The sequence below is a fragment of the Cynocephalus volans genome, chromosome 11 (assembly GCF_027409185.1).
Source record: "Cynocephalus volans isolate mCynVol1 chromosome 11, mCynVol1.pri, whole genome shotgun sequence".
Taxonomy (NCBI): domain Eukaryota; kingdom Metazoa; phylum Chordata; class Mammalia; order Dermoptera; family Cynocephalidae; genus Cynocephalus; species Cynocephalus volans.
The window spans coordinates 118,930,800-119,001,733 of record NC_084470.1 but is presented as its reverse complement, the minus strand read 5'-3'; the positions used below and the strand labels follow the sequence as shown (position 1 = coordinate 119,001,733).

The 70,934-nt window shown below is 47.2% G+C and overlaps 1 protein-coding gene across 1 annotated transcript; it reads left to right on the top strand.

Annotated features, from left to right (window-relative positions):
• Window positions 1–14,500: 14,500 nt before the first annotated feature.
• On the top strand, window positions 14,501–58,892 carry MAPKAPK2 (MAPK activated protein kinase 2). Its single transcript, XM_063114853.1, has 10 exons — window positions 14,501–15,097; window positions 53,390–53,529; window positions 53,717–53,781; window positions 54,063–54,142; window positions 54,609–54,735; window positions 55,315–55,390; window positions 55,796–55,920; window positions 56,263–56,348; window positions 56,465–56,545; window positions 57,194–58,892. Exons 1-10 carry the CDS (start codon window positions 14,837–14,839, stop codon window positions 57,335–57,337), a joined length of 1,185 nt encoding a protein of 394 aa, XP_062970923.1. The 5' UTR covers window positions 14,501–14,836; the 3' UTR covers window positions 57,338–58,892.
• The last annotated feature ends 12,042 nt before the right edge of the window (window positions 58,893–70,934 follow it).

The following is a 70,934-nucleotide window of genomic DNA, read 5'->3' as shown; positions in this document are numbered from 1 at the left end:
AAGTCAATCATTAAAACCTGAGCTGCACAAAAAGTCTTCCCTAGGGAATCAGCAGCAAAGCAGCAATTTAGCTCAACCACAGAGCTCAAGTACTGGTCCCCACAGGAAGTTCCTCCATGTTAGAAGTAAGCAAAGGGGCCGAGCCTGTGGCGCACTTGGTAGAGTGCTGCGCTGGGAGCGCAGCAACGCTCCCGCCGCGGGTTCGGATCCTATATAGGAATGGCCGGTGCACTCACTGGCTGAGTGCCGGTCACGGAAAAAAAAAAAAAAAAAAAAGAAGTAAGCAAAGGACAGCAAATTAGTTCCAGCACAGAGTTTAAGTGGTGGGAACAGCAAATAATCCAACACAGAACTGAAAGAAAAAACAAAGTACCCACAACCAGAGACAAAGTTTGATATTAACTAGTAAAGGTCTCATTTCACCAAAGAACACTTAAAACACCTAGAAGGACCAGAAGTCCCCTGGGCTACCAAGCCAGAAAGGGAGGAGGGCTGGGGGTCTCAGCCATGCCCCCTGACACCTGTAACCAGTCCCAAGGGTGGGGTCCTCAAGCCTCAGCCACACCCCCCTAACACACACAACCAGCCCTGCTATGACTACTGAACCACCACAGGAAGTGCCCTAGGCTCTCCTGAACTGGAGCAGTAGGGGGCTGAGGGCCTCAGCCACACTGTCCCCAAATGCAACCAGCCCAGCGACTACTTACTGAACCACAGCAAGAAGGGACTCAGGTTCCCAAGCTGGCGTTGTTGGGGGCAGGGGCTTTTGCCACACTCTCCTGACATCTGCACCCAGCCCAGCAATGACCAAGCCACTGCTGGAAGCCCCCTGGTCTTCCCGGTGAGAATGAGGGGGGTGCCACAGGCCTCAATTCGGCCCCTCCTCCTTCCTCCTTCTTTCATCCCATTTCCTTCCCCTTTCCCCTCTCCCCGCCCAACTGCTCTGCAACAACATCACAGAATGTAAAAAAAATATTAATTAAAAAAAAATCATCTAGATCATGGTTCTCAAACTTTCTTTTAGCTGTGGAATACCTTCTTCAACAAAACCATACACATAAGGCCAGTGTACTTGTGGTAGGATGTGTTTTTCTCCTTCCTCTTTCTTCGTTCAGGAGTTGGGCACACACACCAAGGGTAGGATAATACCTGACAGCACAATTGTTCTGTGCAAAGATTCAGGGAGGTTCTATGCAGGGCCAGTTTTATGGGTATGTGACCCATGTTGTCACATAGGGATCTGCCCTTAGAAGGATCCTGTGTTTGGTTTAATGCTCTGCTGTTTCTCTCTTGAAATTCTTAATTATTTCAGAACAAGGTGCTCTGCATTTGCATTTTGCAATGAGTCCTACAAATTAGGTAGCTGGTCCTGAGCCTATGGTAGTTGCTGCTGGGAGGAGAGGCAGAGGTTAGGGACTGTAAAGAACCCAGTCCTTCTGCAGGCTCAGGGATGCTGAGGCAGCCAGGATGGAAATGAACATGAATGACAGGGTAGCTTACTTCACAGGGTTGCTGTGAGTACTCGAGCAAATGCATGGAAAGTGCTTAGAACAGTGGCTGGCACATAGCAAGTGCCCCGGAAATGTTTGATGTCACTGTATTCCCTCCCTGCACTGATTCAACGCCTGACAGCCTGAGGTTGATTATTCCACAGGGTCCCAGTTGACTTTTTTCATTTTCACATTTTTAACCTGTCACTCACCATCCAGCCCCAGGCTTATGATTGTCCTTTGGGAAAAAAAAAGATCCAGCAACAATAATTATCACAATAAATAAATGTGTGATAGCACATCCTCTTTAAGTGTAGTTAAATAGTGCTTTGGGGTGTGTCTGTGTGTCTTTATTTGTGTCTGAGAAGGAGGGATGTTTTTGGTTTTTGTTTTTTAGTTTTCACTGAGTTAATTAGAGACTCTCTCTGGTGGTATTTATTTATTTTTCTTTACCTGCCTTTTGTGTTGACATAGAAAGGACTCTTAAACAACCTGCTTCCTCCCTCCCTCCCCTTTTCCTTAGATCCCTAAAGGGAGGGCAGGATCTAAAGGAAGACTGTGTCACCATTGTCATCAAGATAATGGCTCCCTCCTCCGCTGCCCTCCACTTCCCATCTCATTCCCTTGAGCCTGTAAAGTGCTCAACCTTTGTCCTTAGAATCCCTTTGCTGGTGGTAAGAAATTAAAATACTGGCCCAGCACCTCTACTTCATGAACCTGTTGTCCTGACCAAAGTCTGGAAACTGCCCCTTCTACCCCCATTCTAATCTTAGATGTTCCCAGCACATTCTCAGTAAGACGGAAATCTCTTTGTCCTAGGGTTTCAAGTTTGTAGGAACTACATATTTTTTTTCCTTTGCAGAAATAGTTGCGGTTTTTTCTAACAACTTTGCAAGTTCCCCATAACATTGGAAATTCCCTTCTTGGTTACAGCTCTTGATAGATGGCAGAAGAAGCCTGGTCTGGGCCTGTCTTCCCTCCTGACCTACCTGCTGTGTGATTCTGGGAAGTTAGCTTGAATTCTCTGGGCCTCGGATCACAAAGATTACCTTGACTGGGGGCATAATGAAGAATGAAAAGGTTTGGGGAAGAAATTATTTTTGGAGGACCTTGGGAGAAGGGATTTACAAATGTCTCTAAGGTGAGAAAAGCCATTTGGGGAATTCCCAAACCATTTAGATTCCTCCTCTTGAAAAAATGAGCTTAATCATTTCCATTGCTAATTCCTGCCCCCCACCCTCACCTCCTTGCCCCCCCCCACCCTCCACTGTGGATGGATGGATAGAGTAGATATGCTCCGTTCTACCTCTCTCACTTATACATATGCTTCTGGGAGGCCCTGGATAAACAGAAGGCAGAGGCAAGGCAATGGAATTATTATCATCATGATGATGGTGATTATCTTTCAGCATGAGAAACAGGAACTGAAACCGACTAAAATGCCCAGTGATAAATGTCTGGCCTAATCTCCTCAGGAGGACCTAAAGGCAAAGGACAAACCAGCCAAAGAAAATTGCAGCCCCGCTGTGGGCTCTAACAGCTTCCGGTGGGGCGGACATGTGTGCACGTGTGTGTGTGTGTGTGTGTGTGTGTGTGTGTGTGTGTGTGTGTGTGTTACAAGGAGCGTCTTTAAGTAAGCAGTTTCCAGAACTCGTGGTGATCTTTCAACCTTCTCCTGATGCCCATGCTTCCCCTTCGTGTGGTATCCTTGGGGTTCTTCCCTACTGCTTCCTTCCCCATTTCCTAGAGAGAGCTTCCCACAGCTGTCAGAAGATGTTAAAGGAGAAGTCCAGTGATGAATTGGTTCCTGCTACACACACCTTATCTGCCCAGGCCAGGTCTGAGCTGTGTGCCTTTCCTTGTAGCCGGTTCTATCCCCCAAGCAGATACATTCCCTGGGCCAGAGGCCTTCCTTCCCTCTCCCTTCAGGGAGCCATGTTTTTCCCCTGGCCTGGCTGCCTGACACTCCATCTGCTTGGTTGGTTATTCATGTCCCTTGTCTTTTTCAGGAATTGATTATGGATAAATGGCTGTCAGAAAACAAGGCGCCAGGGCCAATGTAATTATCTGATGTTGACATTTCAATTTATAGTGCATGGCCTCTGGAAACAGTGAAAATGAGCTGATTTTCATACTGCCTTGTTAGCCCAACTTCCCAGGGAGAAAAGAGCAGACAGCTGTGTGGGAAGTAAATGAACCAAGCGGGTGTTTCAGAGATACGTCCTCATTTGGGTGATGTCCTGAAAAACTGCAGAGGCAACAGGAAAGAGAAAGGTATTGAGGAAGAGTAGCAGAGAAAGAGAGTATACTAGCTGTGCAGGATGTTGGACTCTTGTTCTGGTCCCCGAGGCCACATCTTTTCATGGGTTTCATACAAAGATTTTGAGCCAAATGAATAGATTATTGAGTTTTTGGTTTGGGAAAAACATAATTGTCTATTCTCAGTACAATTTTTCTGAGCCTTCAATAGGGGTCCAGAGAAGCCCACTCGGGTTGGGGCATGGATGAGGATCACAGCAGGTAATTGATTAAGGAAGAAAAACTCTAATATGCACTTTATACCCCAAATTGTGGCAGTTGTATGTCTTGCTCCCTATTCAGGAGAACATGGTGGCCAGGAAGACACACATTGGGTCCTAGCTTCCTGCATTCAAGTCCCCACTCCAGGCCTTCCTTACTTGAAGTCACTTGTATTCACTAAGCCCCAGTTTCCACATTTGGGCCCCTGGAAGGGTATTTGTAACATCTAGCTTGTAGTGTTGTTATGGGGCACTGATTGAGTCAACACATGGAATCACTCACAGTCATTTTAGGAACATAGTAAGTGCTCAGTAAATGGGGGCTATTATCATGATCTCTTAGTCTTTCTCTGCCTCCTGCAATTTTGCATTCTATCCATCCAGCGAAAACACAAGTGCCACATTCTGTGACAGTCACTGGGAACATCACTAGGGATAGGTACAAAGTTAGCAGAACATTAACCTTCTCAGAGGGTTCACTCCCTCCCCAGGTTTCTATTATTTCTTAACACAGAGCAGAGCACACAATAGATGGTGTCACGCTGAACCCATTTCTTCCTGGTTCCTTGGCCCTGTTCCTCGCTCGTTCTCTCCTTCATTTGTTTTTCCTGCTTCCCAGCTCTTCCCCCCACCTCCAACTCCATAGGAAGATAGGCCCCAGGTGTCTTGGCCAAGGAAGGCCCCCTGGATCCCTCCAGGCTTGTCTGTGACTTGTCTTGGTGAGGGAGCCCTGGGAGAGGCAGGGCCCCCAGGAAGCTGGTCCTCCCACTCGGTGATTCTCCCTAGGCCAGGCCCCCCTTGCCAGGCCCGGGTTCCTCCACAAGCTCTCTGGGGAAGCTGGAGGAGGGCCACTGGGCTCTGTAATAACCATGCTTCTTCATGGTAAACAAGAACCAGATTCCTGGGGAGTGACGCGGGCGGGAGCTGTGTGGCCGAGGCAGCTGTGATTACACCAAGACGTGAAGAAACACCTCTGCTGGGCCCTGACCTGCCTGGGGAAGGGCCAGGGGAGAGGCTGTCCACATGCTCTTTTCTGCTACATTTCCAGTCATTCTCGGCCTGACTTACAGGGGCCTTGGTGCCAATCGGCTCTGCAGACCCAAGTGTGTACCAGTCAGCTCCAGACTCCAGCCAGACTAGCATCCTTCCCCATCTCTTCTTTTCCAGGATCTGTCCCACCCTCTTCCCTACTCATGTGTCCAACCTGCACCCTTGGCTGCCATCCCTCAGTCCCTATCCCTCCACAAGAGAGACTTGCACACTCCTGCAGGGGTACCTTGATCCCTGGAACCCAAGAGCAAAGGCTGTACTGGAGTTATGGCACTGGCCCTCAGGCTGTCAGAGCTGACTTTGGTGGCATGGCCTGGTCCAGGGCTTTCCTCTTATCACCATGACCTCTGAGTGTAGAATCAGATCTCCTGGGATTTAGGCCAAACCCAGTCTCTGCTAGTTCCTAGGTGGAATGTCGGACTGGCTCAAATACTTCTAGAAGGACACACAAGAAACTGGAGTGGAGAACTGGGCTGAAGGGTTAGGGTGAGAGGGAGACATTTTACTATATGCCCTTTTGGGCTTTTGCATTTGTATCATGTGAAAGTATTAAAAGGTTAAATTACAAAATAATTCTATGATTTTGTAAATCTCTTATTTGTCAAATATGGAGAAGAATTCCTTGCTTCTGTCCTCATGGCAGAAGACACAGTGACACAACTGCATCAGGGAGGCCTCATTTGGGCTGGGCTTCAGGTTTAGGAGGGGATGTCAAAGGCAGGTGGCTGCTCAGGTTCGAGATTTTCCAAGCGTCTGGACCACTTAGGATCTCGCACTAGAAGGGGAAGCATTGCTGAGTGTAGTGGCCCAGGAGGGAGGAGGATGGGCCTGCGTCCTTCCAGGCTTGGAATACCACGACTCCCCCATCCAATGAACAGCAGGAGCCCCTCCTGACCCAGAGAGGTCAACAGGGGCAGGCCATTTGTGCTGCTCAGTTACCTTTGTCCTTGGGAGCCAACAGGGAGGGAATGGGCCAGTGCCAGCACGCTGAGGACCCAGTTTCCTCCCAGGTAGACTCCAGTAGTTGCCTCCGTCTTCTAGGCATTGTGTGTTAGTCTTAGTATAGTTGTTTCTTTAAACACATTTCTTTCCTTTTTGTTCTAAATTCTTACATTCATAAAATATGTTGAAGTTTGCACAGCACTTTCAGATATGTTACCCATAGCTCTCTATTGCTCAAAGTCCCAAACCTGAGTGGCATTTCTAGTCCTTAAATCTGACTCTTGCCTCACAACTTGACACTCTCCCTATGAGCCCTGTGTTCTGGCCTGCGCTGACCAACTGCTTCTTCTAAACAGGCCGTGCAATTCATCTCTCTCCTCTCCTTTCTTCATGTTAAGCTCTTCTCTTATGTCGTTTTTGCTCCTCTGCCTGGAGAATTCTTGCCCATTTTTAGAGGCCCAGGTCAAATGTCACCTCCTCCTGGATTCCATGAATCTCTCCCATCTATGAGCCCTGGAGCACCATGATTAAACTGTCTCAAGGCCACTGCCATTAGGGTAGCTATTACCAGAACAAAACCAGAAAATAAGGGTTAGCTAAAACGCAGAGAAATTGGAACCCTTGTGCACTGCTAGAGAGAATGTAAAGTGGTGTTGCCACCGTGGAAACAGTGTGGTAGTTTCTCAAAAAATTAAACATAGAATTACCATATGATCTAGCAATTCCACTTCTGGTTATATACCCAAAAGAACTGAAGGCAGGGACTCAAACAGATATGTGTACGTCCATGTTCTCAGCAGTATTCTTTGCAATAGACAAAATGTGGAAGCAACTCAAGTGTTCACTCACAGGTGAATGCATAAACAAAACATGGTATGTACGTACAATGAAATATCATTCAGCCTTAAAAAGGAGGGAAATTCTGATACATGCTACAACGTGGATGAACCTTGGAAACATTGTGCTAATGAAGTAAGCCAGACACAAAGGGACAAATATTGTATGATTCCACTTATCCGAGGTACTTAAGTAGTCAAATTCATAGAGACAGAAAAGTGAATGGGGGTCGCCAGGGGCTGGGGGCAGGGGAGAATGGAGAGCTGTTGTTTAACAGATGCAGGGTTTCAGTTTTACAAGATGAAAATAATTCTGGAGATGGATGGGCGCAATGGTAGCACAGCAAGGTGAATGTCCTTAATGCCAATGAACCGTATATTTAAATGGTTAAAATGGTAAATTTTATGTTATGTATATTTTACATATACATATATATACTTACCACCATATATATCTTCTCAAGGCACTTAGAGTTGACCGGTGTCTGGCACCCCCACTAGATGACAAAGGCATCATGGATCTCTGGACATGCCCATGCTTGGTGCAATACTTAGCGCTCACTTGTGTTTGTTGCCCTGAAAGGGGGCACAAAGTTGATGGAAGTGGGCAGGTGCAGGTCTCAGGCTGGCCCACATGCCAACTGCTCTCTTACAGCACATCCAATTTTCCCCTACACCTACCATTGCTGCAGTGCAGGAGGCTCTAGACATCTATCCAGGGCTGTAAGTAGACCCTTCTCCAGCATCAATGAATGAGCCTCCAGAAATGAGAAAGACTTGCCTGCCATGTATACTACATGAGTCATACAAAAGGAAGAACTTCCTCTGTGGTGTAATACAGCATCAGAAGTCCTGAGAGCCTAAAGGTTTTAAGGTCACACACCAACCTGTCTATATGATAGTGTAGATGTGGTCTTTGGAGAAAGGGGATAGATCTGGTGATCTCTATACATCCCCTTTCATTAGTACATTGTGTAGTTTTCACAACCTCATGAAAAATGTGGGGGAAAAGATCTCCTGCCTCTATCTGTCATGGAATGAGCAAAAACAAACAAAATATAGTATATATCATATATACCTCATATATTTAGGTCCTTCCTCAAACACTTTATGAATGCAAGGATCCCACATTCATTAATGTTTAAATGACTTTATTCATTGCCTCCACTGTGTCTTAGACGGAGAGTCTTTGGAAGTTCTGAATAAGTTGCAGGTTGCAGTCTGTGTTTTCTTCTCCTGAGCCCTGCACGCTGACTGGGATGGCTTCTCCAGGTGGCCTGGCAGGTGTCAGGTAGCTGGACCTCTTACAAGAGCATTTAGGAGCCTGGGCTTTGACACATGCAGAAACAGCATGGGTCTGAATTACGGCTATTCCCCCTCTATTTGTGTGATGACTTTGGCCAGTTATTTAATCTTTCTGAGCCACAGTGTTTTCAACGATCAAAATGGCAGAAATAATACTACTTAGAACATTATCGAGAGGACTGAATAGGACGATTCCTATGAAAGTGCCTGTCACATATAACAGCTCACATTTATAGTGGCCGATTACTATGAGTCAGTAACAGTTAAAAATGTTGTTCATGTATTTAATCTAGGAAATACTACCTCCTCCTTCATTACACAAAGAGAACACTGAAGTGCAGTTAAGTATAATAGTAAGTGGTGGGGGTGGGATTTAAACCCAGAATTTGATTCCAGCATGCTCTGCTGCCTCAAAATTATGTTCTTATGTGAAGCTATTTATCATTATACCCTTAGGAAATCTCCACCCATTCCACATACACACTCCTACACCTCTCCCCTACCTTTTCTACCTTCCCTCTTCCATTTACTTAAGTGAAGGAAAAAAAATCCAGGTGTCACCAGGACACACCAGGCAAAGACCTAAGGATCCTTTTGATTGATCCACCATGGTTGTATTCCTGAATAGCAAGTCCCCTTTTCCTTTTCCCCTTCCCCAGTTCATTAGCCAGACTGTGTACTCATTTGAGCTGTAATTGATGTGCCAGATATAGGCTAAGCTGGAGGGTAAGCTTATAATGCAGGGACAAGAGCCTTGGGCCTTCTTGAATACTGTCCGATATCCTCTTTACCTTACATTTCCCATGTTAAGCCTCAGGATTTGTAATTAGCTATCCTGTAGTCCTGATTAGTTCCATTTGTAGTCCCCTTGAATAATGTTATGTCTGTTGATGTGCAGAGGTAAAGTTTTTGTTCCCTCTTGGGTACTTCTTTCTTTCTCTTTCCATTCCTGTTTTTCACTGCTCTCCAGCTGTCCTGCTGTGGCACTAAACTGTCAAAGGATGGGGTGCAGACAAGGGCACTGTGGGTGGGGGAGCAGAGCATTTCTTCCCGTCTGGGATGTCCTCCTGCAGGACATTGCCAACAGCACCTGCTCTGGGTAGAATTTCTGTCTGTGGACCAGCCCTTAGCACCTTCAGAGAGGGGTAAGATGGAAGGAATGGTAGAGGCCATCAAGACCAATGTTTTGAAGTCACTTTCGAGGTCAGAATTTTTTGTGACTAATGATTCTTATATATGTATCATTTTTGCTTTGCAGAATTTCTCATTTTATCAGAAATACTAGCGTATAACATGAAGACTACTTATCTCTCCCTGGCCTCAAGTCATTTTCCTTTCCAAGGGTGAGTTTTCAGTGGACGGAGTTTCTCCTGTGAATCATGCTCCCTTCTGCAATATTTTGTTTGCTGTACTAGCAGTAGATACAAAGGCCACCCTACGTGTGTGCATATGCACACCCACCAGCCTGTGTGTGATCTTATCTCATCAAGAGAATGTTATTTGAAAATTTCCAAGAAATCCACCTCCATAGATTTCCACCGTCTGTCATCCATTCATAATGTCGCATCATAGTGAAGTAGGAAATTTTTATTCCTTGATGGTCTGAAGGCACAGTGGGGAAGAGAGATTCTCATTGCTTCATGATTTATCTTATAACATAACCCAGCTATATATATTAACATAGATCTGTACTCCATAGCCAATTAGGACAAGATTGAATGAAATCAGAATGTGGGAGATTTAAACTTGTTCTGAATTCAAAAGTATAATCCATACCTCTTTAGGCCATTTTTGCCCAGAAATGGCAGATACCATATTTTTGACATCAAGAGGGATATGTGGGTGTATGTCTGCCCAGGATTTATAGCACGGGCCATGAGCATGGACTTTGGGTTACAAAGGCTTGGGTTCTGTCCTTTGCTAGCTGAGTGACCCTCTAGGATTCAGTTTTCTCATTTATGCAATAGGTGAGGATAACAGTGCATACTCTACAGGATAAGGTTTGGCTGTGAGTGATGGAAAACGTAGAATGTCAGTCACTTCAGCAACAAGGATATTTATTTCTCTTTCATGTAAAAGTCTGGGAAGGTGGTTTAGGGCTGATGTGATGGATCTGTGCTCACCAGGACACGGCCTCCTTCTGTTCTTTTGCTCTGTCAGCCTCAACCTGTAGCTTCCACTTCATGTTCCAAGAGGGCTTCTCAAGCTCCAGCCATTCAATTTCCATTCCAGGGGCTGGCCAGTTAGCTCAGTTGGTTAGGGTGTGGTGTTGATAACACCAAGGTCTGGGGTTTGATCCCTGCACTGGCCAGCTTGCAAAGAAAAAAAAATAAAGTAAATTTCCATTCCACCCAGTAGGAGGGAGAAAAGAGGAGGAAAAGGAGAAGGAGCTGCTTCTTCCCTTCAGTCACTTCTATTTGCAAGTCATTGGCTAGAAGTTAATCTCATGAATGCAACTAGCCATAATGGAGGCTGGGAAATTGGGAAATGTAATTTTTATTCCAGGCAGTCATGTGATTAGCTAAATGTCAGGGGTTCTCTACTGTCAAAGAGGGGAAAACAGGTATTGGCCCAGAAAACTAGCAATCTCAGCTACTGATCCTTAGGAGATTTAAATGAGACAATGCAGGTGGAGTGCTGGGAACAGAGGAAGCACTCAATAATCACTGTCACCATCAGCATCATCACTATGAGAAGGTGGGGAATAATTTGAATCTATGACAAGGTGTTTCTTTATTTTAACCTCATCTTGCTGATAGTCACCCTGGGCTACCTCCCTTTTAAAACACTCTGAGTTTGGGCCGAGCCCGTGGCGCACTCGGGAGAGTGCAGCGCTGGGAGCGCAGCGACACTCCCGCCATGGGTTCAGATCCTATATAGGAATGGCCGGTGCACTCACCGGCTAAGTGCCGGTCACAAAAAATTAAAAAAATAAATAAATAAAACACTCTGAGTTTCTTCTTTTATTATACCTTTAAATGTGTCCTCATGAAATAAAACTGTATAAAAAGGAAAGCAAGGAAAGGTGAACATAGGATTTAGGATAATGGTTATCTTGGGCCAGGGAAACAGAGATAGGTTGAGGGGTGTGTGTGTGGAGGAATCTAGTTAGATGTATATAATTGTCAAAGTCCGAGTTCTTATTTTGGGTAGTGGGTTCACAGGTGCCTATTGCATTATTAAAAATAATTATTAATTAACTTACTAAAAGCAGAGGTGGACCAAAGATCCAATGATGAGGGTGTGTCATCAATCAAGGATTATAATTAATGCAATTGTATGTACCTGAGGTCCTTAAATTGTCTTTGTGTGTACTATATTTCATGGCATATGTGTTTGCATATCAATAGCAGATAAAAATAGTACTTTCTATTTGCATAGACTTTCAACTTTTTTTTTTTTTTTTTTTTTTTGTCATTTTTCTGTGACCGCCCTCAGCCAGTGAGCGAACTGGCCATCCCTATATAGGATCTGAACCCGCGGCGGGAGCGCAGCAGCGCTCCCAGCGCTGCACTCTCCCGAGTGAGCCACGGGGTCGGCCCTAGACTTTCAACTTTTGAAGTGCTTTTACACATCCATAAAAACTGTTTATTAAGTATTTCATTACAGATGGCTGAGAACTTCATGTTATACAAATAGGACTTTGGACTTCTGTGTCCTGTGGAAAAATATTTCATTATTCCTTTCGATAGTCCTGCAAGGGAGGCAGGGCAGATGTTATTATGACTGTTTTACAGATGAGCATGAAGGAACTAAGGGGCAGGGGACTTCCATGAGGTCATGTAGCTAGTCAGTGTGGAAATGGAAGTCCACACTCTGGTTCTTTTGCTTGGTGTTTCTTCCTTTAGCTCAACTCACTCCTCAGTTCTTTATCCATCAGGCATTTATTCTGTTACATGCCAGGCCCACCGTGCTTATGTGTTGTGTTCATATATGTGTGTGTTTTCTGGGTGCTGGGTGTACAGTTAATGTGATCTCTATGCACTGTGGATGTATCCTCAGAGTCCTTGTGTGCCCCCTAGGTCTATTCAGCCTAGAGGGGTTTCGGTTGTCCTGTTATTCTTAGGTCATCGGGCTTCAGCATCTCCCCAGAGCTCCAGCCAGGTAGGAAGCAGCTTTGATATCAGGGACAGATCCCTAGACAGTGGGCACAAAGCAGAGGGGCAAGCCAGCAATGTCTGGATAATGGTGATATTTAATATTCCAGAATAATTTATACTGTCTGCTTTCTGAAGAGTTCTAATAAATAGTATCTCATTTAATTCTCACTCAGCCCTGAAAGCAGATTTTATTATGTTTCTCATTCTTTAGATAGAGAGGTTAAATGACTTGCTCATGGTAACTCGGCTGGAGGACAGACTTGAATTCAGGTTGCCTCTGGATTCTATTGTCTTTACATGGTGCCTTGCTGCCTCTGGAAGGGCAAAAAAGAGCTTATCGTTTTTCTAGCTTCGTGGAGAGGAGTTGATAGCTCATTGCCAAGCAATAGGATGACCCCAGTGTCCCTGTGTGAAGAAAAAAGACCAACTCAGACCAGCCCCCCCAGCAGCCCCAGACCAAGGACCTCCTTCCACTTGGAGCAGTTGGACCCTTCCAGCTCCTCATTCGTACATTCTTCTCTCAGTGCTTGGGAATCTCCTGTTTGTGCTGTGAAGAGGTGATCGCAATGCTATAGAACTGGTGAGGTGAAGGTGTTTTGCGATCCCTGTGGCCTTAGGTAGTGTTTCTGAAGAGTCAGAGCAAGCTGGGGAGCTAACTGCTTCTCATCTCTGGCCTAGGAGGAAGCTCCTGGCTGCTGCAGACAGAAGCAAATCCATCTGCCTTGGGCTCCCAGGCCCGTCTGTCACTCTGGCGATGCAGTCCGCTAGCACCTGTTTGTCTTCTCCACCAGATCAGCGTTATCCACCACCGCAGGGCTGAGCATGGCACCTTGAACACAGTGAGCACTAAATAAGTGCTGTTTGAAAGGAGCGAATATTCGTGTCAGGGGAACTATTTCTCTCCTTTGTTCATAGAATGAGCCCTGCCTGATCCAGGAAGGAACCTCGGTGGGAGGGTAACTCCTGTCCTTCACCCCACCCCCCCATTCCTGCCTCCTTGTGGGACTAGTGTCTTCTGGGAAAGGTGAACAGAGGAGGAGACACTTGAACTTGTGCCTTGCCCACCTTGGCTCAGTCCCCAAGGGCGCCTTTCTTAGGATGGTCTCTTCTCTTCAGAGTTTCGAGGGACATATTGGGGGGCCAAGCCTCATTCTCTAATTTGGCTCTATCAGTTAAGCTGAAGTTTTGTCTTCACCCATCTGGTTCTTTTGCGTTATTTCTCCATTGCTCTACCAGTCAGAGGGGGAAGTCAGCAGGGATGTATTTGATGATCATCCCTAAACCCCATGAGCATGTGAGTAGAAGCCCACTGGCTGCTTATCCTTAGGGCCTCCCCAAGCCCCTCGGCTGATGTGAGCTATGCTGTGGGTCCACCTAGATCGTTGGTATCTTCCTCAGAGACATGGGGCTAACCTGGACTAGAACTAGGTTTCAGAAATACTCACTTCTCCTTATGGCTGTTCAGGGACTAACTTTTCCACCTTGGAGATCGGAACCCGTCCCCAGACCTGCCCCTCTGTTGCATTATCACATCCAATTCTCCCCACAACCCTAGGAAGAGGTGTTGCTGTTCTTCCCATGGAGGGAGAGGTGCGAAGTTTGCTGGGGATCACACAGCCAGTCGAAGCGGCGGCCCACTTAAAGGCTGGGGATCCAGGCAGTCTGAATCTCAACCCATCCTTTTCCCCTCCCCCGCCATCCTTTTTAGTTTATTTACATAAAAACACGTTCAAGGGTATAATTACTAAATCGTTCATGGTTACATAATAATAAATCTTTACTGAACGACAGTAGAAGAAATGCAAAACTCAGTGGAAAAATGTTGAAGAAAATATTTAATATATGTCTCACACCTACTGTTGCGATGAATGTCCTCTGTACCTCCAGCTCACCCCTGAGGTCTCATCTAGCTGAAGCCTTACCAGTCATTGCTCTCTTTCAAAATACACCCCCCTCTCAATTCGCTGCTGCTGTCTGAACAGTCTAGACCACCGGACAAAAGTGGACTTTTTACCTCAATTACGCAGCTGTTTTCATACACTTCCCCTTTCCCTTTGCCTGGCCCTGGTTAAGAACTAGGATTTCCTCGTCCCCTCTCCCTGTCCCCCAGGCTCCAGTCCCCAGCCCCCGCCCCGCCCCTCCACGCTTCTTCGGGAGCCTCGCGTCCTCCCCTTTAAGGCCGGCCCCTCCCCCCTCACCCACGCCTCCTCAAGCCCCGCCCTATCCGACCCTCCCCTTTAAGGACCGGCCCCGGACGCAGACGAGGCTGTGACGCGGCCGCCGGCCCCGGGGCTGGGTACATTGTCGCGCGGCCGCTTCCCCCCGGCCGGGGCCCCGCCGTCCCGCGTTCCCCGGAGCGCCAGGCCCCCGGGGGGAGGGAGGGAGGGAATAGGGCCAGTGGGCGCCAGCGGCTCGCGGCTGGACCCACGGAGCCCCGCGACCCGCCGAGCCTGGAGCCGAGCCGGGGCGGGGAAGCCGGCTCCAGCCCGGAGCAAACTTCGCAGCCGGGCGGGGGGTGGCGGGGTCCCCGTCCGGAGCCGGAGGAGGGGGCGGCCGCTGGCCCCGCTGCCTCGGCTCCCGCGTCTCCAGGCACCATGCTGTCCAACTCCCAAGGCCAGACCCCGCCGGTGCTGTTCCCCACCCCGCCGCCGCCGCCGCAGCCCCCCGCCCCGGCCCAGCCGCCGCCGCCGCCCCCGCAGCAGTTCCCGCAGTTCCACGTCAAGTCGAGCCTGCAGATCAAGAAGAACGCCATCATCGACGACTACAAGGTCACCAGCCAGGTCCTGGGACTGGGCATCAACGGGAAAGTTTTGCAGATCTTCAACAAGAGGACCCAGGAGAAATTCGCCCTCAAAGTAGGTTTGGGGCCCCGGGGAGGGGAGGACCCCCGCGCTCTGGAGCGGCCGAAGCGCACAGTGGCTTTAGCGTCATCGTGCCGACCCTTTCCTCGGACGGGGTGTCCGGGGCGGAGGAGTGGCCGCGGCGGGGCTGTCCCGCCCGTGCGCCCGAGGGTGCCAAGTGCGTGGCTGGGGGCTGGGGGCGGGGGGCAGCGGGGAAGGTCAGGTCCGAGCAGACCACACCGCCGCCGAGACCGGGTTTCCGGTCACCTCCGGGCGTGAGTGGCGGGGACTTCACAGGTCTGTTGAGGACTCTGCCATTTTGGGGTTTGAGCGGGATCCAGACGAGTTGGAACGGTGGGCGTCGGGAACACTTGTGCTCCTTTCACCCCGTCTCAAGGAAGTGATTTTCGGGGGTTGTGGTTCCCCATCCCCTCTTCCCTCCTTTCTTTCCTTCTGCGGGCACAAAAGGCCCATTACTCATTGAGCCGGTTGGTCGGTTGGTTTGGAGAAGTCGGATCTCAGAGGTTTATTTAGCCTCGCTCCTTATTTGGGAGCCGGAATGTGTGATTTCACTTCCCTGGGCCTCTCGAGGGCAGCCGTGCCGCCTTGGGGCGCGCCGGCCCCGGGAGGTGTAAGGCTGGAGATTCCGCGGGGACACCGCCCCCCGGGCGCGGGGGAGGGATTGTTGTGATCCGGGAGCAGGCCCCCTCCTCCCTCCAGTGCTTCTGAGGCTCCAGATGGGAGGCCAGCAGGCTCCGGCGCGCTGTCTGCTGTTTCCATAGCTCCACTGATCATTGTAAGCCGAGTCTGTAAACCACGGCTTGGCCCCGTGCTGCTTCCGCAAACCGGAGATGGCTGCTTGGGTCCTGGACACGCGCGACTGATGGACAGTGGGAGGAAACGTTATTCCTGGGCTGGGGAAACCCAATCTTTTTTTTTTTTGAGGGGGCGTGGTAGGAGGGAGAATGGGGATTTAAGTGAGACTGGCTGCTTCAGAAGTTAAACAGAATGGACTTGGAGGTCTGATGAGATGGGGTGGGTCCCCAGTGAAGTGTGAACCTGTCGTTTAGGGTCACCAGTGAAACCACATTTCTAAAGGTGGCTCCTCAAGTTTGTTTCCCCTGGGGTGTCTTAATGATTGGAGGAGGAGAAATATACTTCCTGTGTGATATTTTTTTCTTTCCCTTCAACTCCCACCACTAGCTGCATTTCATTTATCAAGTACAAAATTCAGATGTGAGTTGTAGGTGGAGCTATTGGAATATACGGTCAGATGTAATAGAAACCTGATACTTTTGGGGGTAGAGGGTAAGCATGTCCAATTTCTAGATTTTAAGGCCTCCCAAATTTTCTTGCTACTTTCATCCTCAACGCTATAAGATTTTTTTGGTTTCTACTAGAAGCTCATGCTGTAGAATCTCAGTTGTTGTTTAGTGTTGATGGTTGGAGAGTGAATATGTCAGTGTTGTGAACGCTTTGATCTTGGGTGCCTTAAACCTCTTTCCATATTCATAACTTGGGGGAAGAGGGAAAGGAGTTGTTTGGATTGATTGTGGCTCTGACCTTGGGGATTGGAGTTGAGCAAATACAGTTTGACCACAGTTAACCTGCACCATTGAGGAAATGACAGACGTTTTTTCCAGGAGAGTTTTCTATCCACTTTGAGATGCCATCTGCCTTCACCCATCAGCAGTTTGGGGACACTGGCTGTTCATTCTCTTGGGTAGTTGTAATATTTAAAGACCAGAACAAAAGTTCTCAACTTCTCCTTCTATTTACTAGACACACACACAAAACCATCCTCTAAAATGCTTTTGGGTGGCAATTCAGATTTGTACTGTAGTTAATATGAGAGAGGTTTTTCTCCTTTGAATAGTTTTGAACAGAAAAATCTAGCAGTATATCAGATAACACTCATAGTTTATCCTTCTGAGTGGGTGAAGATTGAAGTCAGAGTCTGTTTTGACAGACAGCTTGCTCCCAGATCTTATAAGTTGACTCAACTATTACATTGTGGATTTCCCACACAACTTTGTGTTAAAACTTAATAATAGAGGAAGAGAGGAGGGACGAAGCATTTGAAGACTGAGAGCAGTGTCAACAGCACCTGCATATCCAAATATTGGCTAAGACGTAATTACAGTTGTCGGGGAAATCTGGTTCAAAGAATCCTGTTCCAGAGACAGGCACCAAAGAGATCTTGAATTTTGATTAACTTTAGGTGCTGCATAGTGAAATGATTTTCAAAACCAGGAGTCTTTTGATTTTAAAGCAAGGGAGGAAGATGCGGTGGGGCAGGAGGGATTACCCCATTGGGAAGGGATCTGATAAAAAAGGGAGGAGACCTGTGCTCTGCACACTGTGCTGAGGCCATTCCTGGGGTTTTAGGGCAGCAGCCGGGCTTCTGATGAGGGCTATCTTATAGCCCTGAGAGAGCTTCCCGGCTACCCTGCTCCCTGTATATGGACTGGTGACCTCTTAACCTTGTTAAGTGAAATCAGTGCTTGAAAAATGGTACCAACTCTCTCTGCTGCTTTTCTACCTCCACCTCAGAGAGGTACCACTTAAATGCTCTTGGTGGGTGTTGTGACCACACCTCACCATCTCTCCTGGCTGCTTTTGCTAAGTTCTGAGTCATACTCATACTTCCAGTCAGAGCTGCAAGGAACTTGAGAGGTCATCTCATCCAACCCCCTCATTCTGCATATGAGAAAATCAAGGCCCAGAGTGAGGGAGTGACTTGCTGGAGGTAACATAGCCACTCACTTGGCAGAGGCAGGATTAGAACTCAGGATGCCTGACTCCCAGTCTCAAGCCTCTTCCCATTTCCTAATTGCAGTGATACCCACAGGCTCCAATGCTGCAGGTATGGTGCTCCAGAGGACCTCTAGCCTGAGGAGCTTCTGTCTCACCACAGGCCCTCCTTTGTCTGTGAGGGGATGTGGGAGGGGGAGGGAGGGAGGGTTGTCTGCCATCCCCCCAGCAAAAATCCCCAAAGTTGAAAGGCAGCTTCAAAACCAACTCAGCAGCTGTGTGAGTTTTGGATCTGCATTAACAAGTTTTTTTTTTTTTTTTTTTTTTAAACCATTCCTTCCCCTTTTTACAGAGTGTTTAATAGAAATCTTACTTATTATTATTTTTTGTACAAGAACATGGGAATTTTATTAATTATTTCTTTGGTAGGGACACCTAGTCTCAGCGTAATTCCGTATTAATTGGTTGTATTCCCTGGGGGGTTCCTCAGCTGCTTCCTGCTTCACTGTGTCATAGTGACTTAGGTATTAGCTGAACAAATTTAATTAAAGCTCCCAGTGTTGTCCCTCTCTGCTGTGCAACTCTGATTAGGTGAAGCATGTTATTGCTTTACAAAATATAGAATGTTGTCGTAACTTATCTCTGTTTATCTTTCCATTGCATTAGAGAAAATAAGGTCCTGTAGTTTCTTCTCCTTTCCTTTTTCAAATCCTCCCTCCCCAGGTCACTTAAGTGCCACTGCGATGTGGCTTCCTTTGGGGTCGTGAAAGGGAGACGTTTGGAACCTCTCCCGGTTGGTCTGGACACTATAAGCGGGAACTGCCGGAGCCCCCACATCCCCTCAGTACAGGCAGCAACCTGTCCAGCACACCTGCTGTGTACTTGTGGAGAACAAGATGGGTAGTGTGGCTGGCTGAGAGGCAGTGTCCCAAATTGGGGTTTCATGGATGAAGTCACAAGTTGAAGGTTTCATTGACTAAACCAGCCTCTTTTATATCGAATATGGTTATAGGTAGTGAACAGTTTTCTCAGTATCTACTATAAGCTTAGTTGTCTGGAGGATATAGATGAACAAAGTGGCTTGTAAAGTTTTGGGGTCAAGAAACCTATCCGGAGAAGGTGAAATTAACAAATGTAATCAGGACTACACTGTCCAATATGGTAGCCACTACCCACGTGTGGCTATTTAAATTAAAATTAACTAATGTCAGTGAATTAAACTAAATTAAATTAAAAATTCAGTTTCTAGAAATATTTGAATTGTTCAGTAGCCACACAGGACTAATGGCTACTGAATTGAACAGTGCAGAAGAACATTTCATCCTTGCAGGAAGTTCTCTGGGACTTTGCTGGTCAAGCGGTAAATTGTGTGCCTCGGAATAGAGCTTTGAAAGAGGGAAATCTCTGAGGATGGAAGGAGCTGAGGGAGGCTTTGGCTGGTGTAGTGGGACATCACTGGGCCTCTGGGGACTGAGCAAGTCTGCAAGAGGTGCTGGTGGAGTTGGACCTGGCTAGAGCTGAGAAGAGGAGCAGGATGTTGGGGCAAGCGGGACTGGTGGCTCAGAAATGAACCTAACTCATCTTGGTGTCAAAGCAGGCTGTCAAGTGTTTGGGGCACATGAAGAAGTTATAAGAAGGGTTAGGAATCACTGAGGTTGGGGCATGCAGATTTTCTAGGGAAGGGTCTGGTTTCTGGTTTCAGAGACCGTGTCCCTCACTTGGGAGAAGGCTCCATGTATGTCCGCCTGGGCCCAGGCCCTGTCTACTGCAGCAGGGCTCTTGGCATCCACTGAGACAGGATCAAAGCCGGGTCAGCTCATGGTCCTTTTTTGCTTGTGAATTCTGGGCTTTGACAGAGCTTGAAAATAATCTCCAGCTAAGATCTGGGATCAGTGGCTAACAAGAGGGGAGAGAAGAGTAGTCCCAGGGCCTCAGGGCCAGTTATTGGAGGGTGTCTGGGAAACAAAGGAATCCTTTTTAGGAGGATAAAGGTATTGGTATCCATGGTTGAAAAGATGTTTTGACTACTTGGGACCTGAAGGGTTGGGCCACAATCAGGTGATGATTTTACTTAAGAAGCAGGTGTAGGGGATGCAGAAGAGCCAAGCCTCAGGACTCCTGGAGGCAAACTTAATCCCTGGCCAAATCCTGCAGCCAGAGGAGAGGCTAAGGCTCCTATTATCTGCAGAGCCCAGGGGTGTGCAGGGTCTGTGCAAGGAGGAATGTCAGCCAAGGTGGGGAAAAGCAGGGCACCGGGTCATCTGCACCGGAGTCGTTTCACAATTCCCACGCACTCTACGTGCTCTGAGCCAGGATTCTCCCTGGTGACTTGATGTCTGTGGCAAAGGATTCACACTTTCCTGCCTCCCTCTCTTCCGCTTCAGGCCCTTCCAAGGGTCACGTGAGGTCTCTTTTTTCCCCCTTCTTCCCTGTACTATGCCTTTCCAGGTGGGAGGGAAGTGGGTAGGCAGGGCACAGTTGTTCTTTGAAGGAGCTGTAGCTGCTCTTGGCAATGGTTTAAGGCCCAGTGGTAAAGGCACCTCATACCAACTTAGAGTTAACACTCTCTGGTTTTCTTTTCTGACTCCTTCTTTCTCACTGAGGAAGAGGCTGGGCAAGTGCAGAAATGGGCAAAGAAGAGGCTGGGCAAGTGCAGAAAGTGGCATGTCCAAGGTCTTATGTGGTGTTGGCATGTCTAGGTACCTGGTTTTCTGGGTCTTGCTCTTGGTCTGGGTTCCATGGTTTTTTTACTAGGGGTTAGTTGTACCAGGATTATAGATCTGTCAGTCCAGAACTGAGCTCCACTAACCTGTCACCTAGGATCTTTCCACATAGGTCACCTTGTAAATGGGGACATTAGTAAGGAGAAGCAGTCACACCACTGGACAGCTTAATGTACTCCAGGTGTATAACCCAAATCAGATCACTGTGCCTCTTCTAGTCTGTAGGAAGGAAATACTATAGGAAAATACTGATATTTTGTATTTTAAGATATATATGTGGATATAAATATGTAGAGATGAGCCTTTTACCATGGGTTATGTGCTAGATAAGAATGCAGGAAAAAAAAGGTTCTAGTCTTTGTGCTCTGCTAACTAGTCACGTGACCTAGAGTAGGTCAGTTAAACTTTCCGGGCTTCAGTGTACACATCACAGGGTCAGGCTCCAGCGCTCCTTGAGCAGAACAGCCTGGGGCAGTGCTGTGGAGGCAAGGGGCCGAGGGCAGGAAGGATCCTTGCTGATGTGCTCCGTGTCTGACCATCTGCAGTATCTGGGCCAGTGTGGATGTTCTTTTGACAGGCTTAATGCTGAGTTCCAGGGTAGCTTGTATCCAGTTGATAAATAATCATCACTGCTCAGCTGCTCCTTCTTTTGTATGAAGACTTGGAAAGTGTTCCAGCTAGTGAGTCAGCAGAGAGGATGGACTGTGTAATTCAGTGGGGTATGCACATTCTCTCTTGAAATCAGGAGAATCTCATTGTAGTGGTGGTGCAAGGCAGAGATGAAGAATTCTTTACTTTTCTTACTCCAAACCCCTTTCTCATTAGAAGTTGTGCGGCATTTGAAGGCCACTATGGTTGTATAGGCTGTGCCCTGCACAGGGGCACCTGGCCGACGGGGTGAGTGAGGGCTGAAATCTAGCCACTGTCCACTTGCCAGGCTTTGCCTTGGTGTGTACCTCACTTCATTCAAAGGGGTGCCTCTAATTCACACAAAGATATAGTTATAGACTGGGGGTGTTCTGAGGTGAGAGTTAGAGACTCCTTCCAAGAGCTGATGAGGAAATTAGGATTTACGTTTAGGTACCACTCAGCCCCCCAGACATGGCTGGGTAAAAGAGATATCAGGAATCCAGGGAAGCAATAGTAGAATTCATGATGTCTGTTCTCTTTCTCCTTCTTCCTGTGCACTCAAGGCTAGAGCAGTGGTTTCATTCAGCCTTGGAGGTTTGGACTGTGGGTCCCTGTGTACCAGGCCATTGGATCTGGTTGGAAGAGAGGCAAAGCAGAAAAGGGCATAAGGTTGGGCTAAGCCTCTGACAGTGTAGAATTCTTGGGGTCTTTATTATCTGATCCAGTAAATGCCTCTGTGTGCCAGCCGGCAGGTGGCAGAGGCTGGGACGTGGCCCCAAGGTCAACCCCTATTTGTATCTGATGTTCCCCTCCAAGACCAGCCCAGCTGTGTGTTTATTCTGCCAGGAACCTGAGCTCTCCAAAAGGGTCATAGGAAAGGGTGTCTTATTCTATTTATTTATTTATTTTTGACATATAACTGATTATACATATTTGTGGGGTATAGGGTTGAATATCAGTACCTGTGTACAATATGTGATGATCAAATCAGGATAATTAGTATATTCATTATTACAAAACGTGATCATTGTGATCCTTAACCAATTTCTCACTAAACCCCTTCTCCTCCTCTTTTCTCACCTGTAGTAACCACAGTTCTCTTCTCTCCTTTTGAAATGCAATGTATTATGGTGATTGTTCTTTCCTTCTTTCTTATTTACTTTTTTAGCTCCCAATAAGAAGTGAGGACATACATTATTTCTTTCTGTCCCTGGCTTATTTCTCTTAATATAAGTTTCTCTAAGTTCATCCATGTTGCTGCGAATGGCAGAATTTCCTTCTTTTTTATGGCTGCGTAGTATTCCATTGTCTATGTATACCACGTTTTCCTTATCCAGTTGTCTGATGAAGGACATTTAGGTTGGTTTTATATCTTAGCTGTTGTAAATAGAGCGTGATAAACATGGGAGTGCAGGTATCCCTTCCACATGATGATTTCCATTCCTTTGGGTATTTACCCAGCAGTGGGATTGCTGAATCATATGGCAGTTCTATCTGTAGTTGTTTCAGAAACCCCCATATTATTTTCCATAATGGCTGTACTAATTTACTGTCCCACCAACAGTGTAGGAGTGTTCCCCTTTCTCTGCATCCTCACCAGCATTTGTTATTCTCTGTCTTTTTGATAATAGCCAGTCTGACTGGGGTGAGATGATATCTCAGTGTGGTTTTAATTTGCATTTCCCTGATGCTGAGTGATGTTAGCATTTTTTCATGTACCTGTTGGCCGTTTGTATGCTTTTTTTGAGAAATGTCTATTTAGCTCCTTTGCCCATTTTTTAATTGGATTATTTGTTTTTTTACTGTTGAGTTGTTTGAGTTCCCTGTATGTTCTGGATATTAATCCCTTGCCAGATGTGTAGTTTGCAAATATTTTCTCGCATTCAGTACATTGTCTTTTCACTCTTTTGGTTGTTTCCTTTGCTGTGCAGAAGCTTTTTAGTTTCATGTAATACCATTTGTTTATTTTTTCTTTTGTTGCCTGTGCTTTTGAGGTCTTATTCATAAAGTCTTTGCCCAGTCTTACATCCTGCAGTGTTTCAAGGGCATCTTATTTTTAAGGGACATTTCCAGGCATCTCTGTGGCCAGTGTTCATCCGGGACTCATCTGGCAGGGGAAGAGTGGTGGCCAAAGGCGGAAGCTACACAGCCACTGCACCCATTGGAAGCCTTTTCTGTCTCAGAGAAGATAAGATAAGGGAATAGTAGGAGCTATGCTATTGATCCCATCTCTCTCTTTGGCTTATCTCCTTGGTGATTCTTTTGAACATGAAGCGAAGGTGAAATCTCTTCAGTCCCAGGGAAGGAAGTGGCCTGAAAGGAGACTGACTGACATCCGTGTGCCGACTTCTCCACCTTCATCCTCCCGTGGGGCTCTGTACCCTCCCTGCTCATCTGCAGGCAGATGATTGGGTTGATCACTTTGTTGCCATTTTGATTTTCCATATTGCTCCCAGCTCAATGGGACATTTGCTGCCTGGCCTCCTTCCCAGGGCCTGGGACTGTTACTCAGCCCCTCTGCCCCAGCTGCTAAAAATAAACCTGCCACTGCTGCCGTCTCCCCTCACAGCCAGGCCCTGATATCTGTCCCAGGTCTTCTTGCCACACTGCAGAACTGTTTGTCTCACTTTTCACTGTTGCCCTCCCCATGCGCCCCTTTCTTTCCAGTCTGAGCTTGGTAGGTGGTTTGGGGCCAACTCGCTGTCATGAGTGCTGGGAGATGAGCTGTGGCTGTTGCTTCTCCAGGTGTGCATAGATCTGTGTGTACAAAGGCTCTGTGGAGCTGCCTTTTTTATTCTCCATTAGGGAAAGGGAAAGGGCTAGACAAAGAGGCGGGCGAACAATCTCATCAGAGTCCATTAGACCTTGTGCTGTACTTGCCTCTGACTCTGGCTTCCTCCAACCTCCACCTTTAAGCCAGAAGGTGTGTGGGGTGAGTAGGAGAGCCCTGGGGCAGACTGTGCCCCCAGCCCTCACCCTGACTGCCATGTGACTGAGCATGCTACCTGCCTTGTGTTCCTGCCCTGTTGCTAAGTTAAACTCTCCACTTCTGCAGTGTGGGGCGTCAGGTTACCACATGCAGAAGTGTGACTTCATCTTGGTGGCTTCCAAGAATAACTGGGCCTTGGCTCTCAGAGCCTCCTTCCTGAGTCAGATCATGGCCCCTGTGGCCCTCCCAGCTCAGCCACCTGCAGAATATCACAGAGAGCATGGGTCCCTTCCACCTCCTAACAGCAGGGGGCCAAGGGTATTAGTGATCTGTGCCATTGAGATGTGGCCTCTTCCTCTACTGCCCAGGGGTCCTGGAGATCTGCAGAGCAACGTGAGAAAAGGGGCTCAGGTAGTTGGAATATCTGCTTAGCTGATAGACACTGGGCAGAGTGTTTCCTTCAGCTGGACTTTGACATTCTCTTCTTTCTGATTTTTCCAGTCCCTGGACAGGTGTTGGTACTAATCATGGCACAGGAGAAATCTGTGCCTGTGTCCTGGGATTAGGGTTTATTTGGGGGAAGGGTTGTATGGGGAGAGTGATGGAGCCAAGAGGGAGGAGTTGGGGGGCCCTCTGCCTTCAGCTAGTTACATGTTTGGACCCAGTCCCCACAACTGCCTTCTCCCACCTGTACCCCTGGCCTCATTTCCTCTGTAGGGAGAGATTTAACTGCCAAGGCCCATTGGCCTCTGGAGCTGGGTGAAGTTGCTAAGAGTTTATTTTTAACTCTGACAGAAGGAGCCCCTGTCCTTGGAATAGCCATACCCTGTCTCTTCTTCCCTATCCCAGCCTCCTTCCTTGGCTTCTGTGACTCTTCGAAGAAGGCTAGTAGGATTCTAGAGGCCAGGTGTCGCAGGAGCTGGGAAAGGGCAGCCTCTCTTAAGTGAAGAATCTGCAGATTGCCTGTCATGCTTGGCTTCTGCAGAGCACAAAGGGTCTTGGAGTGGGGGAGGAGTGGGGGTAGCCCCGGGCATCAGAGGCCACGTGTGTGTGTGGAACTTAGACCATCCCAGGAATGAAGGTGGACTGGTGAAGAGACCACGTGTGCCCTGGGGCTTGGAGTAGCCTGGATGCTCTGCTGTGCTGGAGAGGCTAACAATGGGTCATCTTGTGCCTTTGGTCTCTCTCACTCTCTTTACACTCTCCTTACAGGCACCCAGAGCTATGGCAGGTGGAAGGCCACAGGGAGAACACAAGTGTTCGTAGTGAACCTGCTTTGTAGACACTTATGCTTTCAGAAATGCCAAGTGTTATTCCCTCTGACTGCCAGGCTCAGAGCGTCATGTCCTTTCTAGTAGAGCCTACCTGTGACTCTCAGTGACTTCCCCTGACATGCTTTATGACCTGTGTTCTTAATGGGAGGAGGAGCGGCAGGGCCCCCTTTCCTGGCTTTCAAACTGTCCTGACTTCATGGACTTGATTTAGTTACTTGGCTCAGATTCTTTAAAAGAAAATAAAATGGGGTTTGAGATGTAATTAGAGAAGGAAGGAGTGGTGGGGGAGGGTAGTAGAAACACGTGGCTGACTCAAAACCCTCAGCCATGGAATGTAGGTCTTGCCCCCTCAGTTCCTTGGCGTGCAGTGGGGGATTAGTTTGCCTAAAGCCCAGCTCTGATCATGTAGCTTCCGAGCTTAAACCCTTCAGTGAGTTCCTTCGCCTGCTGAATATATGAGATACCCAAATCCTTCCCAGATCTGGTCCCTATCTGTTTTTTTCTGAATGCATACTTTAAAACAATGTTTTATTTTTTACCCCCAGCTTAGTGGCTTATATATTTTGTTTCCTAATAGGACTGTTTGCCGACCCCCACACCTCTGCATCTATCCCTGTGTGTCTTTTGGGTGCCCCACCCCCACCTGTCTATATGCGTCTGTTCCACCCGGTGCAGATGCTGCTCCTCTGTGAAGTCTTTCACACCGGAAGCGGATCTTCCCATGCCTCCCCATCGAACTTGCCGAGATACTCTTACCTTTTATAACACATTTTAAATGCATTTCTCCATGTGCAAGGTGCGTCTTTAGATTTTTGACTGGTCTGTAAATTCCTTTAAGACCCACATCTTCATTATTTTTGTATCCTCTTATTTCCATGTAGTGAACCTGTGCCCTCATTAAAAAAAAAATTCATAGGGTATTTTGGCTCTGTGCATGATACCTAGCTACACAATAAGGGTGTGATAACTGAATAAATACAGGGTACTAATAGTCATCCTCAGGGTTGGGGCGTGTGGCAGCTCTGGGAGTGAGACAATATTGGGCTGGGCTCTCTTGAGATCAATCTCAAGGGGTATAGTGAAAGTCCCCTTAAGTGTCTGTCCCTGTTCTTCCTCCTGTCTTTTGAAAAGCTGTCCTCAGAACGGTCCTTTGGGCATTTCTTCCCTGCACCCACTCAGTTCTGCTGACTCAAGTGAGCGCTTTCTGTTTTTGCTTACGGAGTCCTGGTTCTTGTAAGCGCCCTGACCACAGTTTCCCATTGATACTTCTCCTCCTTCTCCTGTCTGTTCCAGGGGCCCCTCCTGTTCCTGTTCAATTATGGAGATGACCCTCCTGCCCCTTTGAGAACTTTAACTGAGGGAGGGACAGATGTGGAGCTTGCCAACTTTCCTATAGCTCTTGGCATTTTCTAGTTCACTCCAGACACAGCAGACACACACAGATATAGTCCAAGTCTATTTGCTGGTCTTGGTCCTGTGTGTTACAAGAGGGACCAGTGTTGAGGACCGAGTTGCCAGGACTGAGGTCAGAGGTTTTAACCTTGTGGGGCTACTTAACGCTGTGCCTTAACAGATTTGTACAGGAAGGAAAATCTGGGACTGAACTGGAACCTGAGAGACCTGGCTTCTACCTTCTACCCTTACCTGTATCGCCCTGAGTAAGTCCTAGAACCTGTCTGGGCCTCACTGAGTTTCCTCATTTGTACATCAAAGGGATCACACTTGACCTCTAAGGACTCCTGCACTGAGGCCTTTCTTCATCACTGTTGCTGCATCTGCACTGCTGGGAAATGACCTGATGCTGCGAAAGAAGTGATCAGCCTGGGTTCCAGGGATCCCTGGGAACTGGGAACCATCCTCTCTGTCCTCAGTTTCTGCAGGCCAGTGTTGTTTCACCCGTTTCCTGGCTGCAGTATTTTTATTCATTCAGCCAATGTTTATAAGCATTTATTCTTCTCCATGCCTGCCTCTTGTCTTCCCTGCTGAGTGGCCATCAGGAGGCCCAGATGGCAGGATTAGCCTAGAATAGAAGAATAGTCAGGGTCATCCCCTTGGGTTTAGACTCCTTTAATACCTCTGCTGTATGAGATGAGCAGAATTTAGAACAATGGAGATTGATTCTTTCTAGCAGCTTAGACTAGACTCCTGCCTTTCTAAGCAGGATTTGCCTTAGGGTGCCTTCTATCCCCCTGAGATCCAAAGCAACTTACTACTCAAGAAAATTAATTAGCAGTGCTAAGAATGACTTCTGCAACTTCCCTAAGGATAGATCAGAACAGCAGATTGACTTTTACAACAGTCTTCTATCATTCAGATCACTGTTGGAAGTTTAGCAACTCTGTGAAAGTTGACTAGATTAGTAATGTCTTTATGGCGTGGTGTTAGGTGTTTTACTTACACTGTTGTTAATCCTTACAATAATACTGTAAAGTTCTCGTTTTACAGAAGAGGAAATATGTTCAGACGTATTTTAGAATAATTCATTCATTGGCAATGATTTATTCAACACCTACTAAGTACTAAACATCATTTTAGGCTCAGTGCATACATCAGTGTATAAAACAGACAAACACTAATAATCCCACCTGCATGGAGCTTGCGTTCTAGCAGAGGAAGACAGACAAACATTAAATGGCACAGCTTGTCGGATAGTATTAGGTACAAAGGAGAAAATAAAGGAGGGAAAACGGCTCTAGAATGCTGGGAATGTATGTGTGGCATCACAATTTTAAATAGCGAATCAGGGAAGGCTTCACTGAAGAAGTGACTGATATTCGAGTGAACCTTGGATATATTTGGGGGCACCAGGCACCAGGGATAACAGATGTGTAGGCCTGAGGCTCTTAGAGGTGCGAGTGTCTAATTCTAAAACCTGGGCTCCTTATAGCTCACAGTACTGCCACTCTAAGAGTTCTGTGACTGCATTATAGTTCAGAACTTAGTTTACCTAGCAATTTATGCTTTATCATCAAATACTTATGGAATGCTTATTTTGTGCAAATTGCTACAATGATAAGTATAAGTTGTAGGCACGGCCTTTGGGAATTTACAGTTGAGAGGAGTGAACACCTGTGTGTATAAAATGAATGCAAAAAGACTGCCCCCCCCTTCTGACTGTATGCTTTCACACATTTTTCCATTTGACTTGGAGGCCAAGTGGTCTGATTCCTGGTTTCACATACAAAGAAAGAATTTCAGGGATTTGGTGGAGTGGCAGAGTCAGGGCACCAGCGTGGCCAGTAAGGGATACAGAGACACATGAGGGGCTCTTTCAGGTGGGAGGGGGTGGAGGGTGGTGCCACTCTACCTGGAGTGGGCAGAGGATACTCACACACCTGTGACACACCCAGGGGAGGGTGCGGACAGAAGTGTGGCTGGTGGGGCGGTTTCTAAGAAGTGTGAGGGTTAGGGTTAGGGGTGCTTCCTTCTTTTCATTTGGCTGAAGAGGGAGAGATGGTCTTCCCAGGAATCTTTCTGGTAAATAGGAAATGTTTGGGACTGGGTGTTAACTGACCATCGCATAGGGCCAGGGAGGAGTAAACAAGGGGGTAATAAAAAAGAAATGGCTGGGCGGAAGCTGTGGCAGAGGTTTTTATTCTCCTTTGGGCCCTCATCGGGCTTCTCTCTTGCTCTGAAGAATCTCATCCTTCTTGTGTTTAGCCTCCTAGGTAGAGGAGTGGGCAGGCCGCATGCAGGGGACTGGAGGCTCCCTGGCTCTGGCCATGCTTTCCTCCTGTGTCTCAGGAGCTGGACCAGTGAGCGAGCAGAGGTCAGGGCTCGGGATGGAGCTGATGACCGTTGGTGCAGATGGGAAAGTGCAGCAACGGGCTGGGTCTGTTTTTTCCTGAGCATGTGCTGTGATAAAGGAAGTTGCAACATGTTTTTTCTTCTTCTGTCTTCTTTTTTTATACAGTAAAAAGGGGGGAAAACCATCTTCCAGTAAACTTCAGAAAAATATCTAGTCTTTAACGGATGGTTATTGCCCCACTCCCCCACAACGCTTTTCATATGTAGTCGGTCTTTCCTCCCTTTCTCCCCGTCCACAGTCTCCCTTCCCTCTGGGAGATTGTGTCTCTGCAGCAGGCTAGCTACCTTTCCAAAGAGGGAAGTAGTTGATGACTTGGACTGAGGGAACCTTGAGAAAGCACCTTATTCATTGCCCTCCAGGTGAGAGAGGTCTGTTGCACGAACTCACCCATGGAAGGTGGCTGGTCACCTCTTTCTTGACACTGAGAGCCATTTATTTACCACGGGTAGTTCCTGATCCCACCTGGTGTGTCTTGCTGCTTTGTCGGTATCCTGGAAGGTTGAGGCAATACTTGTTTTTTTAACTCTGATAACCGTTTTGTTGGTAGATTCAGTATGTGTGTCTAGGCAGGTGCTGGGAAAAGGGGCCCTAAATGTGTGTGGGAGGCAGAAATCAAGGCTGGAATACCGTACATGTTAGTCTGGAGTCCTTGCTCAGGTTTTGGCCTGATTTTGGCCTGTGTGCTGTAGCGGGGCATGGATCCAATTGTGTTTGGACATATACTGATGGTATATTTTCCTGATAAAAACTTTTGAGGTCTGTAGAAATAGTGGAACGATCCTTCTTTCCTTCCTTCCTTCTTTCTTTCTCTGTCTTTTTTTTCTTTCCTTTTTTTTTTGGCGAGATTTATTTCCTCTCCTTTGGATTTCTATACTCCAGTACAGTCCCAACGTTCCCATACAAACCAGCTTTGAGACTCCAGTTTTAGTCAACTAAGGGATGTTCTAGATCATCTGAGAGTAAGGTCTGCTTACCGGGGGAAGATGGGAAATGGCATCAGGAGTCAGGCCCCACTGCTCTGCTCAGGATGGGTGATGGCTGCTGGTGTTAGTTGCTTTCTTGGGCAGAAGAGGGTGAAGTCCTTAGAAGTGAGAATTTTTGTTTAGGCTCTTTGTTCCCTGTACCAGTTGCCTATAGTACAGTTGACACAGAGCTTCTCTGTCCCCGTTTTCTTTGAATTCAATCTCTCTGTTATCAGGTAGGTCTCTTCAGGCTGCAGATGAGCTCAGGGAGGGTGGTGGTGGAGGGAGTGGGGCCAGAATTTGCTTGTTTGCCTGGACTCCACAGTGAACACTTAAGCTCTCTTTCACAGGAAGCAGCATTTGCCAATATGGTAGCCATCAGCCACATGTGACTATTAAAATTCATATTTTGAAAAACTTAAAATTCAGTTCCTCAGTAGCACTAGTCACACATTTCAGGGGCTCAGTAGTCAGCCAGTGGCCACTGTATTGTGCAGCACAGAGAGAGAGCTTCCCATCATCATAGAACATTCTCTTATATGGCACAGGATTCTGAGATAATCATTCTATACCCTGGTAAAGATTCATCTGAGTTGGAAGGGGATGGGGAGAGGTTTTGAGGCCCAGGTGAGAGGGCAAATAGAAGGTAATCATTTAGAAAAGGATCTTAAAAAGTATTTAGTTTGTCTTGTTTGGAAGTACATTCCAGCAGATGGTCATCTGGCCCATTTGCTCCCAAACCAGGTCGATTGTGAGAATCACTTGTAGGTAGCATTTCAACAGATTGCTGGGCACCGTTCTTTGTATCTAATTGAGTGGCATTCAGCAATGTGTATTTTTAGTATGTTCCCCAAGTGATAATTATCTAGGTTTGGCAGCCACTGATCTATTTAACCTATGGTTAAATTCCTCCAGTGATGGGGGAGCTTACCCCTTTTCAAGAAAACCTTACCATTAAAAAAAACTTGCTGTTATTAAAATTCTGTGTTTACTGAGTCCCAAATTGGGTTCCCTGACTTTATAAAATCCTTTGGTGCTCGTTGCGTTTTCTAGAGCCTCACAGAATGCACCACCTTCTTCTGCACTTGGTGAATCTCAGGGGAACCTGACAGGGAGAGTCCCAAGGGCCGTTCAGCTGGTGTGGGCCACGTGTCCTCTCCACCTCTCTGCGTCCTGCCCCACAGGAAGAGTCCCTGTTTCTCTGCATGGTTAACACTTGCTCCTCGAGGGCACCAGCCTGGTTTCTTCAGAGACATGGAACCTCATTTATCCATTCCTGGTCTGGTATGACCACAAACCTCACTTCAGTCTAGAGACCTTCAGTAGCCTCCCCTTACCTCCCGTGTAAAGCTCAAACTCCTACACTTGGCATTCACACAATTTGGTTCTGGCCACCCTTTCCACCCTCACCCTTCCAGGGATCACTTCTTCCCACTCTGCTGGGCATTTGTATGCTCCCATATTTTCTCCCAGGCTTTCCGTTTGTTCACTCTTCTGTATTCTTTCTGGTGGAATTGTATGTATCCTTCAAGGCTCATGTTAAATTTTACCCGTCCCCTCTGCCTGCTTGACTGCTATGAATTTGAATTACAATCACTACCATGTCCTCCCTTGCTAGACTGAACCCCTTGAGGACAAGAACTGTGTCTCCCAGTGAGAGCACAGTGCCTGGCAGTTCACTGAAGTGCCATGCATGCCTACATATGTGGAACCGTTTCTTGCTTGTGTCTTTTTTTTGGATTCTGGGAGCCCCTTTCCCGTTACCAGCATTCTTACACTCAGTGGCCTGGAGCCCCGATGAGAAAAGTACAGTTTAGCAGCTGATAATTAACAAGCAAGGCATGTCTTGGCTGCCTCAGAGACAAAACTGGTATTTAAACAATAGAGTTTTAAAAATCAAGTATTAAAGTGTCAGTTTCAGAAGCAGCTACTTCCAAACATAACCCTGCCCAGTTAGAGAAGATAAGTGGAATAATGAGTGGAGCCAGAGAATTCTCTCTGGCCTTAAGAGTCCGGGGGGAAGAGGGTTGGGTGTGCTGTTAGCAGGAGCCCCAAAAGGGACATTTATGTTTCTGCTGTCTGGGTTGGGGCTGGGGCTGGTTGAGTAAGTGGGTAGGAGGTGGTTCACTAGAAAGTGTTCTTTTCCACTCCTAGTTGCAGTAGATGGGACTAATTTTCCCAAGTGGGCAAGAAGAGAAATTGGGAAAAATAGGGTAGGAACAAACTCTGGCCTTTATCCTAAGGTGATAAAACACACACTTTTGTATCAGTGATAAACAGAGACTGTTCAGTATCTCATCTTGTTTTCTTCCGATGCTATTGGGGGTGGGAGAGGAGAGCTGAGCTCAGGGCCGCCTCCCTTCTAGGTCAGAACCAGAGCATGAGGAATTCCCCAGCCCCTTGATAGTACCCAGAGGCTAACCACAATCTCCATCTCCGCTGAAGGCATTCTAAGAAACATGCATGCCAGGAACAGTTCATGTCTTCAGAATGAGGGGAGCCTGTTCAAGAGGCAGAGGCTTCCTTTGTGAGAGCTGGGTGGGGGGGAACTGAGAGTACCCTGCACCTGTCATAGGGGGGCTCACCTGCTTCTATGCGGAACTTCAGAGGTCAGTGGGAGACACCCTTTCAGGGTCTGCTTCGTAATGAATGAAGTAAAAAGCTTACCCTAGGAAATCAAAGAGGCTGCTGAAGGAGTCTTTCCCACAAGTTCACCCCAGGGTACGTGGGCTATATTTTTCCAACCCAAAGTTAGGGTTTGTCTGGCAAACAGTTTTTCTTGGGGGGAGGGTAACTACTTTCAGATCCAGGAGAAAATCTGAGATACATAGTTTGAATATGAAAGTACTAGACCTTCTGGGAAATTCTGAAGATTTATGCCATGTCTGAGTGTCTCCTGCTACCTGTCCATTACATGTCCCACAGTAGGAGAAGGATTGGTTGAGAAGTGTCCTGGGGTCCCCTTGCAGGTCAGGCTTGGTCGGCCTTTCTCCTTCCTGAAAGGATTCAGGTTTCTCTGCTGGAATTAGTGGTGTGGGTGGCTGAGTTCACCCAGCTGTCCTGTGATGGTTATGGTGGTGGCTTCTCACTGGCCGCAGGTGTGTACATTGAATGGAGTCACCCAGTTACCCTTATAGCCAAATGCAAAACAGCTGGTGAGGTCTGGAGTAGGGTGGGGGAGGACTTGATAAGGGAATAAAACCAGCTGGCTCATCTGGGGGTTGAGCCCTTGTCCTTGGTGACATAAACACAGATGATCCACAGCCAAGGTTGGCTTGAGTGTGTGCATAGGCTCAGTCCCTTTTATGAAGTTCTGATGGTCCTTGCAGAAACTTCACCACCACTTGAACTAAATAGTGAAGATATCACAAGTGTGTGTGCATGCACATGTTAGTCTGTTCATCTGTTCAGTGGAGGCTTATTGAGGGGGAACATGTAAGTAAGGTTTTTCTTATATACTGCCAATGGTAGAAGAGCCATGTGCAGGGAGTTGTGCGAGCACGGAGGGAGCGGCCACCCATTTCTCCAGGCACAACGCCAGTCCCGAGATGCTCTGTGGTTACATGAATCGGGGAACATTCTGCAGTTCACATAACCATATTAAAGGCTCTGAGAAGTTCTGCACTAAAATTAGAATTTGTTTAACTTTGTTTAACTTAGCGTTTTTGGCATATATATAGGATCCCCCTCACTTTTTAATCACTTATTAACATCTTATAGAATACTATATGAAAAATGGCATTACAATCTCCTTGCTCTGGGAGAACTGTCCAGTCATGCAGAGAGAAAGTCACCTAACTCTGGGTCAACACAGTTTGGTTTGAGAGGTTCGAAAGAGTTGTGCGTGTGTGTGCTGGGGGGTATGGCTGGAGGGCCTCCGGCAGGTGGTTTCTATTGAAGTTGGTCCTGCCTGCATCCCTGTTGGCTTTGTGCTTCTGGAGAAGCTTTTGTCCTGGCTTGAAAACACTGAATAAGAGCTACATCTGTCATGCCTGGGAAGCGGCAATTTGCAGTGTGGGGGGTGAGGGAGTGGTTAGCAGATACCCCGGCTTGAGGCCCAGGCTGCTGAGAGCTCCTCCACATTAGAGAGGGGAGGGGCTGGGGATGCAGAGGCAGCTGCTTGCTAATCCTGGAAGTGGAGGAGAGCAAGATTTAGCTCTCTCATCTCTCTGTACTCCCCTTTTCCGATGGGGAGATTGTGTTGACCCTTGAAAGGGCAGCCAGGGAGAAGCAGGTGGGCTGGGTGTTTTCTCCTCTTTCCACCAACCAGAGGGCGTCTGGAGGGTGGACCAGGGTGGAAGGGCACTTAGCTTTTTATTATCCAGGGGAGCTGAGATGAAGGCATTTTGGTTTAAATTTAAGGAAGAATTCAGAGTTGTGAAATGGATTTTCTTAAGTTTGTGGAGTTTAAAAATTCTAGAGCACTGGCTAGAATTGTTTTCAGATACTTGGTAGCAGGAGGTGAACGTGAATGATTGGTCCCCCAGATGGCTGGCTCCCTGAGAAATGCCTGAGAGACCTTACTGGATTCTTCACTTGGAACAAACCCAGGCCTAGGGAATTCCCGGAGCCTGTTGCAGGCCTCTACACTCTTCTGGTGCAGCTTTGCCGGCAGGCCATGGTTATGTCTAAGGAAATCAGCAAGGAGAACAAATGGCAGTGTGGTGTGGGAATCAGTCATGCTTCCTGGGGATTGTACTCTGCCAGGGTGAGAGACCTTAGTGTGATTAAGGCAGGGCCGGGATTTCCTATCTCTGTTTGATGGATTTCATTTTTTTTAAGGCTGTTTTCCCCTTTCGACCTTCCCACAGGATGGGCAGTTAGTCTGTCTTCAGCAGGAACTGGGGTGAGGTGTCCTTCATCTCTCAGCTTTTCTGACCTCCTGTCTTTCCTCAGCCATGGTGGCCCAGAGTCATTCAGATGGGGGAGGAGCAAACCCAGTCCCTCTGATCATTGCCCTTTGGTGGAGAAAGGGCAGATGCTGTTCCTCTGTTTGGGAAGCAGGAGTATTAGCTGCTACTGCCAACTGGGGTTGTATTTACGGACTGCCTGGCTCCAGAGTCTCTAGAGGAACCGGCAGCCCTGACCCCCTGTGGACTTGCTGGGGTCTCCAGGGAGGGAGCCTTGCCAGGAACCTCTGAACTCACTGAGGTTGTTGTTGGGTAAGGGCGGAGAAGGCCTGGGGAGCAGCAGAGGAATGAAGGATGACTCTCTGCTTCCCCCATCAGCTGGGGATGCATCACCCCTGCTGGGAAAGCATTCAGGCCACTTGTAGACGAATTGGTCATTATGGAAATTCTTTCTTGCTCCCGGAGGGGGGGGGGGCCTTTGCTCGTCAGGAGAATGTTCAAATGAGCCCTTCCCAGTTCCTGGCAGTGTGCACTAAGCTGTTGCCCCTCAAGGCTAGAGGGCAGGGCGGTGCCTGAGCCCCATTCCTGCCATTGCTCTCTGTGGTGGTTCTCCTCTCACCTGCCATTCTGCCTTCCCAATCAGCTCGGCAGACGATTGTGGTTCTGGCTGGTGCCGTGGGCACGTGGCTGGGGGAGGGGTGGCACTGCACCCTCACTTTTCTCTTTCCCACTGGTCCTGGCCTTGTGGGGCCTGTACTTCCTGTCATGGCCCTGCTTGCAGCTGGGGCACATCTGGACCTAGACAAGGTGTCCTGTTGTCTTGAGTGATGAGGATCCCAGATTTCCTCTAGGTGACTGGCCACAGTTATTACAGGCGAGCGGGATTTTTCCCAGCCCAGGAACTCCAGAGATTTCCTCTAGGCTCCCATTTCTGAATCTTGACCTCTGATCAGTCTGTTGCCCAATCCACCTCCTCCCAGGAGAATGGTGGGAAGGAAGTCCTGCCAGAAGGTTGTTTTCAGTTTGTGAGGTAATAGTCCTTGGTTTGAGAAACAGATATGGTTCCCCTCTTTTTTAAGATCTGAGGTTAGAAGCCGTAGATTCTGGTTTCCTTGGAAACCAGGGTGGCTAAGGCAGAGAAAGAAGTGGCTGGTTGTAGGTACCGTGATCTAGGAGGGGTTCCCTTGGTCCCCTGTGCTTTTCTGGGGAATCCACATTATTACTCAGGGACCTGGGTTTTAGCCTTCACTCTATCATCAACCAGCTGTGTAACCTTGACGTCTTCACTTCCACAGAGTGCCTAAGGTGGGGATAATGTTGGCTCCACCCAGATTCTGATTTTAAAGGGGATATGATATGTAGATGCATATAGAATATATAAAAATAAATTTCAAAGGTTATTTCACTTACCTAGGAAGAGACAATCATGCCAAAGAATTGAGAGTTGGGAGAAACGTTAGAGCTCAGGTAGGCAGCATGTCATGGATTGTACAGAGGATACAAGGTGAAAGTGACTTGTCTGTAGGCACTCAGCAAGGTAATCGCAGAACTGGGGCTAGAACTAGGTTGGTTTGCTTTCTGGCATATCCTTCTGTCACTTGGTAAACTCCAGGATTTGAGTCCTTGAGGTAGACAGCCATTGAGAAGATAAACCATACCATAGAAAATCCAACAGTCTTGTATGCAATCAGATTTAAGTTATCGTATCATTGGGGGTTGGTGGGGGGGAGGAGGTAGTAGAGTAGATAATCTTAAAATTTTTAAAATTGGACTTTTCAAAATATCAGTGAATTTATTTTTTCTCCAGTAAATATGTCTCCTTAATTCTCTTGGGCTTTCGTAATGTTCTGTGTCTCGGAAACCTATTGGGGGAAGGGTTGGGGTTGGGGGCGGGGAGGTGCTTCTGCTCACTGATTGAGTGTTTGCTGTGGCAGATGTACAGAATGGGTAATCCACATGCAGACAGCTGAGAGCTGCTTGTACCCCGGCCCTTTCTTTGAGGACACATATATATAACAGCAGACTCCTTGCCTTTTGCCTGTATGAAATCAGTTAGGGCTCACTGAAGCTATAATAGTGTTTCTACATTCTTTGGTTTCTGTCTAGCAAAGTGGTTTCCCCAGATGCTGGGAACAGTAGATTATCAGAGCTGGAAGGCGCATATGGATCCTTTAAATTGATCCCTTTCTTGTGTGCTGATCCCTTCAACCAACACCTGAGAGAGGCAGGGACTTGTCCCTGACCACACAGTCACATAGTGATGGAGCTGGCGCCATAGAACAGGAACTTACCACAGTAAGGGTCTGCGCACCAACCTCATGTGCTCCGTCTTGGCTGAGGTGGCCTGTTCCCAGGTCAGCCTAACCTTTTGCAATTCTGCCCTTGAGAGGTCCCAGTGTTGGCTGAAACTGGCCCTCTGTGCTGTCCTTCCATGACCTCCCAGCCACCTCTTCTTCTGTGATGCTCCCCACCGGCTGTTCCTCTTCCCCACAACTTTTTATTATGAAACATTTCAGATATACAGCAAACTGGAAAGAATTGTACAGTGAACACACATATATTCAACCACCTAGATTCTACCGTTAACTTTTACTATATTTGCTTAATCATGTCCCTTTCCATCTTTCAATCTCTCTATCCATTTACCAGTCCATCTTATTTGGGGGATGCATTTCATAGTAATTTGCAGACATCAGTGCACTTTACCCCCAAACATTTCAGCATACGTAGGCATGATTGGAATTTAATATTTATTCGTTCATTTGTGTTGTGGTGGTAAAATTTATGTAACAGTAAAATGCAGAAATCTTAAGGTATCATTTGATGAGTTTTGATAAATCCTTCCACCTGGACAACCCAAACCTCTGTCAACATACAGAACAAAAAACTTTGTTACCCCAGCGAGTTCTCTTATGGCTCCTTTCCAATACCCTGCACACCTCCCCCTCACAGGTCATCACTGTTCTGATGATTTTTTCAGCGTGGATTAGTTTTGCCTCTTCTGGAACTTCATGTAGATAGGATGATCAGTGGGAGCTCTTCTGAGTGGGGCTCATTTACATGATTCCATTTATCAGTAGTTTTTTTTCCTTTTTATGCTGAATAGTATTCTATTATCTGCTTATCCATTCTCCTCTTGATGGACATTTGGATTGTTTCCAGTTTTTGGCTATGATTAATAAGGCTCCAATGAATGTTCTTACACAGGTCTGTTTGTGGACATAATATTTTCATTTCTCTTGGGTGAGTACCTGGGGGTATGATTGCTGGGTCATAAGAGGTTGTTATTTCTTGTTCATATCCGATTCTCTGCCCTGTCCTCTTATTCTACTCTGCACCCAAGAATGTGAGTATTAGAACATACCTTATTGCTCATCTAGATTTATCTCTACATGAATCCCCTTGAGAGCCCACCTGACTGCCTGTGTGTGAATGTTTCAAGGGATAGGCTACCATCTCACAAGTCTCCTGCTATTGTAGGATAGCTCCTGGTAATTTCTCCCTTGTAATTTTCATAGGATAAGTCTAATTTAGCTCCCTTTCTGTGATAGCCCCATAAAATTTTAGCACTGTTATCACATCCAGTCCCTCAACTGCCTGTTGAAGGTTTCTATTCTGCAGGCTAATCGACCCAGTTTACTGAACGGTTTTTCATGTATCATGGTTCTCAGGTCTTCTACATCCTGGTTATCCTCCTTTGAAAGTTTAATACTCTTTCAAATGTGTTGCCTAGAACTGAGCGCTGGATTCTAGATAGATGTGTTCTATATATGGGTTCTAGATGTGTGAGAAGTACAGAGTGTGGTTGGATCTGGGTCCCTGTTTTGATCTAGGTACTTGAGTTGAAAGTGATGTTAACTTCTTGGCAGCCACGTCATGGCATCAGATCAGATGAGTTAATGTTTGTAAAAATACCACAAATCTAAGTTGGTATTAAGATACTCATTCAGCCTGAGATCATCTAGAGCCTCTGATATTAATAGCATTTATTGCGTACTTTCTTCTTGCCATTATCTCATTTAATCTTTGCCACCACCTGATGAGAGAGGTACTGTTAAAATTAACTTAATAAAAACTCGTTGGTTTAAAACAGGGTTTCTTAGCTGTGGTAGTATTAACCTTTTGGACTAGATAAATTTTTGTTGTAGGGGGTTGTCCCATGCTTTCTAGGAATTAGCAGTGTCTATGGCCTCTACTCACTAGATGGTAGTTTGCAGCCATTTACCCATCATCCCAAGTTGTGACAATCGAAAATGTCTCCAGACATTGCCATATGTCTCCTGGGGGGCAAAATCATCATAGCTTGGGATCTGTTCCCAAGGTGTAGAACCTAGTCACTGAGAAAAAATTTAAATATAGCTCTTCCTAAAGGCTAATCACTGTTAGCTCTTTATATCTTTCCGGATTATGTTCTTTGTATAGACAGTCGTTACTTTTCATGGTTCTAATATGTGTGAATTTCAGTTACCACAGATTAAATAACACCAATCACCCCAACAGCATGGCTCAAATTTCAGTTGCCATGGTATATGAACTCTGAGTAATTGCATGGAGTACAGCTTTGCTGTTAGCTTTTCAGTCCACAGATCACTATGTACATAACAGATGCTCATTATGGTAACTGACCAGTCATGTTCCTTCTTCAAGAGTCTGTTGGTGATTGGTCACTGCCCATCTGTTCAGTTCACACACTGACAGGAATGTGTGTAGTTGTGTCACTTCCTTGTCTCCTAGTGAGAAACTTGTGACGTTTTACAAAAATGGACAATTGATAGAGGGAATTGACCAACAAAAATGAAATTTCAACAAAGAAATGAAAAATGGTAATGCTGGAAGTGAAATTTGAACCAAATGTAAGTGGAATTGTACAAGAAATTGCTAAACCATGGCAATGTTGACACTGCCACCAGTCAGGACTCTGTGTATGCAGCCAGAGGAACTCAGTGAAGGCAGCACATTAACATAAATGAGGAAAGTGGTTTTGATGGGAAGGATGAAGAGATCCCAGAGGAAATGACACTGGGAAAAAACTCCACATTAGAGGCACTCTCAGAGATGTTTCACTGCATTGAAAGCACGAGATGTTTCACTGCATTGAAAGAAACTGATCCGGACTTAAAAGGAGTGTGACAACTTACAAAGGCATAGAAAAGATGCTTGCTCCATATTGAGTGTTACACAACAAGAAGGCAAGCTCTGTTCAAACTACTCTGGGTAAGTTTTTTGACAAAGAAATAAAATACTCATTCTCAGTTTCTCTAATGTTTTAAATTACAGTATACTAAATAATTTTACTTTTACTATTCTTTCATTACCTTATTCATTTATAGTGTGACAGTAAGAGAGTTTTTAATATTTTGGCAAAAAATTTTAAAAGTCATGGAACAATCATAATTTTCTTCATTGAAGATTAAGATTGCTTTGCCTGGTCATTTTTGTGGTTCCACATTATTGCGCAAAGCAAGGGCTACCTTTATTTACAAAAGTGGGTGAATACACACACACATACATGCACAACATTTCTTTTGCTTTTTCAAAACATTTTACAAAAATAGAATGACTATGTATCAAATTGCAACTTGCTTTTTTCATGGAAGATTATCTTTTGAAGAACTTTAGTATATCCTCATTTATCTCATTTTGTTTTATAATTGCATGTTCTGTGGTATAGATGTACCATAATTTACCAATTTTCTGTTAATAGACATTTAGTTTATTTCAGGTTTTTTTTTTTTTCAGTTTGAAATAATGCTGAATGAATATCATTGGCAGATACTGTCATTAGCTCCATTTAATGGACGAGGACAAAGGAGATTTAGAAAGTGAAACAACTGGTTAAAGTCGGACATATACTAAGCGTAGAGCTGGTGTTTGGGGCAGTCTAATTTCAGAGCCCTTGCTTTTAACCATAGTGCTTTACACCTTCTCTTCCCTTTTCTTAGAAGTAGCTTTTAACAACAACAACAAATAATAATAATAATGAAAGAGTTTATTGAGCTAGACACAATTCTAAGTATTGTTATATTATTATCAGCTAAACAACAATCCTATTAATTAGATATTATTATTATCCCTGTATTACAGTGAAGGAAACTGAGGTGTAAGGTTAGAAAACTTGCCGAGGATCCTGTGGCTAGTGAATGGAGGAGCTGCGACCCTGCACCCCAGGCAGCCTGGTTTCAGAGCCTTTGCTCTTGCTCATGTTATGTGCATCTGGATCATGTGCTACTGTAGATGATTTTTTGAGCCCTAACTTATGACTTTTTTTTTTTTTTGGTTAATTTTGACCCATAGCTTCTCCTACTGTAATCTTTTAAAAATCTACCAGCACACTGAATGTCCTTCCAATTTTTCTGTCACTTGCAAGTTTGATAAGCTTGCTGTCTACTGTGTTTTTAACCTACTTGTTGGTAAAATACTAGGCAAAGCCAAGAATGGCATACCTTGGTTTGTCACTGGAGGTGTTCTCTGGGTTTAGTTAACAAGTAGATATTTCTGGAGTACCTCATAAATGCCATGTGCTGGGCTTACTTAGGCTTTGGAATAAAAAATGAATAAGACATTGGTCCAGACTCTAAGAGTCACGATGGTCTACAGTGGGAAGAGGAACAGTCTTGTTTATAACACCAGTGAGTGCTGAAGTTGGAGTTTAACAAGAGTCTTACGGGAACAGAGAGGAAAGGGGGGCTAACTCTGCTGGAAGTGGTCAGAGAGGCTTCACAGAGCAGATGACCCCGCAGTGGTTCTTGAGGGATGCAAGTGCATGGAATCATGAAAAGGCATGGCTTGTCCGAGGCCAGAAGTTGAGTGTAGCTTAAAGTACAGGTGATATGGGTCAAGCCAGCAAAGACTAAGTTAAGGAATTTGGATTTTATCCTGTTAGCCAGTGGAGATGTTTAAGCAAGAAAAAATCCTGCTCAGATTTGCCTTTTGGAAGGTGGCCTCGGGTGTATAGGAACAGAATAAGTCTACCATCTGAAAATCACACAAAGGAAAGCACACGAGAGAAAAGGTGACTATCGACAAGCAAGGGGCAGCAAGATTGGAAAAGGGAAGATGGATTTGGATCTTTCCAGAGACAGAGTTGGATTGGTTCTGTCGGCGAAGGAAGGAGAGAGGCTGAAGATGAGATTGATGTCTGGGAGCCTGGCTAGATGATGATGTCATTGCCCTTTCCTGTGATCTAGGAGCAAATTAGAGGGGGCAGTGAGTTCAGTTTGGTGCCTGTTCAGCAGCTTGCCCTAGATTCATTAAACAGCGCTTTATTATTGGTCATTTATAACAACTGCAAATATTTCTAAATGCTTCGTCATCTCACCCCCTCTTTCTGTGTCATCCCAAAGATCTGGCAGGAGACTTTGTATACCTTGTAGAGGTCAAGGCCCCTTGTGTCTGGCATTCTTTTGGTCTATAATTTAGTATTTCTACTGAAAAGGAAATGAGACTGGTTTGCCATGGCTACTCAGGGAGCCCAGGCTGGGCTGTGATGGTACAGTTCATGTTCTGTTCTAGAGCTTTCCCAGAGACAGACGTTACCCTTTCCCTTTAAACTAACACACAAAAAGCCAAACCAGTTCCTTATAGCTCTTTATTAGCTGTTTTGTTTATGTATGTTCTCTTTTTCCCTCTTGGCTAGAGTGTGAACCGTTGAAACCTCAGGTGCTTAGTCTGGTGCCTGGAGCATAGTGGTGCTGAGAAAGTGCGCGTGCCAGAAAGCAGAGCATTGCCCGGCCCTCTTCCCCATGGCTCCTGAGTGATACCAGCGTGGTGCTGGATCACACCCACAGTTTCTTTCTGCATCCTGAGGTGCCGTGCTCCTAAGATTGTGATCTTTGAACTCAGTCATTGTTAGGTGATTGATTGTAAGTTGGTTCTTGACCCAGCTTGGATTTGAGGTTTCCTTTAAGAGAGTTAGAGAGAGAGAGAGAGAGAGAGAGAGAGAGAGAGTGTGTGTGTGTGTGTGTGTGTGAGTGAGAAAGAGAGAGAGAGAGAGAATGTGTGTGAATGTTTAGCTTGTTCTAGTCCGAAGAGCAGTCTCCTTGTTAGAAAAGATGGAACACTGGAGATGAACATACCCCCATTCTCTGTCATTTTTGTGTGTTGGAGCCTCTGTCCCTGTCGGAGGCTGTCTCTTCCTGGGTTCTTGTAGCTTTACATGCAGCTTTAGGACGCACTCCTGGGAGTTCTTGCATTTTCACAGGCTCTGCTCATTCTGTTTTGTGAGCCCACGCCATTCTCTTTGGGTCTGTCTGGCTGCTGGGCAGTTACTCATATCTTTGGACACATCCTTTAATATCTGAGCTCATCAGTCCTCCCTGTGCCGTGGCCCTGCATTTGTGGCTGCCCCCTCCTGATTTCTTCTTCGATTATTGTGTTTTTATTTTTTTTTTTTATTAATTTTTTTTTTAATTTTTAATTTTTAAAAAGATTTTTATTGAATCAAAATTGATGATACATATTTTGGGGGTTCAACATTGAGATATGTTGATCAAATCAATATTACTAGCATATATATTGTTACAAATCGTAATTATTCTTTATGCCCCTTGACCATTCCTTCCCCATCCCCCTGATTATTGTGTTTTTAGGTGGTCAGGGTTCATGGTTAGAGACTTGGGTTGTACATTTCAAAATGCATTCCCTTTGGGGATCTCTGCCCACGCCACTCCTTTGTCTCTATATCTAAACATTGATTTTCTTGAAGTCTACGCTAAACAATTGTGTTTGTCCCAGTCTTTTGGGGTTTTTTTGTTTTGCTTTTTTTCTTCCCTCCTTTGAACTCTAAATTGACAAGGTTACTTCCTCCCAATGTAAGTTATTATTGTTTTTGCTAAGGTTTTTTTTTTAAAGACATAATTTATTAGATTTCCCTTCCTGGTCAGAATTCAGGGTAACAGTTTCTGTGTATCTTAGCTGTGTGAGAGGTGATACCTTTAGTAAGCTGAGACAAGAATTTGTCAGGTGCCCTGCTCTTAGCAGAAAATGATTTACCCTCTCTCACAGATGTCCTCGTGATCGTGTTAGGTGACTTGAGCTCTGTCTTGTGTCTGGGCTATTTTTGCTAACTGCATGGGAAAGAGTGGTTCATATCTTCTCTGACCGTGTATTCTCCCATATGTGACCACAATAATTATTTATCTTTTGGTTCTTTTTCCTTGTGTGTGTGTGTGTGTGTGTGTGTGTACTGCCCTCTTCCATTTTCTCTCTCAACTCTCCTCCACTTCCATTTAGATCTGTTGATGAGGTATACATGCCATGAATCTCATACCACTAAATTGGGGTGATGAAGATGAGATTGCATTTGTCACTTTGAATTACAATTTTAAATTTGCTTTGGCAGTTGTACAGGGTCAATTTGATAGAGGCTGCTTAGGCCAGAAGCAGTATTCCTAACCTCCTTCCATCTTAACTTCTCTTGATAATTTGTCCATCCCATTTTTTTAAGTTATACCTAGGTACTACAAAGAACATGATAGTTTTATTCCTGCCACTTGGATTTTAGCTTAATGCCACCTCGGAGAGTTTAGTGTTTCCTTCCTACATTCATCTTCTTGTCTCCTAGGGAAAGATAACTTGTATCTTGTTAGTAAAGCTGTTCTGATACACAGTCTGCGCATTTAGTCAGTGAGTGTTTATTGCAGCTCTTCTGTACCAGGCTCTGCGGTGGGCCTGAGGGATGCAGACACACAGGGCAGGCCTGTGAGCAGAGCAGGATGGGAGACAGACAGGTTAACGGCCAACTAGTATTAGCAGCTCAGGGTTTGTTAAAACCTCCTTTGTAGTGGGGAAAAAAAAAAGCCTGGAGGTTAGAGTCTGAATTGGGTCTGAATCTTGGCTTTATCATTTACTGACCATGTGGCCTTGGGCAAGTTACTACATGGAGCCCTGGTTGCCACACCTGCACTGCACGGTGGAGTCAGCAATTGACTCTATTCTATAGGGCTCTTAGGAGGCTTACATGTAGCTATATTTTTAGTATATAAAGTGCACCTGGCATACGATCAGTGCAGTATAAATGAAGTTCCTCTTTCTCTTTCAAAGTAATAATCATGTGCTGGAAGAAACAGAAATATCTGAGTCCCCCCAGTCCTTCAGTTTCCTAGCCAAGGCTCCTGAGTGGTTGGCATCCTGCTGTGTGCAGTGTGCATTTCTGTGTAAGTCAGAAGTGGTTAGCAGTGGTGGTGTGACGCTTTGGCCCACTCGTTATCAACTTTCAGTTCCATCCTCTAGGAAGATGCCAGGCCTTTACATCAACTGTGTTACCCTCCTAGTAAGAGTTACACCAGGCCTCTCTTCCCCACTGTGGCCAGTATGAGATCCCTCATCCTCTCCCACCTCCCTTTCTCTGGGGAGGGTTGGCTTGCCTTTGGGGCCCTTATAACTGTGTCATGCCTTAGGCCGGGTCTTCAAATTTGAGACCTGAGGCATACTGCACATAAGGATCCAAACCCTTTGATTTAATTCTTAAAAAAATAAAATAAAATTGTCTAGATGGTAAAGATTCAAACTGTGCATAAAGGTATAAAATGAAAGGGGGGGGGGAAGAAAAATATACATATCTCTCTAGTACCTACGTAGTACTAGTTGTCAGCACTGTTAACTTTTTTTTTTTTTTTGGGTAAACTTTAGGCATCCACAAATCCATATATCATCTCCCCTCTGTCTTAAAAAACAAAACAACACAACAACAAAACCACACAAATGGGATTTTACTATACGTTCTGTCCAGTACTTTCCTTTTTTACTTTTGGAATTTTAAAAAATACACAAAAGAAAATGTCGCTCATATTACTACCATTTATAATTTACCACTTATTAACTTTTTGGTGTATTTGCTTCTTGTCTTTAAGATACTTTAAAAGTTACTTATAATGTGAGTGCGGTTCCGTTAAAAAACTAGAACGTTGAAGATAAAGCCGAGGTATGGTCTTACTCCTTATCTGCTTTCACATTTGTAATGCCCAGTCCTCCCCAGGGCGGTGGATGAGGAGCTGCTGCAGTCTTTACACGTCTGCACTGTATTCTGTCGTGTGGATTTGCTGTCATTTGTCTGACCAGCTCCTTGTTAGTGGACATATAGATCGTTACCACTTTTTGCCATTAAAATGCTTTATGAATGTAATTTGTAGGAAGGTTTCCTAGCTGAGTAGTTACTGGGTCCAAGGTTTCAACTTTTACAAGTTTGATAGATACAGCTAAATTCCTCCAAAAATATACTGGTTTATATCCCTACCAAGTAAGTGCATTGACAAAGTACCTTTTCTCCCCAAATCTTTACATAAACCCAAGGAGTTTTGTTTTGGTCAAATATTAAAAAAATGTTACCAGTCTGGTGAAATGATCGTCACTGTTTTTATGAACATTTCTCTTCTAACGAGTTGCACTGAGCATCTCTCATTGGGCCATCTGTGTTTCTTTGAACTGTCCGTTCTTGTCCTTTGGCCATTTTTATATATTGGGTTGTTAATCTTTGGCAGTTGATTTGCCACAGTTAAGTCAGCCTTTTATCTATCATGTGGGCACATACTTAAGCCTCTTGCCTTTTTGTTGAACCTGTCTTTCGTGACTGGCCCTGCTGTGGTTCTGGAGAATGAGGGAGGACAACAGGGATGGTCGGGCCCTATCTTCTGGGCGGTGTGGTTGTTTTAAGGCTTTTGGTTCTGGGATTCCCCATTGTGAGTTTTAGCTTTGTTTTTGGTGGGGATTTTTTTCCATTTACACTTATGAAAGTCAATAACAAATAGAAAATTGCTTCTACCTCCTGATCAAATGTTTGGGAATGCGTGCGCCAGCAGGAAGGGCCCAGTGCAGTGCTTGTGTGAATCTTTGATAAGGCTTTTAAAAGCTGTTATTAGATTTATGTTTAGATCACATTTCCAGGGGAAGGCCAGGGACCATCATTCACTCCTCACTGAGCTTTGCAGAGGTTCTGGAAGGGGGACATGCTCTTTTCTCCCCCATAGATATAGAGGAAAGTCAGTAGTCCCACCAAGACTTACTGTCTGCTATTTCTTATGTTCCTGAGCTTGGCTAGATGAGTGTGTCTCTCTCTCTGGCTTGTAAGCAGCTCTCTGTACTTTTGGGAGATGAGAGAGATCCTCCCTCACCACTACTGCTCCTTTTGTGGCAGCATCCTGTTTCTTTCTTTGCAGCACAAATCATAATATGTACTTACAATTTTTTTTCTGAATTTGTTTGTTGTGTACCTCCTGCAGTAAGTATAAAATAAGTTCCATGGGGGAGTACAGGCCTTGTTTGTCACATTCTCCAATACATCCTCAGCACCCCCTAAAGCAGTATGTGGCACTCAATGGGACTCAGAGTTTTTGCTGAGTGATGGCATTCTGTGAGGGTGAGGTCAAGTGCTGTGTGCCTCCTTCATCTGCCCCTCTCACTGGCTCCAGATCCAGGGATGGGGGCTCTAGAAGAACCTGGCAGAAATAATGAATGATGTAAGGACAGGTGTCCTGTCCTGCAGTTGTGCAACTTCCTTAGGGCTATGGGAGGCTCAGTTCCCCAGGTTGCAGGCTGAAAGGAGAGGTCCAGAGATCTTTGAGCTAGACATGGATGCTCTATTCTAGCTGGGGAGGTCTGATCTGGTAGCCAGGTCAGGGCCCAGAAGTGCTGGAGCAGGACAAAGAGGGATTGAACAGGTTGCACCATAGTTGTTCTAAGAGAAAGGGGTGGGGGCAAGTGCCCCAGGCAGCAGCCTGTGCCTACGGGTGTGAGCTGCTTTCCTGTTCAAGGGCAGCCTGTCATCTGCTAACCTGGGGCAGCTGAGCTGCCTGGGAGCCTCAGAGACACTGCTCCCTGGCCATAGGGCCTGGGGTGTGGACGGTGCTCTCCGATTAAAATTTGGAGAGCTAAGCTTCTTTGTCTCTTTAAGAAGTAGCATATGCTAATTGTAAACTAACTAGAAAGTAAAGATATAATAAAAGAAATTAAATCTCTTGGGATTTTATCTTTCAGAGGTAATTACTGTTAACACTTTACTGAGTATTAATGCCCTTACTGTTTTATATATGTGTGTGTATGTGTGCAGATACAGATAGATATAGTTATATACAGATATACTGTGGAGTGGTGGGAAGGGGGCTTTAGGAGCAGCAAGAGCAGGGTTCAAATTCCAGCCCTGCCACGTACAACTGGCTGGAAGGCCTCAAATTAATCCCTCAGTAATGAGTTTCTCATTTATAAAATAGGATGTTCCTTCCAGGGGTGGGCATGAGGTGGATGAGATAACCCACTGGAAGTACTTAGCAGCCACTTAACACAGAGTGCTCCCAGGGCCCCCATCCCTCTGTCCTCGGTTTCCTCCCAAGTTCTCTTCTTTTCACCTCATAAAGCATGCAGGCCAGCCGTCCTCTTTGTGGTATAGAAGAAGGCATCCGTGGTCCAGGGAGAGGAGCGGGTGGCTCTGGCCCACAGGCTTGGTGGTTCAGTGCACAACACACAGCGCTTTTGTTCTGACCCCCTTCTGGGAGTGCAGAGGCAGTCTTATTCAACAACACTCACATCCACAACTCATCATCGACAACACTTGCGGTTCCTGAATCAGACTTTTGCATCACCGAATCAGAATCAGCCTCAGGAAGGGGTGTCTTCCTTCTCTCATTACATGTGCACCTCCCGCCCCCCGCTGTCCAGTTTAGGTGATGTAGGGAGGGAGAGCTTGGGGCTGGGATGCCAAAGCCCTCCTCCCTCCCAGTGTCCTGGGTCTCCCCTCCGCCCACTGCCTAGAGCTGTTAATAATACCTTAAGTGAAATGGGCGTGGTCAGGATCCCAGCTGCCCACCTGGGGGACTCTAACACATGGGAGTAGGGAGCAGAATAATAATAGCAAACACTAATGCGCTCATGCATAATGTACATGTATTAACTCATTTAACATGGTGACCCCATGAGGTAGGGACTATTATTATCTTATTTAACAGATAAGGAAACTGAGCCTCACAGGGGATAAAAACTTTCCCAAGCTAGTGAGGAGTGGGCCTTGTGAAGGGGGTCTGCATCCCTTGGGGCCCGGGGCTTGTCTTCTTATCTGCCTTGCTGGTGAGTAGTGCCTCAGGCCTCGGGCTCCCGATTGTCTTTCCCTTTCGCTGGCTTGGCTAGGCTTAGAATGCGGCCTACCTCCAAGTCTTTTCTTGTGGCCCAGTGATGGAAGATCTCATGTGGGGGAGAACAGGGGACCGGGCACAACCTGAATTGGGGGTCCTGTCCCTTTTCCCTCCAGGTTCTGATAGAGACAGAGGCGTGGACCTGTATTTGGGCAGCTGCCACATCTCCCTCACTGCCACCGTCCTAGAGGCTCCTCCTCGGGCTCTGTGGCCTGGTCTCTGGCCTCAGCCACACTTGGCAGAGGGCCTTGCCTGTTGCATTGCCGTGGAGCACACGCAACGATTAACCTTTTCTACAGTGCGGGAGAGTTTCACACACAAACTACGTGGGCCCGAGGCAAGTCACAGTATTGGTCCAGGTTTAGCATGGGCTTGAAATATTTCACAATCCCTTGCAGGCATTCCTTGACTAAGGGCCTGTGACTTTTTAGTGGGAAGACCCTCTTTCTTTCAGTCTCTGGCCCTCAGAACTATGGTCCTGAGCCCTTTGGCCTCCGTTGTCCTTGTGCATGCCAGAGGAGTAGGAGCCAAGCTTTTCCCATGTGACTCTCTTGGCTTCTGGTTGAAACTGCTGCCTGTACCTTGCTCTTCCATTGGCCCCAGGCACTGCCCTAGGAATCCTGCCTTCTTTCGCTCTCTCTTCTCTCTCTGGCTTGGCACTCAAGCTACCTCTCCCACTGTTCTTTACTTAGCCCTGTACTCCAGATTAGCACATTCTTGATTTCCTCTCTCCACACTTGTCTACAAAGCCTCTTTGCTCTTCACGCTCTGCCCTGTGACGTCAGGCAGCCTGCCTGACCAATTTGAAGGTCTTGCTTTCATTGTCTGGGTGGATTTTCATATCTAGTCAAGGATTTCTGATAAACATGTGCCTGCATGGATGTCAATTAACAGTCTTCATGGCAAATTCTCATAATATTTGTCTAAGAATTTTAAAATACTACTATTTCCAATTTATTTCAGCACAGAGAAGACCTGTTTGCAGCTCACCCTCACTCACAGTCACTTTGGGAGAGGTGACCGTTGTGGGACAGAGTTTAGATACATTATGGGAAAAAACAAGAGGATGAGGGACGTTGGCTCAGAAATACATTTTTCCTAACGTAGGAAAAAGTTCAAAAATACATTAAACAGTGGGTCGGAGAAGGAAGAGGGGAGGGATTAAGCAGAAATCAAATTAGATCTTGCCCTTTAGAAACTCAGGTTGGGGAGATAATGCCTAAATATGCAAAATGGTAAATTTTTTGAAAGTAAAAAGTACCCTAATAGAGTTTCTGAAGAACCTTCAAGGGTATGATTTCACAAAATCAAATCCAGTTTTATAGATGATGAAACCCTTTTCTGAAAGGTAGACTGGCTTGCCTAACAGTCTAGGAAGTGAGGACTGAGATTCAAAATGTGTGTGATTCCAAAGCCCAGGTTCATTATACTACGTCAATCTATCTCCTCTAACAGGAGAAGAATTTGCACAAGTCTGGAAGTGTCATCTGAACCCAGGCTTTCTGACTGCAAATCCTCTTTTACCCAGTGTCCAAGGCAGAAAGAGCAAAATGTGCGTGAGTGCTTTCAGTTCAGGGGGTGCAGAGGGATGTGCACTTGGGTTTTGGCCTTGGTGCATGTTCACTTAGCACAGCTCTGGTTGATTAGACTAGGGAGCTGATGCCCAGGCAGTGGTCACCAGGCCAAAGATGGGAACCTAGCCTACAACCTTGCTGGTGACTTGTATTGGTTACAACAGCATGCTCTAGTCTCAATTCAGTGGTGAGGAGCTTGTCAGGTGTCGTTGCCCGTATCTTATAGATGGCGAACAGGCTCAGAAAGGTAATGACTTCTCTAAGGCTATGCAAGCAGAAATTGACAGATTCCACACTGGGACCCTAATCTCTCCTGATTGTAAATCCATGACCATGTACTTGCCTCTGAGTAAATTTGACAACTTTGATGCTTCCTCCTTGAGCCTCAATTCCTGTGTGCCTGTAGGGGGCGACAGAGGTCCTTCCTGCTTGACTGCTTTGCAAACTCGCTCTTGAGCCTTTTGAAGTTAGCACTGTTACAGCATATTAGCTCACTGGATAATAAGCATTTTCTGTGCCTCTGTCCCCTCTTATCTCACCCACCCCTCCAACCTGAGCTTTTTCAAGTCAGGACGCCTCTGTTTCGTCTTGACATTCGGCATGATGTGTGGCTCCAGGGTAGGAGCTCAGTAAATGCTTGTTGAATTGATTTTTTTTTTCAGTTATATACAACTTAATAATAGTTCAGTTGCAAAATAAACGTTATTGTAGGTGAGACCATGAAATTTCCTAACACTTGATTTTAATGCATTGCAATATTTTTCTAAAACAATTGTGAGGAACCAATACTTATAGTGAGGGAGTACTTCTCAAAAATCTAGCATCAGGTATATTTATAGGTGTGTGTATATATATATATAGAACCCAAGATTATACAAACTAGGATACAGAGGTTGAATATCTTTACAAATGAAATTGTCCATTGCCTTCTCCTGCTCCTCTTAGAGCTTGGGAAAGTAAACTTTTTCTTGGTCCATCCAAATGAGTGAAGGTGAAAGTGGCATAACCCAGGACCTGTGCAGTGTCCTCAGATGGCCACAAGGTGGCAGTGTGACCCCATGGGGACTTTGCCTCTTGCACCTATTGGCTCCAGCACACTCAGTGGAACATACTGAGCCATCTAGTTGAGTCCTTCTGGACAGCTGTTTGGGGAATTGCCTCTGCAGAGCGAGTCTGAGAAGTCTTGGCCTCCAAACTTTTCCAAAAGCTAGGTGGTGTGGTGAGAACGCTTGGGTTTTGGAGTCTACCAGGCCTGGATTTCGACACTGGCTCTGCCTTTCCCTAGAAACTGAGCCTTGGGCATGCTACTTCTCTGAGCCTCAGTTTCCTCATCCTGTAAAATGACAATTGTTGTACAATTAGAAAGGCTCAGCATATTATGGGCTGTATCATAAATGCGTGTTAGTTTTATTGTTGAAAATTCCTGTGTTTGCTTTTTACTGCCCTTTGTAATCTGGCTCCATCTTGACCATCTGATCTTACTTGCCAAGTTTCATGCACTTTCCAGGAGGTCTCTTAGCCCTCTCTGCCGCATCCCCTGCCCACTCCCAACTCCACTGCATCTCAGTCAGTCAGTGCCTGATTCTTGCTATTTCTCCTGCCTAGATTCCTTTCCTCTGCCTGTCCATTTCCTTCCCAGCCTGTCTCCCTGACACCCCAGCCCTCTAAATGCCCAAAGTAGTTGGAGTGCATAGGGCTGATCTTGACTTCCTGTGAAGATGGTAACTCTGTAAGGGTTCTTGTCTTAATTATTTTGTTATCTATGCCCTGAACTTAGTCACTGTAATAAAAATGACAGCTATTATTATTGAGCACATCTCAGGCACTCTGCTAGGTGCTTTGTAGAAATATTTAATCCTCACAATAAATCTGTGACACGGAAGCTCCCATTTTACAAAATTCTTCTTGGCCAGTTGGGTCTTTGACTTGTTCCCAACCTAGTCACTAGCAAAGGGACTGGAATTAACAAGACTAGCTTGGACTAGTCAAGATTCAGCCCCTGAGACTGGTGAGGGGCCAGCGTCCTTAAACACCCCTGGCCACCTGGTCCAGGGAGGAAGAGGAGGGGGGCATAAAACAAGGCTCAGTGAGTTTAGGGACTTGCTTAAAGCTGCAAATCTAGTAAGAACTGGGATTCATACCAACATCTGGCTGACTCCCGAGGCTATCTGTTGGTTGAATGAAGTAAACCACAGAGGTGAAAGAACATTGCTCTGGATTTGCTGTGCTGGGTTTGAGTGATCTTGGAGGCACCTTTCTTCTGCTGGTTCTGGAATCTCCGCTCTCTCTAGGCCTCCTTCCATTTTTGTGTTGGTAATTCTCGGTCTTTCTCCCTGTATCTCCTCTACCCCCTGTCTTCCAATACCTGACTGCTGCCTACCTTTTAGAATAGACTTCATGCCCTCAGCTGGAGAAAGGTCCTGTTGGACTGAATGGCCCAAGGGCTGATCTCAGTAGCTGTCAAGGTCCCAAGAAGTGTCATATTGAGATTTCATTTAGAGCAGATAAGGGAGCTGTGAAGGCCTCACAGGCTCCAGGAGAAGCAGAAGTCAAGTAAAATGCTGAGGGGACAGTAGGGGGCCAGCGGGAACAGGGAGTTGATGATGCATCAGTGGGGATGTCAGGGCACATGGGTCAGGGCTGCCTGTCCCCTGTGAGGCAGTGCAGTTCCTCTGTGTGCTTGCAGATGCTGCAGGACTGCCCCAAGGCCCGCAGGGAGGTGGAGCTGCACTGGCGGGCCTCCCAGTGCCCGCACATCGTGCGCATCGTGGATGTCTATGAGAACCTGTACGCGGGGAGGAAGTGCCTGCTGATCGTCATGGAGTGGTAAGCGCCTGCTGTCTGTTCCTGGCCCAGCCCACCCCACACCCCGGTCTGGTGCCTCACCCTCTGAAGACAGCCCAGGCATGGACTCTGAAGCCTGACATGGAAATGCTTGCTTTCTTTTGGGGGGCCCATGGAGAGTGGTCGTGGGATGTCACGTGCGCCAGATCTCATTGTGCCTTTGTTGCAGTTTGGATGGTGGCGAACTCTTTAGTCGAATCCAGGACCGAGGAGACCAAGCGTTCACAGAAAGAGGTAGGAAGGGTCTTTGAGGGGGTCAGGCCCAGGCAGGGCAGGGCAGTGGGGATCTGAAGGGGGCTCTCAGGGAAAGACACCGAGGCTGCTGCCCCCTTCAGCTCCAGCCAGGGGTCTCATGCTCAGCTGACCATGGCAGCCCCTGGCTTCTTTGTTTCTGGGGTGAGGTGGTGCGTGTGGGAGCCTCAGGCTGCAGGGGTAGGGCAGGATTGGTTCATTGGGTATTCAAACCTAATGACAGGTCTTTTCTTTCCCACTCCCACCTTCTCTCCTCTCCACAGAAGCATCAGAAATCATGAAGAGCATTGGCGAGGCCATCCAGTATTTGCACTCGATCAACATTGCTCATCGGGATGTCAAGGTGCCGGCTCTTTATATCCCTGCAGGGCTTGGGTGCTACAGAGGCTGTGGGGTGGGGTGACCTGCACCCTTGCTGCCTGGTTCTGCAAGCAGAAGGGGCAGCATGCCATTCTGTGCCCTGTAGGGCCCTAGTCTCTCTGCCCACGGGCAAACCTACAAACCCAGGAGTGAAACCCTCTCTGGCCCTGCTCAGCATTGTGGTCAGACCTTACAGTCACACCCTTGGTTTTTCTGTCCCTGTGGTGTCTACCGCTGATTCTGAGTGCTTGTCTCATCTCCAAGCATCCCATAAACTCTGTGAAGGCAGAGCCCTGAGCGTGTAGAGCGATGTCCTCAGTTTGCAGCTCAGAGGACTGACAAGTGCTTGTTGAATGAATGAGAGAAGGGAAGAAACCTCACCCTTTTGGTTTCTGGTAGCCCCTCATGGGTTCGGCAGGGTTGTTGTTCACCTCTCTCTCTTTCTGCAGCCTGAGAATCTCTTATACACCTCTAAAAGGCCCAACGCCATTCTGAAACTCACTGATTTTGGCTTTGCCAAGGAAACTACCAGCCACAATTCCTTGACCACTCCTTGCTACACACCATACTACGTGGGTAAGTACAGAGGAGACGCAGGAATCTGCTCTTTTCCCAGAGCTTTTCTCAGACCTTCCTCTTGCAAGTCCTAGGAGAGCCGTGTCCTTGTGGCACTTTCTGGCACTCATTCTAATGGAAGCTCATGAGAAGTGGGGCTTGTCAGAGTTAAGCTGGGATCGAGGAATTGTGGGAACTTTCTGCTTGAGATTATGGGCAGGAGTTTGTGTACTTGTGCGCTCTGGAGTCTGGGACCCAGGTTTGGTTCTGGAGCCTCGGCTGACTGACACAGCATAAGCTCTCAAAGCATATTTGTTAAATTAAATGGACAGCATGGGTCTGAAAGTTTCAAAGTCTCTTGCAGTTCAGGAATTTCTTCATCTTAAGATTCTAGCTCCAGGGTCCTCTTAGAGGAGGGTCTTCTGTTCTCCCTCTTCCAGCCCTGGGGCTGGGTTATGGCTGCTCCTCCTCCAGCCCCCATCTGCCTGTCCTATTATGCCGGGCTGAAAGGTTGGGATGGGGAGCATCGTCCACAGAGAAAAGGGTGGATCCCAGTTGTTCTGAGGGCCAGGCCCACCTATATTGACCTTTGGTTTGCAGCTCCAGAAGTGTTGGGACCAGAGAAGTATGACAAATCCTGTGACATGTGGTCCTTGGGTGTCATCATGTATATCCTGTGAGTGTGCTGGGGAAGGGGCCAGGGCAGGCTGTGCTGGGATGGGACAAGGGAGGCTGTTCCTCTCCGGGACAAGAGGGAGAGGCAAATGTTAGCATTCCCCTTTTGGGTGGGGGATTCCCTGGGAAGTCCCTGCATGCCCCCTTCTCTCAATGCCTATTGGATTCTGACAGCTAAGTGCTGGGTATAAATGAGCTAATGGGCCAGAAAATGTGTGGTTTAGCTACTTGGCATGTTGAATTCCTGGACTGTCTCCTAGACTTTGCATATTGTGCCTGTATCAACGAACCCCTATTTCTCTGTGACCTTTACAAGGATAGGAACCTATTTCTCTCCCTATCCCTGGTACAGGGCCCCTAAATAACATCTGCTCTGTCTCCTACTTCCTTCCTCCTCTTGCTGCAGGCTGTGTGGGTATCCCCCCTTCTATTCCAATCATGGCCTTGCCATCTCTCCGGGCATGAAGACTCGTATCCGAATGGGCCAGTATGAATTTCCCAACCCAGAATGGTCAGAAGTATCAGAGGAAGGTAGGAACCCAGCCTTTCGGGACAAGGAGAAGTGCCCGTGCGTGTGTCTGTGCGTGTGCATGCATGTGGGTGGTATAACATGGGATATCTAGGGGTCTGCACCTGTGCCCACACCTGCTGGGTGTGTCCGGCCTATGTGAAGGGCCTGAGGTGGGGCCAGGGCTGTGGGGCTGTGTACGGTTTATCAAGTGGCATAGCCATAGTGGTCTTTGGGGCCCGTTCTTGAGCTATCTGCCTCCATGCAACCCCCCTCAAGCCTGGTTCACCCTGAAAACTGTGGGAAGGAGCGGGACAGGGAGCATGGCCCTTGAGCTGCGCCTGTCTCTTGCCCCACACCCACAGTGAAGATGCTCATCCGGAACCTGCTGAAAACAGAGCCCACTCAGAGGATGACCATCACGGAGTTTATGAACCACCCTTGGATCATGGTGAGCCTGGCAGGCGGCGGAGGCCTGGGTTCAAGGGGACTGTCACTCAGGACGGGGTCTTAGCTGGGACTCTGCCTGCCCCAGGCTTTTACTCAGACCCTATTCTTTCCCCTCAGCAATCAACGAAGGTCCCTCAGACCCCACTGCACACCAGCCGGGTCCTGAAGGAGGACAAGGAACGGTGGGAGGATGTCAAGGTGAGGGACACCACTGGGAGAGGGGCTGGGGGAGGCAGCTCGCAGAGCACCCCGGTGTGAATGGGAGAGCTGGTCCTGCATGCTCGCACCCCAGGGCTGTCTCTGTGACAACGGGAGCAGCGACTCTGAGCCGCTTCCCTAACCAGGTTGTGGGCAGAGGAGTCCGTGTTCCTGTCCAAACTGCTGTGGCTGTTTCCTACAAGCCTTCTGCTCCCTGGGTCTCTAACAGGACCTTAAAGGGCATCTGGTCGATGTCCTCATTTTGCAGATGAGGAAACAGAGGCCCAGAGAGGTGGAGTGACCTGTTTAAGGTCATGCAGCTGGTGACTGGCTGGGGCAGGCCAGCTCGGGTCTCCTGACTCCTGGTCCTGTGCAGGGTCATGGGAGGGCTCCCAGGAGAGTGGCAGCAGCACGGTGGCCAGGCACTCTGGGGACTCAGGGCTGGGGGAGGCTGTCGTCAGCAGTGTGGCCTCACTGATGGGCCTGTGTCCTCTGCTCTCCCCCGCTGCCCTCATCCTGCTCTGTCCCCACATCTTGTTTCCTGTCTCTCACATCTCTCTTCTGCTCTCCCTTCCCCTTGTCCCTTGGCTTTCTTTTGTGCCCTTCCTGGTGCAATCCCCACCTGCATCCCCCTGCCCTTGCCCCCAGGAGGAGATGACCAGTGCCTTGGCCACAATGCGCGTTGACTACGAGCAGATCAAGATAAAAAAGATTGAGGACGCATCCAACCCTCTGCTCCTGAAGAGGCGGAAGAAAGCTCGAGCCCTAGAGGCTGCGGCCCTTGCTCACTGAGCCCCTGGGTGCCTCCTACCCCACTGGAGGACAAGCAATAACTCTCTACATGGATATATTTTTAAATGGAGAGACACAGAACTATCCACTTCCATCTCCTCTCCTCCTCAGCTGCATGGAGCCCAGCACCGCAACAGGGGCTGATGAATCCTGCCTTTGGTTCTGGCCACCCCAGAGAGGGCGAGGCTGGGAGAGAAGGGAGCAGGGTGCTCTTGAACCTGTGCTCGTTTTGCAATTTTATCAGTAATTCGACTTAGAATTTTTATGGAATCTCTTTTATTGTCCTTTGCCCCACCCCTCCTCCCTTCCACCCAGCCCCTTTCTCTCTGCAAAGGATACTGCAAAAGTTTGGGGCTTGTTAAAGGGTATGTGTGGAAACTGTTATAGGGAGCATCCCTGTGTTGTCCCATCCGCCCTCGGTATTTCCCTACCACGGCCTGCGGTCCCCCTGGCTCAGGCATTCTGGGAGATCCAGGCTACCCTTGGGGGGGGGGGTGCCACCCACCTCCTCCCCTGGAGCCCTCAGGCATTACCAGCGTGCCGAACAGACAGGAGTGTGTGTGTGTGTGTGTGTGGGTGTGTGTGTGTGTGTGTGTGTGTGCGTGTGTGCCCAGATCTGTGCCTGGGACTGTGCATTTGAGGGGCCAGGGGCAGGCAGGGCTGCAGAGGGAGGCCCTGCTGTGGCTCAAGAACTTTCTCCCTCTTTGGGCCTGCCTTGCCCGTACTGAGCCTGCCAAAGTGCCTGGGAAACCTGTCCAGACTCTCACCGGGCCCTCTGTGGCCTGTCTCTCAGCTGGGTTCCGGGAGACAGAGAGGAGTGACTTGGACCCTGGCACAGCAATCAGGAAGACTGGACCCCCACCCCCAGGACCCCCTTCTCCCCATTTAGTGCTGGTCCTAGGTCCTCTGAGGCACTGGTCTCTCTACTTCCCTGTGTTGCCGTTATTAACCTATTCTTGTTTATTTTTCTTGAATTTTTGGCCATTTCTCAGTGGGCCACCTCTCAGCTCATGTGGATGAGCCTGGGCAGTGTATATTGACAAAGCTTTTGGATTTCGTGTGTCTCTCTTAGGCTCTGGGGACAGCTAGCTATTCCTTGGGGGAAAAGGCAGGACCACTTCTGTGGTCTTCCCTTAAATTCCCATTTTGTGGCCTAGTGGGTAGGGGCAGTCTTCGCACCAAAGATGTCCCGACTCTGCCCCCTTGCCCGTCGGCCACTTTACCATCACCCCAAACAACTCAGCTTCATGTGTCCAGGCCAGTGACGGGAGGGGCCCTCCCCCAGTATTCATGAGGGGCAGCCTGGGGAGAGGTTCTCTGGACACGGTCCCATATTCCCCCTTCCTGTTGGGGGAGGGGGCAGCAGTGACACTTCAGCTTTCATCTCTCTCCGGGCAGGTGGGGAGGGGCACCCAGCCTTCTCTGGGGGTGGGGGAGGGCGCAGGTGCCTGCAGCACCTCCCTCCTCTGTGATGGCATGTCCAGCACTCAGATTGTTGTAAACTGTTGTTTTGTATGAGCGAAATTGTCTTTACTAAACAGATTTAATAGTTGAATGTTTTTCTTTCTCTTCCTTCCTGGGGCTCAGGCCCTCAAACCCCCACCTATGCTGAGGCTTTGTGTGTTGGGAGGAGGAGATCCAACCTGTCTGGTGTAGGGACAGCGAACTCTGCCCTCCTTTATAGCAGGGTGGGGGAGGCACAAGTACTGGGGAGCCCGTCCTCTTTTGCCAAGTACCGAATCAGGAGCCAAGCTACTTTTCATCATGTCATTCTTTGACCTACATAGCCACTACTAGGCACTGGTAGGGGGTCTGGGGAGGAGAGGGTGGTAGTGAATTCGGCTAAAATCCTGGAAGAGACCAGAGGAGCCGGTTGGTGTAGTACCTGAAAATTCCAGGAGGGGGCGAAGGGAGTCAGTAGAAACCAAAGTCCTCTGCCTCAGACTGAAAGAGACCTCAGGGTGTGTGTGACCCATTCTCCATGCACAGATGAAAAGACTGAGGCTCAGAGATGGGGTTTTTGAGATCACAGGATGAATTGATTTGTGGTAAAGCTTAAAGTAGAAACTGGTCTAGCAACCCCATTGCTTTGCCTCCCGGTCAAGTGGAGAATAGCATGTCCTAGACCATTTCTCCTACATTTTCCTATGAGATCCTAAGAACTGTCAAGGGAGGAAGGCAAGACAGGGTGGTGATTTATTCCTGTTTAATGAGTGGGGAAACCAACCAAGGGAGTGCAGTAATGTGCTGGAGGTTTGGATTAGTAATGTGCTAATTGGTTTGGGTTGGAACTCGGGCCTCAGAATCCCAAGGCCTGGGGTGTTCTCCAGCCTCAGACCTGTCTCCTCCCTGGGGAAGAGGCTTCACTCTTAGAGGGCCCATGACTTCCTCTTCGTGACTCTGAATGGGTTGCTGAGGTTGGTTCCCACCTTGAGATTCCATTCATTACTCTAGAATCCACTGCTCAAAATGAACCAGCATGAGGTATTGTTTTCAGAGAAATCCAATTATTTTGTCTATGCTTATGAAAGTGTCAGAAGCAACAAGAACCCAAGGGGAAGAAGGAACAAGTGGTGGTAGGGAGTTGGGAGAGGGAAAAGAAGATCGTCAGAGCTCTGATGTCATTAGAGACTATTGCTGCCGTAAAAATTTAGTGGCTTAACACAGATGTGTTGTCTGTCAGTTCTGTAGGTCAGGAGTCTGAGAGGGTCTCACTAGCCTAAAATTAATGTCTCAGCAGGGCTGCTTACCTTTTTGGAGGCTGTTCCCTTGCCTTTGCAGTTTCTAGAGGCTTCCTGCATTCCTTGGTTCATGGACCCCTTTCTCCATCTTTGAAGCCAGCAAGCTTGCATCTTTCTGACCCAGCCAGGAAGGATTCTCTGCTTTTAAGGACTGGTGTGATGAGTTTGGGCCCACTCAGGTAATCCAGGACAATCCCTTCATCACAAGGTTCTTAACCTTAATCCCATCTGCAAAGTCTCTTTGCCATGCAAGGTCCAGGGACTAGGTGTCGACATCTTTGGGGGCCATTATTCTGCCACAGAGGCTTGTCTCACAGCCTTCTCGTCCTCGTGCCCCAACATCGTTGTGTTTACTTCCTTCCCTGTCTGTCTTAGCCCAGCAAGGATCCAGCCTGGGGGTGGCCACGTTCAAGGAAGATGGCTGGGATCAAGGGCCAGGAGGGGCTGGCATGGTGAGCAGGTCTTGCTGTGCCTTCCACCCTCCCCAGGCCCCCAGACCCCTGACCTTCCACACCAGCATGATTTCCTGTCTGTAGGGAGAATGTACCTCCTCCTGCCGTCTCTGGTGGGATGGCAGTGGAAATTTTGTCCCCAAAGGCAGATGCTGGCTTGCAGGGGTATAGGGGCAGTGGGGAGGTGGGGGGAGACACTGGGTATGCTTCCTGAACACCCTTGTGTGGCAGGAAATAAAGAGGGCTGTGGACACTTCTGGGCTTCTACTAAGTGCTGATGCTGAGCAATTCCATTGATCTCTTCACCAGCATAAAACCTTCTGAGGTAGTCAGTCTAGCCTCAGGTTTACCTGTGAGGAAACTCAGGCTCAGCGAAGTAAAGAGATTTGCTTGCCCAAGGTCACACGACTAGTCAGATGAATGTGACCTGCATCTCCTGTTTCTAGATTTAGAGCTCCTTTAAAAAGCACATGGAAGTCCTCTTGATGAGGGAGGGCAGGGGGGCAGGGAGGAGACTCAGATTGGATAGAGGAAGTTTTAATTTCCTTTTCTGTGAAATGGGTGTGATATTCCTAGGCCCTGTGGCTATTGTGTAGAATTTAATGAGAATGGATTTAAATGTTTCCTAAAATACCAGATGCCAGGTGGCCTTTATCACTAGAGCAGTGTCATCCTTGAGCTTCCCTGCCAGGAGGGCACAGGAAGCCCCAGACTAGCGGCAGGTCGGTGGTCTAGGCCAGGCTCTGCTGCCCTGGGTGTGAGGGCGGGTGTCTGTGCTCTGCGGTAAGGAGGCCATCGGGTTGGTAAACAATAACAGTAAATTCAGGGTTTTCCTTTGACTGGGTTGGTGACAGGAAATGCAGAGGGCTATGTGTGAGGCTGGAAGGAAATTCAGTTACTCAAGGGAGGAGGGGGAGGTTGGTGAGGCTGGGGAAAGTGGCCGTCCCACTCACAGCGAATGTCAACTAACCCTGCTGGGCGCCCCCTGGTGGGCCAGAGTGGGGACAGAGCAGGCTCTGGGGGGCAGAGGCTGTGTCCTCAGCCCTGAGAGTACAGCCTCTTGCTGGTTCTGTCTCTTGAAGCTTGCATTGAGGGGCTGAGTTTGGGAGTAGCTGCTCTTCGGAAGGGTGACAGGCTCCAGCTCTGGGGGCCCTTTTGGTGACTTCATCTACTTCTCCTCTCCCCGCACTCAGACCAGTGTGGAGAGCCCCCCGCCATACCAAACCACCAAATATCCAGGCACTTCCTGAAGCCCCTTCAAGGGTATTACTTCACAAAATCAAGGCCAGTTTTACAGAAGAGAAAACCCTTTTCAGAAAGGTGGACTAGGAAAAACAAACGAAGCGAAGACCCAGTTCCTCCCTGCGAGGAGCCAGCCAGGGAGAGGCGAGATACGCGGGCGCGATGGCGGGTGGCCTTGTCTTCCCTCTCCCTGCACTGCAGGCTGGACACGTTAGAAACCACTCCAGATAGTGAGGAATGTGTCCCCTGCACAGGTGGCACAGGGCAGCCTCTTAGGAGCCTAGAGGTTTTGAGACTAGAGAGAGAAGTGAGGTCAGAAGGAACACTCCTTGGACCCTTGTGTTCTGTTTAGATGAGGCCCTGACATCCATGCCTTGGTTGGGATGACACTGGTCCTACCTCCACCCAGGCAGGTGATTGAAATGTGGCCATACCAAGACTGAAAGGCGGAGGAAGAGCTGTTGATGGATATGCAAGGATAGATAGGGCCACTCCCCCACGCTCCAGGCCACTCTCTGGTGGGTCAGTGCATTGACCTCCCGGCCTGAGCTGCTCTTTGAAGACACTTGCAGCCAAGAGTAAAAATGCCAAAGTAGAAATCCAAGAGTAAAAATGCCACATTTTCATTGAGCTTATCTTGAACACCCACTCTGTGTAACATTCTGTGCTGAGGACTTTGGGGCAACACAGATGAGTGAGTGAAAAGTGGGTCTAGCCTCATGCAGCTCAGTGTAGGCAAGTGGACAGACATAATAGAAGGCAGGGAGGACCGAGGCTCTAAAGTAGGATTAGTAGATCATGGTGCAGAGGACAGAGCTGTGCTGAGAGACCCAGGGGGGCTTCCTCCAGTCCTTCGAGATGGCAGAAAGGACAGTTCTGATGGTAGAAAGGAAGGGAACAGCATGGAGGAGATTTTCCCATTGGATTCCCCACTCTGATTTCTCTCTGCGAGAGTAAGATCCTTCCTTCTTTGAGTCTATGTTCACCCCTCTGTCTTCTGGTCTGAACTGCTGTCTGCACATGGAGATCTGATGTTTTCTGTCTGTTTTCTCTTTCCAGCCCTTCCAACATGGATTCTCCTCATTCACAATGTTTGCTCCCCCAAACCCAAAATTTGAGAACAGTTCATTAATTTTTTAAAAGCCTTACAAAGTTATACCTTAGGTCATTTGTGGTTGTGCGTTTTACAGATCATTGTGGAAAAGGATAATATGACATGAAATCAGGAGCCCCCTGGAAGAGAGGGACGTGTGGCTGTCGGGGCTTCTGATCTCCCCTTGGCTCTGCCACTCAGAAGCCACAGCTCCGCAGCCTTTCTCATCCCTCCACCCTCATGGTCCTTACTCCACAAGTCGGTATATGAAAAGTGAAGCCCTTGAGAGCCTCCCTGGAACAAGTATACATTTTAGTGTACCTAAGCATCGACGCTTTTTATTTTTAACACACTAGTGTCTCAAATTTGGGGTTACCTTGGAATTTACATCTACCCTCTGGAGGGAACAGTTATTGCTCTGAAGGTAAGTTACTTCCCAGAGCCTCTGGCCAGGAAGTCTTTTGACTGTCAGGCCTTCAGGATTTCAGGTGGGGCCACTGAGGCAATGAATCTGAAAGGCATGGAACCTGTGTATGGTAAGTCATTTTTAGGGACCAGGGCTGCCATACAAATGCATTTGTTTGCATAATCTTCTTGCTCTCAGGGACAGTAAAATTTCCTGCCCCCATCCCACACCCCTGCCAGGATTTGCAAGTGAAATATTGGGACTGGCTTTCCCCCTTCACAAGTCCCCCACCCTTCACAAGTCCCCCACCCTTCACAAGTCCTCCCCTCCCCCTTGGTTTTGGTTCTGTCTCTCAGGCCCTGCGTGACCAAATACTAGTCTTAATTTCTCTGATCCTGAGGGAGTATTGTTCCTGGGTCCCCGATATGCAAAGGATATGCAAATGAATACCCTGTCTGGACGGCTCAGGCCAAAGCCTAGGGTAGTGGCTAGCTCTGGCCACTGCTGTCTGAGTCCATGTGAAACGTGATTTTACTCCTTCCTCAGTGCAGGCAGCTGTGAGTCCCTTGTTCCTCAAACAGAGCCCCAGGGGATAACAAGGCCTCAAGTTTCAGAATGAGCGGAGTTCTCCCTGTCCTCACCCTGTGATTTGGAGACGTGTGGTTCTGAATTCACCAGTCAAAGGTTTACTTTTCAAAGAAACCACTATCTCATCTGAGTCTGAGCCCGAGACCTTGGTTAGCTGGAGTCTGTGGTGCAGAGAGATCTGGTATTTGTAGTAAGACCCAGAGGGGCCTATAGTTTTCTAGCACTCAGTTGTCTGTCTGCTTTTCTGGTCATAAACCTGTTCTAAGAAAATGGTCCTCAGAGCGAGAATCTAACCCTACCTCTCACCCCACTCACCCACACACAGAAGGGACAGGGCAGGAGGGGAGAGGGGATGAGGGCAGACCATTCTCTGAGCCAGTGTGCAGGAAAGAGGAAGAGGGTAGAAAGAAGTTCAGTCTAATCTGCCCATTCCATGTTCTGCTTATTGCAGCTGACTCAGGGTAGGCGCTTGGTATCTGTTGGACGGATGAATGCATCTAAAGAAAAATGAACACAAGTAATTCCAGTAACTCAAATGTTACAGAAATTATATATGCATGTAATTATATAGACACAGAGTGAAGTGTGAAAGTTCCCATCTATAACCTCTACTCACCCAACTATGCCAGTTCCTGCTCTGGAAATAACCTCTTTTAATACCTTGACTTTATTTTGATTTTTACCCCCAAAATTTCTATCAATTTATCTAGATACATATCTGCTTATAAGTACAGCTGAGAAATTTCTTGAAGGTTTGAACAAGTACACATGGAATCATTAGGCATCTTGTTCTGCAACTTGCTTTTTTTTAGAAAAAATGTGATAAAATGGACATAACACAAAATTTACCATCTTAACCATTTTTAAGTGTGCAGTTCTGTAGTATATTCACTTTGTCGTGCAACCAATCTCCAGAACTTATTTATACCGTTAAACAACATGCAATTACTCTGTAAACTTAGCATACCTCAGTGAGTTTTCATGACTGAACTCATAGAACTATCATATTCTCTTTTATAAGGGCAGAGTACACCACAGTATGGATGTGCCATACTTTGTTTAACTATCTGCTATTGATGGATCTTTTGTTTCCTTTTTTTCCCTAGTATTGGTATAGATGGTGCAAATATCTCCTACAATTTCTCTGAGCCCGTGAGTAAGGATTTCTGTAGATTCCTAGAAGTGGAATAGGTATATCTAAGGGTATATACATTTTAGGTTTTGAGGGTACTGCCAAAAAGACCATATCAATTTATGAATGAATGCACTTTGCATATTGCTTTCTGAGTGAGAAGTTTGTGAAAAGATTTGCTGTCAGCAGTGGAGCAATCTGGGTAGAATAAGTCAGCTGAGAATAAGAGGACATTCGAAGCACTTCCCGAAACTGATAGATGCATACCTTAGCCACATTGTGGGCGACTGGAAAAATCAGATCTAGAAGGGGGAAGGGATTCCTTCCACTTCTCCCCACATCTGTGGCTCTGCTCACTCATTTATGGTTATTTGCATATATTTGTGGCGTGTAGGCAGAATGGCTCAAAGGCACAAATCTGAGGTTCAGCCTCCTACCAGTGTTTGATCTTGAGCAGGCACCTGACCTGTTTCTCAGACAGGGATGCTAGTGCCCTTGGGGGAACACCAAGGTGATGACAAGGGTGCAAATAACTTTGACAGAGGCAGACTGGTGAGTGCTATAAGAGAGGTCCAGAATGCCATAGGAGGTTATAGGGGAAGGATCCGTCTGGTTAGGGATATCAGGGAAAGGCACATGGCGGAGGAGGTGGCTCTTGCTCAGGGTCCTAGGTGTTGAGGAGGACACAGGACACGTGCATGTATTTTTTCTTACTGTACAAAAGCTCAGGCACACTGACTCCAACAACGTAGTGGAGGCACGTTACCTCCTCCTATAAAGATAGGACACTGACGTGCCCAGTCCTCTGCTGGTTACCGAGTGTGAGGAATCAGGCTTGTGATGTTGCCAGGAACTCAGGTGCACAGTGCACAGGAGAAAGCTTTGGAGTTACACTAAACTGGGTTCAAACTCTGGGCAGCTGACTTGACCTCTCTGAGCCTAAGTTTATCAATCAGTAAAATGGGGATAATTACTGAGGCACTCACGAGAATGCCTCACAGACTTAATATTACTGGGAGCTTAATTGTCCAAGGGCCTCAGCTATCATGCTCTGAAATCCATTGTTGCTTTTGTGGAGGTCACACTTCCCACCACCGCGTCCCAGCCAGTGACCAAGCACAGCAAGGATCCCAAGACTCACCCATGCCTGGGAGAACCAGCACTCTGTTGATGGCCAGCTTTGGTTTGAGGAGATGCTGGCAACTTTGTGGAAGCTCCCTTAGACTGCACAGTGCTCTAGCACGCTTGTGCCTGTCCTCCCTATCAAGAAGTGAGTTTTCCTGCCCGTTCCCCGCTGCATCATCTCCTGAGTTCTCTATCCCCTGATTACCCACTTATACGTGCCCTGGGCCCTGGGTACCCCTGACTCATCTTTGCGGGATAAAGGTGATTACTCTATGTGGCTTTGGTTAAGAAAGGAGCTGCTACAGGGTCTGCTGCAGGAATATTCAGGCCCACTGGACCTGTGGCTCTGTAGCCCAGCAGACAGGACCACCTTGGCCATGCTGAGGTGTGGACTTGCTGGAAGGCAGCATGGGTGGTTGGGTGGGTCATGGAGGGGTGTTAGCAGCTGGGCAGAATTGGCAGTGGGGAGGTCGAGGGAGGGTGATGGGAAGATAGTGTGCTCAAGTGAAACAGACCACACAAGGGGAGGGTGAGTCACAGGGTTCCTCTCAAAACCCCCATGCCCATGGTCTCTAGATATCCTGAAAGTGGAGCCTGCCAGCCTCAGCCTCGGCCCCAGTTCTAAGAATGCCTCCCCGTCCCCTCCCTCCCACAGTTGCCAAAATTAATCAGGCCCCTGGCTTTGGTGGGGTACTGTTTTCTTATAGGAATTTGCCAAAGAAAACCACAGGGTTATACCCCAGCAAAGGAGGCTGCAGAGATTAGGACCGATTGGGAAGAAATGTGAGAGCAGCCGTGTCTGGTGTGGGTTTCAGAACCTGGTTCTTCTCACACCACCAAAGGAAATTTGGCTCGAGAGGTTCAGAGAAGCTGGGGGGTGTGGTGTAGGCTGAGCCCTGGACTCCTGCGGATCTGGGTTCATGCCAGCTCAGAGCTCTCCGTGTCCGTAAGCCTCAATCTCCGTATTAGTAAAATAGTGATTTAAGAGCACCTTTGTCCTAGTGTTGTGAGGATGGAAGAGCCCATCAGTGTGAGCCCTTAGCCAGGCTCCTGGTGCATAATGAATGAAAGCCCAATGAAGAACCTCCCAGCTCAGCCCCAGACACCCCCGTTTCCCTTCGTGACCTCTTTTTGGTTTTTTTTTTTTGGAGTTTTGACTTCCAACAATTCTATGATGTGGTGGTATTATCCCCCCTTTTATAGATTAGTAAACTGAGGTTCAGCTTGACTAAGTACCTAGGAAACAATTCTTTGCAGCACAGGATCCTCAGGTTCAACAGAGGTTTATAGCCTACTTACCATAGCTCCCAAAGGCAAAGAGGAGGCAGGGACAGCATCTGAGGCTCAGAAAGGCTCAAGGCCCCTTGTCCTTGTGAAGGCCAAGCTACAAGTTAGGAGACTGCAGCACCCCTGGACCTAAAAGGCTTTAAGGGCACAGTATAAACCATTTTGTCCACTCCCTGGGTCCCCACAATGGAGCAGTCCTCCTTCCGATAGTCACACAACCCATTTCCTTTAAGTTCTGCTCCCGTGTCCCTTTATCGGTGCACCTGTCCTTACTGCCCCCTTGAAAACTGCAGGCTTCCCTCCCACCCAGACTTCTCACACTGGGCACTCTCCATATCCCTTTATGGCCCTGTTTTTTAAAATTGGTTTTTTTGAAGCATAATGTACATACAGAGTTACCCTACTTAATTTCCCCCCTAGATCTGATCATCGTCTAAAAATCTGTATAACTTGTTTGTAATGGCCGGAATGGAAGTGCCACAAGGGCAGGGATTTGTGTCTGCTTTATTCACTGACGTCCCCCAGTGCCTCGCAGATAGCAGGCCCTCAAGTACTTGTTGAGGGTTGGTGGGGAGCTAGCATCATCCAGTCCTCTTTGCAGAGAATGAAGATGTGCAAGCCGGAGTCTCTACCCCCTCTGACTTGATGGTTTCATGAGAACGACACAGGGCACTGTATGAGTAAGTGCCACAGTGTGTGGTAGAGAGTGGTGTGTGCTTGGGGCCAGGAGCAGATCCGCAGAGATCCGTGAGATCCAGGAAAGACCTCCGGGAGGAGGTTAGGTGGCACTCCCAATTCTGAGTTCTCTGGTCACCTGAGACTGCTCCTCCTTCCCTGACAGAGGGGAAGGCTTCCCTCGTCAAACCCCAATCCCTCCTGCTGCTGTTTCAACCCATTTCCTCTTGTTCCACCCTCAGTGGGTCCTGTGGCGGTAACCGCATTAACCATTCCAACCCATCTCATTCCTCAACCAGACGTCCCACAGGCTAAGCAGAGGGTACTGCAGACACATTGCCTGCAGGCTTGTGCAGCCTGGGAGGGGCAGGCAGAAGACAATTCGTTCTTGGAGTGGGGTTGAACTCCAGGAGGCACTATCACTGGACCTGGCAGGAAGCCCGCACATAGATGACGCTCAGTAAACACCGGGTGCATGGGTATAAGAAACTGAGCATTAAAAGATGCCCCGAGAAGTCATTTTTATTACCTAGCCTCTGTCTAGACACAACAATGGCATCATTTGAACAAATTTTTGGTTATTTTCTTACTTTATTATATATTTGTATTTAGCATTTAATTTTATGCTACTTTCCCCAAATGGAAGCTCCCAAAATTGCATTCAGTATAGTACAATATTGTTGAATGCAAATAAGTAAGAAAATCAAGGAAATAAGAAAATAAAAATGGGAATGCAAGGAGAGGAGTGTATGGATCAAAGCTCTTACCCAGTGGAGTCCTGTAGAGCCAAAGCCCAGACATGAAAGACTTGCTGTTGTCTAGGCACCTGCCCCCTCTGAGCCATGCTGAGGGCAACCTTGTACCCCATCCCTATTGTGGGTATGAGGCATGTCCCTTGCTTCTGGGGCTTGTAGGGGAAGTGGAGTGTCACAATTCTTATAGGGTCCTAACTCCTCTCTGGATTTGTAACACATGACCCTAATTAGGCATATAAGAGAGTAGATTGTAGGTTGAACATTCTGGGGCATCCGAGGCACAGAATCTTAGGGCTGGAGGCCCACAAAGGGATACTGGTGTTTCCGAAACTTTCTGAAATCATAGAACGTCAAATAATTTTTGTCATGCTTCACCCCTGCAAGTCTTATACTTAAAAAGTATCCCTTCACTAAGTCTCTGAATAGCTATATATAGAGCAAAAACCACGGGGATATAATTTCTTTAGGTATCCTGGTTGCAAAGAGGTAACATTTCATCTGTCTTCACTAACAAGAAATATCAAACAATTTTATTTTTCCTAATTCTCATAGTGCATTTGCAGTTGACTTCTTAGGATCTAGACTAGAGTTCCATACACTCTATAGCTGAAGTCACGAATCCCAGAATTTCCTCCCTCCCAGGAAGGAGTTCTGTAGGCACGTTGGAAACTACCCCCATTTCTTCTTGATTTGTTCTCAGTGAACATGAACTGTGGCTGGTGATGGCCTCTTTAGAATTGTCCTGTGATAACTTACAGCAGGAACCCTTCACAGTGAAGCTAATGAACCTTGAACCTCAGAGCCTTGACTTGCAAAGACTCTTTTCTAATTTGGTGTCTGTAACTTTTATTTATTTTTTTCTTAATGACAGCTTCCACATTATTCAAGCTTTGGGCCTCCCGAAACCTGGATCATTGCTGCTTGCATTCTGTTGTGGAATAAAAGGCTGACTGTACACTAGAGATTCCTGCACCCTTTTGTAGTTGTTTCTGGGAAGTGACTGTCCAGCCAGCTACATTTCCCAGCCCCCCCTTGCATCTGCTTGATTCTAGCCAATGAAATAACGGGTGGAAGGGGTATGACCACCATTCCTGAGCCTGCTATTAGAACCTTCCATGGAATCCTCTGCCATCCCTCTTTTCTTATTTTCTGGATGCATGTTGACATCGAGGGCAAACTTGGAAGCCATACATTGATGACAGCAAAATGTAGTAGAGTCTGACTCCAGTTTTGATATTTGCTGATGGCTCTTGAGCCCTCTGCTCCTCTTATCTGATCTGCTCCACAAAGCTGGTGAGAAAGCCTGAGCACTTCCTCTTTGGCACCGGCAGGAAGTTCAAACCATGCAAGTCCAAGCCTGTACATGGAAATCCTTAACCCTGCCCCACCCCTTAACCATTATCAAACCCCAGCCGGTCACCCCTTTCTGCTCTCTCTGAAGTCATTTTTGGACCTGCTAGGGAATCTGCCCTGCTTTCCCCAGAAAGCCTCATTACGTGAGTAAAAAACCTTTTCATATCTTCTGGGCGCATGTGTGATATCATCAGTCTTGATGTCCAAGCCAAATTTTGGGTGTGTGGGGTCCACCTGTTCCTGAGGAGTGGCTGTAACCCAGAGCCTCCATCAGCATGAAGGACTGTGTGAATGAGGTTTTCGCCTGTACTTCTCTCCAATTTCCCTCACTGCTGCCCTTCCACGTATATTTTTTCTGTGAGTGAGAAATACCCTGCTGTTGTGTTAAGCCACTGAGATTTCAGGGTTTATCTGTTAACAGCATCTAGTGTTACCTTAAGTAACATACCCAGGGATACACCTGAATTTCTAGTTCTAATCATTTTCTATCTAATCGATGCCAATATCCTAATTAGTGTTTGGGAAATCTGGAAAAAAAAAATGGGTATTTTCCTTTCTGGTTACAGAGAAGATGCTGACTCTTTGACAAAGAGATTGTGGATAGCAAAGCCTTTTGATTCAGGATACGGGAATAAAGATGCTGCAATTCTGGCACGATGGATCATTTATTTGTTTTATGGTACTAACATGTCTTCATTCATTCTTAATATTTTCCCATGGAAAAAAGATGGAAGGAAGGATAGTGTTA

Excerpts from the sequence above, each read along its gene's own strand:
- MAPKAPK2 (XM_063114853.1), top strand. The coding sequence starts at position 14,837 with ATGCTGTCCAACTCCCAAGGCCAGACCCCGCCGGTGCTGTTCCCCACC. Across the intron at positions 53,782-54,062 it reads CCAAGCGTTCACAGAAAGAG|AAGCATCAGAAATCATGAAG; the intron begins GTAGGAAGGGTC and ends TCCTCTCCACAG. Across the intron at positions 54,736-55,314 it reads CTACACACCATACTACGTGG|CTCCAGAAGTGTTGGGACCA; the intron begins GTAAGTACAGAG and ends TTTGGTTTGCAG.